Raw genomic sequence first — 61,931 nt, 5'->3', positions numbered from 1 at the left:
ACATGGTGATGTTAGGAGAAAGAAAACAAACTTGGCCTACATACACACCGTTTTTTCCACCAGAGCAAGAAAAGCAGTGTTTCCCTCAGAGAGAACAACTGCATTTAGCTGGCACTTAAAACACTAATCACGTTAACATTAGTGGGATTAAAAAATATATATAAGAAAAGTATTAGCATGAACATATTTTCTACTTGCCAAAAAGGACCCTGAAAAACAGAGCAGCGCTTTGGGGTTGTAATTTTATAGTTATGTATGCATATAACGATGAGATCAGTAACTCCAGAATTAAATATTTAAATGAAAATGGTTCAACTTAGCTTTTATAATTCCATAGCTGAGGGTCTAAATGACATGCTTTTCTGAAAGACTGAAGTCAAGCCCATCAACCTAAATCGTGATATGTTGTGACATTCTGATTCACACCTCCTACTCTAAAGACAGAAGTCATTTCCTGCATTTGCTGTTTCCATAGCGATGCAACAGAAACAAACACAACAAACAGCCATGCTTAGATAAGAAATGCCATGCTGTATTTGCTTTATTTTAGTCAGTAAATGATGCTTGGCCTGATTCTCCAGATATGATAAACTTTTTTATAGTATCTAAAGATATATAATCATCTTTAAATAAAAAAAAAAAAATTATATACATGACAGAATCACATAAGGAGCAAATGTTTGACTGGTACAGACAAAGTAACGATGAAATGAGTAAGATAAAATAAAAGAAAGGAATAGAAGAGACAGAAACAGCATGACAACATGACCGTGAGTCTTTTCAAGGCTAATAATTATCAAGCTTTTTTTCCCCCCACTTGTCTCAGTTTCTGTCTCTGTTGCCTTGACACAAACTCCAAAAATGATTCACTCCGTTTAATGAATAGTCAGGTCAATGTGTAACATTTGCAGTGTTTGATGGATGAATCCCTGTCTAAGCATCTATCCACAGTCCTACGCAGGTGAGGCTGAGTCAAAAAGAGACGAGCTCAGTCAACACTCCAACATGATGGAATGAACAAAACCATCAATGATGATACAAACTAGAGAGATGAAGCCTGTTTGCAGACACATGAGCCTAACGGACGGTATTAAATACAACCAGGAAACTTGGGTTAATATCTGACTCAGGTGATGCGAAAAAGAAAGTAGGTGAACAGCTGTACGCTGCACATTGATTAATCCTGAAGTAAACGTTAAACTGCTGATTCAGCAAAAAAAAAAAAAAAGTTTCCATGATGTCTGAGAATGCAAGAAACACACACACACACACACACACACACACACACACACACACACACACACAGAGAGACTCAGACCCAGACATCCTTGTGGTTGGGAATACTGTGGTAATGGCCGACTAATGGCACCTCCTCAGCATTCCTTTCATGCAACGTGCTTTTTCCCCTTTAACCAATGAAGTCATAGCAATGTGATTGGAGGAGATGGTAAGATGTCCTTATTCGTACAGAGCACGAAGATAAAATGTACCATTTACCAAATATGCAGATATGGATGTTTGCAATAGTATAGTGTGTTGAAGAAAAACGTAGCTCACTGGATGCACGGCCTCAGGGCCTCCTCCAGGGTTGGTAGAGTTGTTGCAGTGTGTGTCATATTGTCTCTTAGGGCCTGCAGGTTCCCTTGTTTACCATCATCTATCAGCCTCACTCCTGCCAGGCTGTCAGGAGACTTCCTCCTCTCTGACAGCACTTTGTCAAAGTGCCCTGAAACCGATACTTCCTGTGTGATTTCCTCACTAATATTCAAGTTTGTCTGTTTTAAGTCGATCCTTTTAAAAAGTAAAGTGGACATATTCAACAAGCATTTCTTTCCTTTGGGGATTGATAAAAAAAATTTCAGTTTGTTTCATTTCATTAATTTCTGTTGGTACTTTCTAAATGTCAGGCAACTAAAAGTCTTTGGATCTGCATTTCTGCTTGGGCTGAAAGCCTCTGAGAAGGTGAGGGAGACTGTTAGGTCTGTGCTGTCGTTGCGCTGTGCTCACTCTGCTGAGTCTCAGGCTGGATGAGCTATCCCGGCATCACGGAGCATGACTGGACTGCTTCAAAAGGCCGGGCTTTGCAACAACAACAAAGCAAGGGCCTCATTTCTGTTTGGGTGCTGGGACAGCAGAGCAAGCGTGTTTGCACAGCGTACAGTATAGCCGAATGGAATGCCCTGCATCATCCATGCCCTCAGTATGCATGGCGGTAGGCCCCAGTAATCTCACAGGTGAAATGCTGCTGTTGTTGACATGTTGCTTGTGCTTGTTGTGCTTCTATTTTAAGACTTGAACAGGATGTTTAAGCAAAGGATACAATTCAAAGAAATAAGGGAGGGGCAGAGGAAATGTCTAAATATAGGTTAATATGAACGAGGAAGTGAAAGTATGACTGTTCATTTTAAAGCAGTAGAGAAAAGAAAGCTTTCCATTTAAAAGGAGACTGAATGGAAATGTGCTGGTCGTAAGGAAAAAACCGGAGACCAGAGGAAATCCTGGTAACAATGACTAAACAAACTCGAGCATGAGATAATGTGGATGAGAGGGAGCCTCTTTTTAGACCATGGTTGTCATTCACAAAGACAGGGAAATTCTGCATTATATCCTTGTGAGAAAGAGACCACGGACTTTTAAAGCCAATAAAATAACACATTCAGTTCCTTTCATATGAGGGCAGATGAGTCAAATTGGTCCTTAATTCCATAAAAATGTTAGTTCAGCAGTCAATGTAAAAATATATTTCAAATCTGATTTTTTTTTTTTTTTTTTTTTAATACTTCAGATGCTGAGATGCTGGTTTAAAGCTTGTCGAAGTGGAAAGCAGTGAAGGTTAGTCGTTTGGAGCAAAGAGTGTGGCAAAAGCAGGTTAACCACACCACACATAGATTTTGGTAACAAAGACATGTACTTATACACTAACTGGACTTCCAGCCACCAGACCATGAAAATGGATTTAAGTCTTTTCCCCCACTTGTGTTATTTGACAAAAAACATTCAGCACACTCTGAATCTGAAGGACAAACATGTGAAGCACACAGTCATTCCATTTGGTCTCCATAGCAACAGCCTCCATCTCTCCACCGCACCATGCTGTGTGTCCATGAGCCCGACCTACACGGCTGCCCGAGCCCCAGCATTATCTCCAACACCTTGCGCATTGTTCATCAAAACCTTGGCGGGAATATATCGGATTCTTTCCGTCGGGCAGCTCGCTTATCCAGCTGTTCCATATAACGAGATTGCTTGGCGAAGACTGGCGGGTGGCCATCAGAGGAGTAAATGTCACACTGTGACAGGAAAGCTAAGGAAATGTCAGAATCTACTTTGCTGCATTTGCAGAGCAGATAGTTGGAAAGGGGATTGTTCAGCTTCTCTCCCAAACAGCTCTGCCAGATGTCAAGCTGATAACCAAATGCAATTAAAAAAAAACAAAAAACACATGATTTCACTACCATGACATTTAATGTTGTACAAAGAAAGTACACATTTGAAATGAAGAAAAATATTGCTTTATTTCATCATTATTTAGCCTACAGGAAATTCCAAACCAGTAATACAAAGAACCTCTTTTTCACAAATGCAAACATCTCATTAGGCAAGAATGAGACTTGTAAACATGGCTAAGAATATTTCCACGTGGTTATCACTAGTTCTGGGCATCACATCACTATTTAGCTGCAGGGGTTTATTACTGTGTAGCAGCAGATCTGCACTCAGCTTTGAAAGATAAATAACATCACACACGCTTTGTGTACACTTCCTTCTATTTTATGTGCTTTGACGGCAGCTCCCACATTCCCTTCTTGAGCATCTGTGACACTTTCTGCATCTGATTTGATCCATGGCTGGTCTGTAAAGGCACCCTATATCCTTGTGGCAGATGGTGCACCAAGATGAATACTCATACGAGGCAGCGGCTGGATTATGAGCCGGCTCACAAAGCAACAACACATTTATATTCAAGGAGGAGAAGCAAACTGGAAACGAAGGAGATGAGTTTAAGGTAGAGAAGCGATGACGTTAGATGTGGAGTGTGGCCTTCCACTATCTTGATACCTATAGCTTGTAAAACTGAATGAATTTCAGATACAAACAGTTTAAATATGGTCTCTCTAAGTCCTCGTGCTCAGGAAACCTCACCCTGTGTGGTAACTTAAGCAGGAACATTAAAGGGCACTGCTTTTGTCTTCTCACTTCTTATTTGCAAAAACCTGCTTTTGCCCATGGTAACTCTCCCTATAGAAAACAGAACAATACTGTCGAAGCAGCTGGTCTCTGCCAATCGCTTGCATGCCCCCCCTCGTTATGTACCCTTGCCTGTTTCTATGTGTATCTCAGTGTTGAATCTCAATCCGGTTCCACAGCAACCACAGAACAAAATGTCCCCTCTCCACAGTCACTGAAAAGGGTTTGCATGTGCTCACAGTTGCAGTAAAAACAGGATAGTAGTAGCAGAGTTACAATCAGGCAAGATTTTTCCACCAATGTCACATTAAAAATGAATGCAGTTCTTCCACCACTGGTCACAGGTGATTTATCTGCTGAAGTGAAATGTAGGAAACCCATCATGGAAATTAGTTCATGTGTGCAAGGAAGAGCTGTGAATTCAGCCAGAGGGTTTAGACAGCAGGGTTTCTAAACTGCTTTAACTCTGTGCATAGTTCAGGAGTTGCAGTTTTAGTAATATGCAGTGTGCGAAGTAGAAATCTAAATATGGCCAGAAATGTCTGAAACTACAACCTGGAACATTTCTGTGGCTCATTATGCAATCTTTGGAGATACCTTTTTGTTCTGCACATCTGGGGCATGCTCTGCCAGACTGGTGCTAATGCATGTGTAAACAGCTGTTCTGCCTGTGCAGATAACAGAGATAAACATCTGCCAGCAGTCTGACCTGTCCACTCAGCCTAACAAATTATCCTAATTGACATATATGAGATAATTATGTAACGTGATTAAACAAACTGGAACAAACACCTCTGTGGTTCCACTGCTAGCTGTGCTACTTCATGAAAATCAGGAGAAACTTGTTAAATGAAACACACAAAGCCTTTAAGGTTGAACAGTGAATTTTATTAACATTTAATGAAAAGAAATCTTAAGTTTATTTTGTTTATACAGAAACTTGCAGGCTTGTTTTAAGCAGTGTGAGTTTGAAATAAATTAAAATGACTCAAACTCTTGATTTTAGCATTCAGCAGGTATAAGTTCATGTAGATTTAACTGCTATGAACAGTGTCTTGTCACTGATATTAATAAATATTTGAAAGAATTTACACGACTTTCCACCATGTTTAACAACACTGACACAGAGTTGCTCTGGTGGAAATGAAAAATAAACACTGCTAGTGTGGCCAACAAACCACAGTTTTGAGACAAACGTTTGTCTTTGCGACATTTGGGATCACCGTCAGCATCCTTGAATCCTCTACCAGAAGTCCACTTCAGCTTCACCACAAAGCCTGGTGATAACCAGTCAGAAAGAAGCCACAAACTTAAGTTATTATGTACAGCCTAACCATAATACCACATACAAACCAGGATAGTTATCAGCTATTTGGCAGCTTTCTGCTAGAAAAACCACGAGCCAGGCTTCGTCATGTAGATGTTTCCTTAAAAAGCATGTTGCAGGTTAGAACGCCATTAAATCAGTCTGCAGAAAAATATTGTTGGAACTGATGGTGATGAAAACACACTATTTGGAAAAGAAGTTTCTTTTAGAATTTTACGACTGCATCTAAAACTGCAAGACAGGAAGTGACGTAGGAAAAAGGAGATGATGTGTGGAAAAAAGAAAACAAAACACCCCTGCCGTGAAAAGAACCCAATCGCACACGCCGCAGTAACATCATCTTGCCTGTAGATGGCGAGTATTTATCCTTTATAAGCGTAATAATGAATACACACCATCTACAGGTGAGATGCTGTTACTGCGCTTTGTGCAGCGGGGTTCTATCCACAGCAGGGGTGCTTTTTTCAGCACAACACCATCTCCCTCTTCCTATGTCACTTCCTGTCTTGCAGTTTTAGATGCAGTAGTAAAATTCAAACTGAAACTACTCTAAACTTTCTAAAATAAAGTATTTATAAGCGTGTTTTTATTCAACATTCTTCCGACAATATTTTCTCTACATATTTATTTAAGGGGGGGGGGGTTCCAACATGCAACATGCTCTTTAAACGCGATTCAGCTTTTTAAAAATCACTTTGTCAAAGCTCTCTCTCTTGTTTAGGCGAGGGCCATGCGCTGCGGTTGCTCCAGGTTGGCACGGAATTTATCAAGAAACCGAGAAGCCAATTCATCATCCACTAGCCGTCCATCACTGGACAACGTAACCGTCATCAGTTGCTGAGTGCGCGGGGTCTGGTCGGTGTCGCTCAGTCGCAGCTCGCTTCTGGAGGTTCCGACAGCGAGGATGCATGCCTGAGGAGGGTTGATCACAGCGCTGAAGCCACTGATCCCGAACATCCCCAGGTTAGATATACTGCCACCAGAAGAAAGAGAAGAGGGAGGAAGAAACGGGATGACAAGAGGACACGGTGTATTATCACATTAGTCAGGCTCAGTAAGAAGGAAAGTACATAGAGGTGAACTAAGCAGCCATGATGGTAGTTCTGACGACATTACTGTTGATAATAGCTGAATAGTGGGATCTAATTTTCTATCAATATCTCACATTTACTAAATAAAATTTAAAAAAAAAAAAAAAAAACTCCAGCAGCTCTGGCCAGTAAGAGTCCCACTATATGCTGGGAACATTAAAGCCAGTCTGACCAGAAGGCAGTTTGCTGCTTGCCTTAATGAGACTTTTAGCTCAGAGGGATGAATAAAACGAAAAGAGAAAGGGTGCGCGCATATATCCTCAGAGGGACAAAGGCGGCTGCATCTCCGTTGGAATTCATTGTTCCAGCCTGACACAGAAACCCCATTTATGTGTAAATGACACCATTAATTCTAATGAGTTAAAAAAAAAAAAAACCTCTCTTTTACTTTTCTGTTGATGGCACAGTAACTGATGGTCCATGTCACCCAAGAACATTCAGTGCGGCCTAAAATAAAATGTAGAATATGTATAACATGCTGACTGTGTTACTGGGTTTACATCATAACTACTGGAATGTACTATTCCTATTTATACATTTTGAGCTAATGGGAATCACAGTAGGACGCATCGCTCCAACAGTCACATAAAACTGCAGTAGACTTAACAGAACTACACAGGACTGATTTATTGGGTTTACCTAAATGAGCCACCCTGGTATTCCTCAGGAAGAAGTTTCCCATCTCGAGCTTTCTGAGCTAATGCCTGTAATAAAAAACAAACAAAAAAAAACAAAAAAACATTTAAATTTGGTTTTAGAGAACAAAATCTTCCATACAAATGCACGCATACTAAACAACATACAAATCCCAGAGAGTTCAATAAAATAAAGCTTTAATGTCATGTTAATATTAACATAAAATGTGGCTTTATGCCTACTGGTGATACCAACATCCACCACTGTGATCATTCGTTGTGGGATACTTGTATAAAACATGTGTACAGATGATCAGACTTACAGAAAGCTATTAATTCAGTTTTAATTCATAACTATAGATGAAAGGCGACAGGGACTAGTTTTCCAATATCATGTTCCGAGAAAATACTTAAATGTCCCAAAGCAAATGCTGGTATTAATGGAAACCATCAGACTATGAATGACTAAAATGAAGAAAGGGAACTGACAACACCCAAAGGGGAAGAAGAGCTGTCTGGGATGGAAAAACTAAAACCTTGCTTCTGCAAATCCTCCTTTTATTTTACAGCATCAAGGAAGGCTAGGAAGATAAATGAATGAATAAATAAATAAGTACACAGACACCATTTTAATTATCAGAAAGAAATAAAATGATTGTAGCCTTGTTTGTAGTGGATTTTTCTGAAGCAGAAAGAACATAAATCAAACTTCACCACTTGTTTTCCAACTCGGTTCTCTAAGCAAGACTGAAACTGCCGAGTAGCCTCCACATTTTTATACCAGATGAACTTTTATTCTACTGGAAATGTATTTAAAGGTTAATGCAGATGTTCAGCCAACTCAAAGCTAAGAATGACTCAGAAGACATCCCACACGGTAGGATAAGAGCTCTAAAGAAGTAAACAGCCTTGTTCCACACCATCACGTAAAGGGCAAGCAGAGGACTCGCTGTGCTCTGGCTAGACCACTGATGGCCTTTAATTTGAGAGCAATAGGCACTGGGAAACTAGAACCATTAGCTGTGGACGGCAATTAACATTTTAAGTACTTGATGTGAGAGAGAAGTGGTATACCAACTCGTTTAAACATGCTTAAAGAATTTGTGAGAAAATTAGCGCAAAGCTGAACGTTTGCCTGGAACATTGCAACTGGGATTGTGGCAGTGCAGGTGCTCTGCCAACCAACTGGTGTTCTCGGTGCCCATTTTAAGTAACTGCTTTCAAGCAGGGAGCAATGGGACAAACATCGCTCCAAGCAAGGTGTATTGTCCAGCTCTTACATGTCAAATGTTTATGTGACTTCTACTGACTGGTCCTTTCAGAGGTCACAGTAAATAAGCTCACTAAGCTACACACACACTTTACAGACGTAGATAAATACCAACAGCCGTTTAAATATTGGTTCCAAGTGATTGAATTATGTTTGGCCAGCGCCATGATGTCTGATTATCTGATCACAGTTTAGCAAGGAGATAAATGGTAAATAAATGTTGTAAAACCACAAGGCTGTCCAATATTTTCCTCATGGTATTCCTTCATGCCGGGAGATGACTACTCAGTCTGCAGGGCTGTTGCCATGGAGATTGCAGTTTACCAGAAGGGGTCCTGCAGGACAGCCTTATGGCTGTGATGTTTGACCTCTACCCCTACTGGTCTTGAGTGTTTTCCAGCAGTGGAGACCTCTGTGATCATGAGTGGGCTGGCTATTGGCAAGAACACATTCCCAACATATTGTTTCCTCACAGCAGTGAGCCAGATGTTTATTTCTATAATAATATTCAGTTGAAGAGACGGAAAGGTTGGACGTGAATAAAAGTGTATGTATGAGTGAATGTAAGAAAGATTCTAATTAGTTATGTGTTAAATTTGTTACTTGTTGTGGGTTTTTATGCAGAGTACTCTGGGTTACCTTTTTGGATGAAAAGTTCTTTATAAATAAAAATTTGATTTGAATGGATTTGATACATCCAGGGTTTCCATGTCTGAACGATCTGCAAAACGAGGATGTGAATGGCCTTCGGGTGGTCGAGTCAATCACTTGATTTAAATCTACCTGAGCTGCATTCCACTTCCTACAAAGCTGACTCAAAGCAGAGACATTTCACAGTAATTTGGAGCTGATAATGGCTGCAGTGCAGGACTGGAGGACCTTCACCTGCCTAGAAGATGAAAAAAAGCCTCTGCTGACTGTCTGTCTGTACTACAGCATTTAACTTTGATTGCTTTTGGTGGTCTAATGCACAATGAAAGGTGAGTTGTAAATGGCTTAAACATTGGTCATATTTTTAGCGTGAAGATGACTTGATGTGCGGTCCATCTCTTCTGTGGAATGAGAACATTTAGTCAGAAAGTGTCATGAGGTGAAATCCATTCTATGAATTTAAGATTAACGTTAAACTTTCTGTGGAAATATGAATCCACTGTTTGTTCTGCAACAGATGGCGGTCGAATCAAACGTTGCATCACTGCTGAGACACGACAGCCGTTAGCACAGACGTTGAATAAGATTTTTACAAGGCAACGCTGCAGGTGTGAGGCACATTTATTATCCTCATCTTCAGAAATTAATGTATTTGATCTGAGTGAGAAACATTGCAACTCTTATCTGTGCATCATCCTATCAGACCCAGAGGTTATACACACATACATACACTAGCAGTCAAAAGTTTGGACACTTTCCCATTATATCCAATGGGAAACTGTCCAAACTCGTGACTGGTAGTGTATATACATGCATGCATTTGCAGGCAAATGACTGAACCCAGCAAGAAAAAGAGCTGACCATTGCTGCATTATACTCCATCTGCAGCTATTAAATGTTTAAACCTGCAACTTAAAACTATATAAATGATACCAACAGTTTGCTTCACTCTGAAGTTTTTCATCTTTTTTCAAGAAAACATATTTCCAGAGGGTTTGAGGCGCATGTCAAATTTAAATTAAAACAAAAAATAAAATGATAGCACTTGATTCCTGTATTCCTGCTTTTACCTTAGCGTTAGCTGAGATCTCCTGCACTCCTTTGGTTGCGGCATCCTTAATAATTGGAGTGATGAGGCCTTTGTCGGTGGCCACGGCGATTGAGATGTGAATTGAATCGAGAGCATGAGGTCCATCACCAGACCAAGTCACATTTACTTCAGGCATTTCCTGGGACAAACAGAATAAGAGGTCAGCCTGGGTTGTGTCTGATGTAAACCTGCTTTTTCTTGGCTACGTGGGGCTTTAACAGACTTTATATATGTGAAGCAACAAATTTAAGCATGATGAGATACCAGAGTTGTCAACCTGTCAATTACAAATAAAAAAATCACAACAGCAGATGTGAAGAATTAAAACAAAATGTTTTGTGTAGGATGTATATCGTCTCTACTTTACACTGGAACCTGTTAGATGTAATGTACAACAAAAATGTACAACTCTTTTGCTAGTACTTGGGTCAACTTGGGTCAGCGTGTATGTCTGATGCCAGTTCTCTAAGATGAAATGTTACACAAGCAGATTGCATGTTAGTCTAGCGCAGAACCCCATCCAAAGAGGTATTTGGTCATGTGGGATGTTCCGCTACCAGTAAAAAAAAAAAAAAAAGCAAAACATGGTGTCCAGACAAGAGAAGGCCTTGTTGTACTGTAGTACTTGATGTTCACATTAAGTGGGAAATGTGCATGTATGTTCCACATTCTTCACACTCATCATGCAGCACATAGCTTGGTTTCTCAGCTGCTGCTTGTTCTTAGATAAATGCTTTAGGAGGGGGACACATTCATTAGTGGGTACAGTCATTCATTGGAAATGTTAAGCAATAGAATTTCAAGACATTTCTGACTAGAATAACTAGATGACACAGTCTGCAACATTCGGATTAAAAAATTCAGATTACATAACATGTTCTCCAACTCCTACAAGTGTCTTCAACATTAGTTTAGGGGAAAAAAAAAGCTCTTTAAATGATAATAATCTGCAGTTTATCGACCTGTATAACCTGCTCTGAGATGGCTTGAAAAACCCTTTAATAATATTAACTATAATACCTGAATGTGCTATACTTTTCAAAGAAAAAAACCCCAAAAAAATCAAATATTTATGAGCAAATAGCAAACAATACTTACTTTAAGTGCAACAGCTGCTGCTTTGATAATAAAATCATTAACAGACACCTTGATCTGTTCTGAAAAGACAAAAAAAGAAAAACAGTTTTACTTTAATCAAACTATCATAACATCAATCCATTTTCCAGTTATTGAATGAAATTTTTTGTGCATTTTATTCCAAACATTGAGTCATTTTATTGATATTAATACTTCAAATGCGAGTATAGTTATTAGAATACTTTTATTATCTATTACAAATAAAAAAATATATATACATATCATTTTCTATCAATACATACTGGACTAATAGCGCTTGGTAGTGACAACAGCCCAGGATGTGTTAAAGATGAGCGACACAATGGATTAGATCATGTCAGTACTTTTTCTGTAGTGTCAGATTCTGCTTTTAGACAACTTTGTGAGAAAAATGTACATGCAGAAAAACTGCTTAAAAAAATCCTTTTGGGTGTGAGAGCAGGGCATCTTTGAAAGGATGTGGTTTGTGACTCTAAAGAGGCGATTGAGCCAAAGCACGGCCTTCTATGTTTAAGCACCTGGCTGCTTTCACAGCCAAAGATAAACATGCAGATTGCATCTGTTGCTGCAAGCTCTGGCAGAAGGAGAGGTGTGTGCCCGGTATGCGCACGTCTACAAAAAGTGGTCATCTATCACTTACACTAAAACAGGTGCATTTGTAAAAAGCACCTGATCGCATGGGAGTACCTCACACAACACACACATAATGAAGTTAAATCGATTTAGCTGCTAATCTTTGGCATTTCCTCTCAAATCACCACACCCCCCATCCCCCTGGTATTCATTGTGTGCATATATTAAAACAAAACAAATTAAACATTTCAAATAAATAAAAGGTTTAAAGGGCTAAAATAATGAAAATAACTGAATAGTTATGTTCAGGGTTTGTAAACTTGGGGAGGGCACTGGGGTTAATATTTTAGAAGACGAGTGGGCAGATGAACAACAGTGATCCTAAATGCCACAGGAAGGTCAAAAAAAGAAAAAGAAAAACTCACAAAACAAGTGGCCTAAGTAAGAAACGCACATTCCATTTATAAAAAGATCAAAATAGTAAGTTTATTTATATTTTTACACCCAAAGTGCTGAGCAGATCTGCAGACTTAAATGCTAAATATATTATAAAATAATTAGAAATACAAGATACACTAAAAACTGATCACATAAATAACATAAATGACATCTAAAAAAATACAAGCCAGTGCAAACAGGTGTCATTAGAAGATATTCTGAAGGATTGGACACTTGATCTGATGGGGCAGAATGTTACAGAACCTCGGACCAGCTTTTGCTCTGAGTCAGGCTTGTACATCTAAAAACAGGCTATTTTCCTAAAACCAAGAACCAGTTTAATAAACAAACAACAGGCTCTTAAACTGGATCCTGTAAGTGACAGGAAGCCAGTAGAGGAACAATATGGTCCCGTCTTTTGTTTGCTGGACCATCTGCAACCAGTATACGGACTGGTCCAACCCATAATAAACTGAATTACAGTAATCCAGAATAAATTAAACCCAAAACCAAGCAAAAAGTTTTAAAAACTTTCAAACTTTTGGTGATGAATACCAGCAAACACGCCATCAGGTGTGAAAAAATGTTATCCTGTGTTTTCATTAAGAGGCACTGCAGATTATCCGGACCAACCTGAAACTGTAAAATGTTGGTAATAAAACTCTGCTTCCCTTCCATCTGTGACAGCAGAGGGTCAGGCAGGTTTGGACAGGCCTGCCAGCTTTTCCAGTGTCCAATAGTGCTGTACCAGACAGTTATGAATGCTGTGAGCAGGATGATTAATGAGCTAACCGTGAAATCGTACTGCTCCTGAACAATGAAGGACCGCAAAAACAACCGGCGAGAGAATCCCTCCGTACACACACAGCCTCGCTAATAGGTCTGGAATTGCCGTCCCATTTCCTCCATCACAGAGAGAGCACCCAGAGAGATTTACTACTTGTTTGACACGGAGGCAAAGTTAAGCTAAATAAAGCCAACTGCATTACGGTGTGCTGAGCTAAATGTTTAAAAGTAGGAAACAAACAAAATACTTCTGCTGTATAAACATATTAAACATGTTAAACAGCTTTTACAAGTAAAGGCTTCCCTTGGGTTTTTACTCTGCAAAGTGAGAAAGTGGCTGAACTGTGGATATTGTGACACATGAATGTTCCCTTTTTTGGTCATAGCATTCCCTCCTTAACTTTCAACACTTACATCCTCATTTCTGTTGCACAAAGTGCTGAGCAGATCTGTTGCACACGGAAATAAAGTTTACAAAATAACCCTTACCAGGGTTCACCATGAGGCTGAGTAAGTAAGATGAGGAAATATTTACTAAACAAGCTACACTTGGCTGTGTACTTAGCCTGTAGTAGCTTTTATTGAGTCTTTTACCAAGCAGTGAATAATAAAAGGTGCAAAAGGTGGAAAGGAACAACAAAAAAACAAAAATATCTACTAATAGCTACTTTTAGCCAGGGAGGAATTTATAAAGGCTTGCTTGTTCACATTTGCATCAGTTAAATACATTCCTGAAGACTACTTTACATTATATGATCAGGTAAACATCACAGTTTCTTTTTTATTAAAGTTTTATTTCCTATTCAGAGCCTGAAAATACAAACATCCGACGGGGTGTTTGGTTCCTGCAGCACGATGTGAAACGAGATCTGTGTTAGATATGGATTCTTTTCCCAAATTCCTTCTCTGCTGGATGGAGGTGTGTGTTGTCTTGAACCAGAAGAACATACTCTGACAGAGAACATGTACGAGAGGTTTTCTGAATGCATGAATGAGCGGTCATGTGAAAACTTTGAAATTCACATATTCATGGAAAAGGCTGCCTTCCCGACCTTACTGGGAAACATTCATTTCACAGTCAGGGTGGTAACGTGCGTGTAATAAACACTGCTTCAGCATACATGCCAACTTTGAGGCTTTGCGTTTTACCTTTGGCCAGATCTTTGCGGAGCTTCATGACGGCAGCCATGTCACAGTCAATGGAAGCATAAGAATGAGGGATGGTGGTCTTCGACTGGGTCAGTCTTTGAGCAATGACACGCCGGACATTTGAGGCCGGGATCTCTGTAAAAGTTCCCTGTGAAGTCATTTAATCAGGAGAAATGGGCATTTTCAGAAAGTAAGGGGAATAAATGATCATCTGAAAATAAACTGTACGCTTAATAAATCAATTAAACCAGTCAGGTAAATGAGGGATCAAAAATTTAAGCGCTCACTGGTGCTCCTGGTTTCCCTGGTACAGACAGAGGTGGTATGTTGGGTCTGCTGCCTGGAGGTGGAGGCGGAGCTGCTGGGGTGGCGGTCGGACTCGGTGCAGGTGGCGTAACTATAGTTGGTGCTGCTTTCAGGGTGGGGGACGTCTTTAAAAGATTCAACGCATCTCTAGAGAAGAAACACAAAAACACAAATGAGATAGACATTTTGTAAATAGATCGTTTACATTGTGACATTTCTATAAACAAGTGTGTATGCAAAATAAAAAATGTGTCTGCAATAAACACAATGGGATACTTTTAGAAATTTAGACATTTTACCAGCACGTGTGTGTTTTATATATTTTGAAGTAAATTGTTTTATTACATAAAGCACTTTGTATTGTTTTTAAGCACGACAAGTACTATACAAATAAAGTCTGATTTGATTTGATGTTTTCTTAAATATTAATTAGTTTGAATTTTTTTTCCTTTCAAACAAAATCATCTCCTTCTTGGCATCTCACTGTAAATGAACCTTCACAGTCAGACACAGTTGTGTTTGCTCATATGCTCCCACACTGCGTACGAAAAGCCTTCAGCTAGTTCAGTCTGGTTTCGCTTGCATCAGGCTTGCAGAAAGGTAACTTCAGGTTATCCACAGGTGGACAGGCGTCATAAGAATCACACGCTGCTCCCAAACACAGTCAGGTGTGGCAGGATCAGGTGTCAGCTGGTCTCATTAACCTTTCTTCAGGCACCGATTTGGACAGCTTTGCTTCACTCACAAAGTAAAACAACAAGCAAAATGTAGTTTTTATTTTTTTTAACTGTTGTGCTAAAATCCCTTTAATTTGAGACATTATCAACCAACAACAAAGTTAATAAATGATTACTTTATGATATTTCATACTTATCAATACCTTACTGGACATGATGGAGATGTCTTTTCTGTATTAGTAAATATTTTCTTAAAAAAAAACAAAACAACTAAATATCACAATGAGCCGCTGTGCCATAAAGCAGCTAGCTGCATGGAGGACTGACATACATGTACGACAGGAACAGGAAAAGGATGGATATAAGCAGCCACAGAGAAATGAGATGGTGCTACATACAAACTTTGGCCGTAGTAGCAAAAGAGCTGTGAGAGGCAGGTATCAGGTGCTGAAAACTCTCTGGTTCCAGCTGAATGCACACTTATCACCCTCCCCACATGCATCCAGTCTGGTCTGGATCAGCTGCCTCGGAATAGCTGCGGACAGTCTGAGTAATACAGCTAGGTTCTCCTGGTCCTTCTATTTATTTATTTATTTCGATTGATTCAGCAGATCAGAAATAAAATACTTTCAGAACTTTCAACAACAAAACACAGGAAATGTGTCCTATCTCCCACAAAGTCACCTGATCTCAAGTCATTTATAGATACTTATATACAGTAACATTCATTTTTCTTGAATATTAAAGACATTTTAAGATAAATATTTTTATAAACTTCAGGACATGAGTATTAAATCAGGTATCAGGGAGTAATCAGACAACACTGGAGCAGAAGTGTCCTATAGGGAAACAGGAATCTAAACCAGAGTTTCTACTGAAAGGAGCTGAGAAGGTGGCTGTATAGAAAAATATCTACTTAATGGATAAATATTTTTACCTTTAAAAAGGCAAAAAAATCCATTCATAAAAGTTTGGTGTGAATGTAGAAAAGTTTCCTTGGAAGTACGACTTGATACAAGTTGAACTTAGTGATGCGTTTGTCCTTGCAGGGAGGATTGGATTGGTTGTTTATGTGTACCGTATGCATCTTGGTCCATGTGTTGTTTGCTGAGGCGCATATGTCATTACAGTGCTGCAAAAACCATAACAGCCGTTTAACGTATACCTGCTACTATTCATAATATATCATAACTTTCCTCTTCCCAGACACATTTGCCAGCTCTTCGGGGGGGGATGACCGAGCTTCTCACCCCATCTCTAAGGGAGAGCCAGGCCACCCTGCGGAGGAAACTTATTTCAGCTGCCTGTATGCAAGATCTTGTTCGTTCGGTCACGACCCACAGCACATAGATGAGAGTAAGAACATAGATCGACTGGTACATCGAGAGCTGCCTCAGCTCCTTCTTCACCACGTTAGACCGGCGCAGACGTCACACTGATCTACCTGTAGATCCAACGCTCCATCCTTTCCTCACTCGTTAACCTTCTTTGGTTAAACTCTTATTCACACAGCTGCCCCACTGTTGGAACAACGATGTTTTACTAAACACAAATGTTTGTTTTATTATGATTTGCTGCGTTTACATGGGAGTTTTAATTCCAGTTTAATTCCGAATAAAAGTTAATTCTGCTTTAAACTGATGGAAAAACAACCATGTAAACACTTAATTCCTGATGCTAATTTCTATTCGGAATTAAACTTAATTCCGATGTAAGTGGCTGGTTTAACTCTGAACTATTTAATTCCTCCGTCATGTAAACCTTCATTCCGCTCTAAGTTAATTCCGGTCGTCCTGTCCCGATGTTTTACCCTCCGTGTTCGGTGGTCTCCTTCCCAGTTACTACAAAAAGTGTGTGTGTGTGTGTGTGTGTGTGTGTGTGTGTGTGGGGGGGGGGGGGGGGTCCTTGCTATGGAACGAATACAAGTAAATAGACTTGATGATGACATCGCTGATATCTTGACTGCTTCTGACCCACAAATCTGCACACAGACACACACTGTAGCCACTACTGCCACCTAGTACAGTCTAAGAAGAAAGAAAAGGTGTTGCAAGGACTAAAAAGCACTGCTGGATTCTAAGAAAGGCTCTCAGAAATAAGCTTTTCCTACTGAACAGAAATCCAGCCTAATGGGGAAAAAGTGATAACACCAGAGTGGCATCAGAGAATGAGAATATGGAGGAACAACATAGTTTTTTAACACCTAAAGCTTCAGCCAAGTCACAGTTCTGGTCCTTTAAAAACCAGTTAAAGAATAAGCAAGCTTCTAAGTATCAAAATAAAGTATATAAGTAATATAAACAAAAAAAGGTCAGTTCCCTTTGACCCCTTTCTTAAAGCAAAAGGTAAAACAGTTGAGGAATTATTATACACTCACTGCATACATAACTGAATAAAGATAAAGATGGAAATGCATATTTGTAGCATACCTGTTGTCAAATTATGTAACACACTGCGGTCTCATCTCCACATTGCGTGACCTCGGTTATTCATGCCCAACATAGAGGGGCCCAGCGAGAGCAGAGGGAGGGAAGGGAGAGGACGCCTTACCCTGCTTTCAAGCTTATCTAATGCATCAACAAACAAAGACTAGGAAAGGATCTATTATGCCCTTTCATTAAGCTACATTTAATAGAAACTGTAATCAAAAGAAGTTTTTTTTTTTTCCTGACAAGAAAAGAACAGACGAGTCTCACCAAAGAAAAAATGCTTCCAACAAAATTTGCATGTAAAAGGTTGAGATTAAAGCATGCATATTAACTTATGGACACAGTTTGTTGTTATGTGTGCTCTAATTAGGCTGATTTTTCCTTTTATATGCTGTGACAGAGTTATGAATGACCTCATGTCTGCCTTTAGTAATGTGTTCTATTGTTTGGGTCATTTAGACCATTTTGACCATTAACAGGAGCATTTCTAGAGAATCTGGTGAGACTTTGTCAGCAGTTGGCAGCTTACGCATGCAGAAAGAAACCCAAGCAGAGTGCACAGGTGAACGGACATGATGCAAAAGGTATACTGTGGAAATTTAAGGCTTGTTCTTCCAGCACACTGACAATGGAGAATGAGGTTTCCTACCAATCTAAAATATGAACCGCTGAAAAACAGACAGGTATAAATGCCATGAAGGAGCAACAGTAATCAGCGTGCACAATCAGTCACCAGGGATTCTTTGGAGAATTACCTGCTCCACTCACACACATGCTCTCATTCATAGATTTTCTGGACTGAATACTTAAGCAGCTGCGAGAGTAAAAAGTGGAAATATTGCATTTAGTGTGACATGAACATTTGTGTTTTCACACACACACACACACACGTCCTCAAAACACTGCTTAGCAAACATAAGGGCCACAGTGCGTGTTCAAAACAGAACTGTGTTTTACGATGAAGAATATTTATTATTAGTCTTCTGGCAAGTTTGTTCAACAAGATAAAAAAATATGTATATTTTATTTCATTTTTCTAGGAGTATAGATTTTTCTAAAAAAAAATAAAAAAAATCCTGTACTTCAAGTTCTTCCTGTTTTTTTTCATAAGCTTTTTTTTTTGTTTATTTAGTTTTTTGCCTTTTGAAAATCAGACTTCTTGAGGTTACCAACCAGCTGAAGTGTCACTAAATTAATTGGCTACGAAGGTACCCACGCAAATCTCAAGTCTAAGAGTGTTTAAAGAAAATAATCTAATGGGGGGGGAGGTGTTACAGAGCAATTAAAACTGCATTACTAGTTAAACCATTTAAACTACATAAGCACTTAAATTCCACTGACCTCCATTAAGCAGACAGTACACTCATGGTTATGAACAACTAATTACACTGAATAGTGTCACGTTCATGATTTCAGCAACACAAATAAATAGTGATTTTGTGTTTTTTTCCCAAAGCAAAAGCACTGAGGTCTGAGTTACATATTGTCAGGTTTTAACATTAGATGATGTGAAGAATGTGTTTGATTTAGGAAACTTCTTAACATTTCTCTTTTACCAACACAAACATCCACACCCAAGAGTGTATTGGCTGGGGTTTCTATGGTCACCAGTGGCTCCTAGAAACCAGGTTACTATGGCAACAGAAGTTAGTTAATGAGATTCCCCAAAAGGCTGTTACAACATGAACATTGAACCAGCTTCCCTCAGTGATGGCAGGTAGCATTTATAGTTGTGTTTAAAAGCTTTCTGCTGCGTGAACTCGCTTCTTAACTTGACTAAATACTACATGAGACACTGAATATTTATTTACTGTATCACTCTTTTATTCCCTACACTGCCTACAGTATAGAAATGTCACCCTGCTCTTGCTTCACAGATACTCCAGCATTAATTTCCTGTAATGTTGAGCTTTTCTAACACTGCTAAACACTGCTGACACATCCCCTTCTGTCAAACAGCCCTGATAAAGTGAGACATACACGTCCACTAGAACTCTTGATACGTCTGATTTGTGGTGTTTACCATCTTATTTACAGAGTTGTAGTGATAACAAAGGAAGACTAAACCATGAAATAATTATGTCCCTCCTGAAATTTAAATAAAGATAACTTGGCATGAATTAATATCAAAAAGTGTTAAAATTCTCTTTAAAAAGACTTATTATGTGATTGGTCAGAACCACGGTCTGCCAACCCAAATGTTTCAAAACTCAGTGACAATGTGACCAGCTGGATCCTTTTTTAAAATCTGTATATGTACATGAACAAAAAGAGCCTTTTTGTTTTTAAAACAGAGTATTCCCAGCCAAGTAGTAGAAATTCATGAAGTGAATCTAAGTGTTCCTGGAAATGATACACACCACCTTAACATGTTTTAGTGATTTCAACAGAACATGTCTTTTAAGTAGTACGTTTTAAAGCTATAGTAAAAAGCACTCACTCCTTAGTAATAAGTCCTCTTGGTCCAGTCGGTGTGGCTAGTTTTGGGTCAATATTATGGGTGTCCAGAATGTGTCTTGCTGCTGGACTCAGACGTAACCTGGACAAGAATGCAGCACAATTATTTACTTACTCTTTAAAAGACAAAACTTTAAATATAAAACAGTGATTAAAAAAAAAAACAGTGTAAAGACAAAAATTTGCATGGTGCTTTTAATAACCCATCTATATATTAAGAAAAAGAAGAAAACAGATGCATCTAAAGATTTCTATGACCTTTTAAGCATTACTTTGTTATATTTTATTGTGTAAATTTACATTTTTGCCATTTTACAGAGACACAATAATTTTATTCAACCATCCATAAACCATATAGAAGTCAATGTCTGTCTGTAAGGTTACATTCATAAATGAATAAATAAAGTAAACTAAGAAAAGGTGGAAAAAAACCATCTTCTGACTTCCTCATAGTGTTTGACATGAGTATTACAACACGTCCACCTTTTCTCTCTCACTGTCAGTGTGATGTTGCCAAAGTAAACTTGAAACACTCTGAGACCTCCACCAAGCCATTGTGTCTTTTTTCTGCCAATGATTGCAGGCATAGGTTTTGAGTTAGAAGCTCTAATAGCAACATTAAAAGTAAAGAATACTTTAAAAAATCCTGGATCCAGGTGGTGATCCAGATCACCCTGAAAATATAACCACTTGTTCTTCATTTAATTTCTCAAATTTTCCTTAATTTTTAAGCAAGTGTGCTTCAACAGGGAAACTCCTAATACCTGCAGGATAGTGGGCCTTGAGGACCAGGTTTGGAGATTGCTGGTGTAGAAGATCAGCATAAATAAAAGCTACATGACAAATAAATATCAGTTTGCTGGATGGTGGCTCGTTTGCTTACACCAAGCTTATGTATGTGAACAAAGGTAAGCAGCATCTCAAAGATTGTAAAACAGGAACAGAAAATTTTAGCTTTTAGCTAAAAGACAGAAGATACAGCAACATCTGAAATCTGTGCCGTTAATCTTTGAAAATTAAAATTTCACATATTACCAATGATTGCAATGAACCCACCAAGGTTCACTGAAACCACATGTTTTTTTTTCTTTTATAAATTTGACTTGAACAGTGATCAGTAGGGCTGGAAAAATTGAATCGAATAATCGAAAATCTGGATTTTTTTTTGCTTCACAATTGTAAAATCATTTTTTTTTGTTAAAAAACTTTTTTTTCAAATAAATAAAAATAATCCATAATAAAATTTTTGTCATTTTTAATTGATCTTGTCTTCTTAGGCAATGTAGCAGCAGAAAGATGGTCTGACTACTGTGTTGTTTTTTCCTCATTGAAATCAAGATGGGCTGTAGCTCAGGAGGAAGAGCAGTTGTCCTTCAACTGGTAAGTTGGGGGATCAACTCCAGGCTTCCCCTGAAATGCCAAAGTGTCCTAGGGCAAGACACTGAACCCCAAACTGCCCCCCGATGTGCCTATTGGGGTGTGAGTCTGTTGTGTGTGAATGGGTGAATGTGACAAATAGTGTAAAGCGCTTTGAGTGGTCTGTATGACTAGAAAAGCGCTATAGAAGTACAAGTCCATTTACCAAAAATGATGAGCCAAAATAAAAAAAAATAAAGTTTTATACAAAAATAAATTGGTTACAAAAATAACCAATATCAAAGAATTGTGAGATTCACAATTCAAATCGAATCGGCACCCAAAAAATCAAATCGAGACAAAAGCATATCGTCACAACCCTAGTGATCAGCATAGAAAGGTGACACTCACGGCCCTGATGGGACTGATTTTGGTGGAGGAGATGCAGGTTGTGGAGTAGAAGGAACTGCTGAGACAGTGGCAGGTGGAGCTGCAGATGGAGGTGCAGAATCTGGAGGGGGGATCTCGACCTGCTTCCAGTCCTGCCCTTCCTCCACCATGAGGGCAATGAGAGCACCAAGCCGAACATTTCGACTACCCTCTTCCATCTGTAAAGTAAAGATACAAAGAGGTAATAACATAGTTAGAATGGAAGATGTGCTTCAGTTCCTCCTAAAGAGGATTGCGAAGGTTAGAATAAAGTGAAATTATTCCAGCATGGACATGAGGAAAAATAGAAAGGAAAGCTGACACTAAAATAAATTAATTCACCGGGATTCAATGACCAAACCATTTGACAGCCATTATCTAGGGAACCTCTTGAAACATGGCGCTGCCATCTCAATGAAGTCACTTCATTTCCTATCGTGTGGAAAACCTCAACAGGCTCCTGAAGTGCACTTCATGCATCTGATGACTTTATATACTGTCAACTATTGATTTTCTATCTTGTTGCAAAATAATCCAAATCCAATAACAGCTTTTGTCTCCAAGCTGGGCAAGAGGTTGTTCTTCACATATAGATCAGAGTAACTGAAAGACCAGGGACAACATGGTAGGTTGAGTAGATCTACTTCATCGGTTTTCAAAAGGTATCCCCCTGAGTGGGGAGCCCCTTGAAACTGTAGCTCAATATGACACAGAGGATGGAAGGAGGGAGGAAATAGAAGAAACTACTAACTGTGCTGCTGCTGTAAAGCTTCCAGTATTATTGGTCAAATCTAGAGATAATTAGTAGCAGTTGTGAACAAAAAGGAAAATTCAATGCAGAAAAAAATGACAGATGCAACTTCTAAGAAACAATTAGAATACCAAACTTGTGAAATAAATGTGAGAATGAGGTTGTGAAATCAAAAGCAGAACTAAGATAGTCATATCAAGCAAACAGGAAAGAACAGCAGGATGTACACACCTGTGTTCACTGGTAAGAAGGTATTTACTCTGGACCAGAGGAAATACTGCTGTGGGGTATAAATAAAATAAAATAATCCTGCGATGGACTGGCGACCTGTCCAGGTTGTACCCTGCCTAGCGCCTAAAGCCTGCTGGGATTGGCTCCAGCTTCCCCGTGACCCTTAATCTGATTTAGGCGGTTTTGGAAAATAAATGAATGAATGAAAAATAAAATTATCCTGAATTCTACATTAATAAATAAAGAGGTAATTTTTTTTTTTTTTTTTTAATCATGTATCGTCATTAAGCTGAAAACCTTCCTTTTCCATGATTCTCATAGTTAGGATATGAGCATCTCCTGAGTTGGAGTCTGCATGTACGGGACCCAACTGTCCAGGTTATGTTCATTGCTCTTATAGTTATTGGTAGTCTAGCCAACCATTACATATGTAGCAATGGGGACGTCACCTGATGCACTGAGAAGTACCTTGCTCCATCTTTCTAATGTATTAATGCATGAACATATGACAGTATTCTCATCTTTAACATACTCCTCCTTTTTTCCCAGGTCTTCCTGAATAAGTGCAGTTGTACATGTTGACCTGTCTTTCCTGTCCTCTCCACCCCAACCAGTCGAGGCAGATGGCTGCCCTCCCTGAGCCGGGTTCTGCCAGAGGTTTTCTTCCTGTTAAAAGGGAGTTTTTTCCTTCCCACGGTCGCCTCGTGCATGCTCAGGATGGGGAATTGGATCGAAGTCATGATTCGATGCAATCAGTTGGTTTCTATTATAGACTCTTGATGAATTGGCTTGAAATGATGTGTATGTAAAGTGCCCTGTGACAACATTGTTGTGAAGTGGCGCTATACAAATAAAGCTTTAATTAAATTTAAAAACATGTGTTGATAATTAATTATGTTTACTAACCTTCTGTAACCTTTTTGCCTTCATGCTGGGAACCTGTGTTATTTTTATTTGGATGCTTGTATGCACATGTGCAGAGTGGTTTGTCTTGTTTTTCATGTTTAACATCATTACAGCATCTCTCTGAGGTGGAAGGAGGTTGCGTGGATGGGGGTAAGTGCAGGGGCCTCCCAGGGAAACCAAGTTTTGTGTAAATTTCCACACAGATCCTTCACACAAATCTTTCCATGAGGAAAAAGGAGAGGTAATGTGTTTCCCACAACAACTGCGTGACACAACCATATTTGTAATATGTGACATGTTGTAACACAGTCTTCAAGATGGCTGTCAACTTAATGAAAACACGTCCCTTATGAGACCAAACAACCAAAAGCATGGATTGTTATTGCCTTGTTAATTTATCTGGTATATTGAAGTAAAATAATACCCTGTATGTGCAGTGCAAAGCAGGATCGCATGGAGTTGGACAGCTTGTCAGAGGCAAGTCTGAACCAACCAAGATTGTTGATTATATATTTTGTTTGGAAAATCTGTTGAGGAGAAACATTTGCAAGTGATGAGTGACCGGCAGCTTGATAGAATGGTGCTGTCAACGGTTGCTAATTAAAGCCATTCATTTAATGCAGTTTCTAGCAAACTCTCCAAAACGCGCTGTACCATTTGTGCCACTCCACTTCTCCCACTCTCAATCACAACAAATCACTTCTTTCCATGATAGAATTCTATTAGTTATTCACGCTACGCACATTTTAAGATTAAAATGTAAAACAGCTTTATATGATGCATCTATAAGGATACTGATGAAGTAAATTTCTAACAGATTATAATAAAGAACAATCAGCAACCACGCTCAATAACTGGTGAACCTTCAAATGAATGATACAACATTGTCCTTTCCAAGGAAAGTGCATTTCACCTTTAAAAATAGCCTGTAGCACTTCATGTAAGGACCTGCGTCCAACTGGACAGTCCACTAGCACCTTCCTACGATGTCCTCTACTGTTTAATTTTGTGCTTGTGTTGTTTTCACTCATATGTAAGTTGCTTTTCATAAAAGCATCTGCTAAATGACTGTAGAATAGAATAGAAAAGTGGAAGTTGTACACGCCCTTACAGAAATACTTGCGCAAATCCACAGAAAAAAAACAAAAACAAAACACTGTCACAACACAGTCACGACCTGTGCACTATACCGGTTATAGTATGCAGCATAAACATACGGCTACACTGCAGTTGTGTGGGGATCAACACTGCCATCAAATGGTTATAGACAACATGCAAACATTTAGAAAGTGGAAACTATGTTCAGACTGGAGTGTTTGTCACAAACTAGGTTTGTCTGACCTACAAAACCATGTAAACCTGAACCCTGTCTGCAATCACAGGTTATCACAGATTGTAGTTAACTGGCAATTTTGTTACTGTGAAATTATTTAAGAAAAAAAACTATTAAAAAGCTTATGGACTAAATTGATCTAAAACAGCTGATGATGACTTTTCTATTAAACAGTTGGGCAATGCCATCTCTTAGATACTTAAATTGAGTCCTCAGGATTAAAAAAGGCAGCTGATCTATGACAGCTTCATCTATAATTTTTCATAGAGATGCAACCTCAACATGAAAAGTAGTTCAACTTAACTCTACCGGCATTGCTGTGTTAAACAAGGCTGATATAAGAACAATATCCAAATATACTAATAAAGAGCTTTAACCAACATCTAATCGTGCTGATTTATGGACCCAATGGGAGAATCATCCGCTCACTTCATTGAAAGCTTCACCTTGACAGTTGATAGCATTCCTTTGAACTTTTATCAGTTGTTTAAGACAAGTGGAAAGATTTACAATTGCTTAAAACACGACTGTGTCACAGTTGTTAGTTAACTAATACAAGTAGATTATATTCAGTGTGTAGCTGCAAGTCTACAAAAAGCTCAATAGATCAGCCTCTGGCTGGATTGTGTCTGAACATTTTTTTTTTTTTTTTCAGAGGGAGGATGGATTCAGACATGCACATAAATTTTAGAGAGATACTTGAAAGACTGTGTAAGAGACAAGGTTTGGCTCTAATTAGTAGAGCATGACAGACATTGCAGAAACAGGGCTGCAGTCCCATCCCTCATCTTAGCAGCAACAGTCTGCGACTGACAGAATCTCTCACACATAAAATCTCAGCGACCAACAACACGAACTGGGGCTCACAAATCAACTCATCCCTTTCTGGCACCTGCTGCTCTCCATTTCCCTTTTTACTTCACATAGTTTTCTTGTCCTCATCTTTGGTTAACAGCCGGAAGGTTGTGTGCTGCTGGCTTTTGTCATTGGCAAAAGAATTCTACAAGGTTTATTTATACCGAAAATTTACCTGAGGGACATGTAAATTGGGCTTTGGTGTTAAAATGGAGGACAATACTGAGAATAAATAAGGAGTAGCAAGTAATACATGGAGATTTGAAGAGGAAGAGCTGCAGAATATGGAAAACATAGTTTGATGCCTTTTCAACACATTTCTATACAGTGGTCTTCATTCCACACAGACAAACACAGTGCACCAACACATCTATGAACGTGTCATTTCCTCAGGTCTTTGACTGGTTTTACTCTTCAGATTGAAGTCCTTGTGTCAGGTTAGAGCAATGTTTCACAGTTCCAGTCCTAAGGCACCCCTGCCCTGAATGTTTTATAGGCAACCCTACTTTAACACACCTCAATGAAATAAAGGGCTCGTTAACAGGCTGCCAAGAACTTAATGAAGAAATGTGGTTATCTGACTCAGGTGTTTTGGAGGAGGAACATGTCTAAAACAGGCAGAGCAGGGGGGCCTGAGGACTGGAATTGAGAAACACTGGGTTAGAGCAGTGGTTTCCAGACTTTTTCTGCAGGGCCCCCTTGTCAACGACGACAATAATGTCGAGCCCCCCTCCCGTCACATAAACCAAAGAAACATACTAGAAACGTGTCTTTAGTTTTAAAACCGTGTCAGTATAATTATCCATTCTTCTGCTTTAGAGTCAAACACTCCTACTACTTTAGGTGAGAGGAGTTTTCTATGAGACGATGCTGCTTTAGTAAAAACAACTTTGCTATTTATGATAGTTGGATAATTTATTTCTAAAGTAACCTGCAGGCTTTTCTTTGTGTTCAGGATGAAAAGTCCACAAGTGGTGGTGTAACTTGTTTGGCTTCGTATTTCATGATATTAAATTATACTATTTTGGTCCATGCAAAAGACTATGGTCTCATTATTACCCACCATTGGTTATTATTATTACTGGTCAAGCTTGGACAGATATACTCCATCATAGTTTGCTTTTTTTTTTTTTTTTTTTTTTTTTTTTACTTGAAGTCTCTTTTGTTGATTTATCATCATTCCCAATGTTATTTTTACAAATTTATCCAGTCTAAAAACTCCCAAGTTTTATTTAGCCTTGCTGTGCCCCCCCTGTGATCACTCTTCCCTCCCCTCCGGGGGGCCTGCCCCCTAGTTTGGGAACCACTGGGTTAGAGCAATGCACTAAAAGTAAAGTGGGATTAAGACATTTGTCTTTGGGGTTCCAGTTTTCAAACTACAAGCGTCCAAATCACAACATGAGCAGATTCTATTCCCTGTTTTCTTCGACTCATTGCCTATAGCTGTAAGAAAGCTATAGTCATGCTTTCCTTAATAAATAATCTCCCTGTAAAGAACCAGTTCACTGTCTACTGCAGCCATTCAAGGCATCTGACAACAAGCAGGTAATTATAGTATAACAGGGTGCTTCAAAAGCCACAAGACCACCACCCCGGGCTAATGCACTCTGACCTATACACATTTGCCACCATAAATCTCTGACAATTTACCAATATATGCAGTTTTACTTCTTACCAATACACACACAGACTGTATAAAGGCAGGAAAGAGGGGTTTATCAAAAGCAAACCATTCTTCCCTCTGCCAGCTGAAGCCCCCTACCCCCAATTCTTGTACAGTTGCCATGGAAACTACCTCATCGTCGCATTCATCGAAGACAGGGATTGCGTAAAAGAATGTGGAAAAAATGGAAGTCGGTGAAGTAAAAAGACTGAAAAAGAGAAAGAGACCTATGGTTTCTAACTGAACGCTGAGTGCACAGAACACTCCTGAGTCACAATGTTCTGAAGTGTTTTCCATTAGTGGCACAAGCTGTGGGATTAATGGAGTTTGTTTTTTTTTATGACAAAAAAAATTGCAACCTATTTCTCTTTTTTTACATGTTGTAATTAAACATCATGTGGCCATAAGCAGAAGGTATGAAGAAAAACATGTTGTGGAATCCTGATGAATGACAACTGACTGCTCAGGCTTTGGCAGGCTATTAAATATTCAAATACCAAACAACACTGGGGAGGAGGGAAACAGACAAATATTTATCAGTAAAGATGTCATGTCAAAGCTTGGCTGTCTTTGTGTAAGGAAAGCAGTTTCAACAAGCGTTGCTAATTAGCACAGACAACAAATGAAGCCTGTAAGCAATTATCAGGATATCTTATGAAATTAAACAGATTCCAAATCATGACCAGAACAAACTTCCTGAACAGAACAACTTCCTGCTTTTATAAGTTATGTGATGAAAACATCTGTCTGGGTTGTGTTGCTGCAGTTAGCAAATCAATGATTTTTTTCAGAAGGGCATGTGTGTTTTTTTTTTTTTTTTTTTTTTTTTTTATTGTTTGTTTTGTTTTTTGCTTACTCACCAGGATCTTTGCTAAAACACCATCGTCATTAGACTCCATGGTGACCACAGCCTTGTCGGTCTCAATCTCACAAAGGGCATCACCTGCAGCCACTGCCTCGCCTGTAGATGAAAAGAAATGCATCATTTCGCATTCCCTCGTGCCACCACAAAATATTTTCATTATCAGCTACAGTGCTAATGATTCATTTTACTAGACCTGGAAGATCCAAAAATGTGAATATTGCTGGCATCTTCAACTGAACTTTATTTGGCTTTGCACACAGACAGATAAGTAAAAATGTCTAAAAATTGAAGCTTTTCACTGATGAAACAAAATGGTTATGTGGGAAAATATCAACCTGCATCTGACTTCTATAAAACAAAGAGCCAAATCGATGTTTCATGAAAAATGCAAAGTTAGTCACATGAAAAGGGATAATCTTCGATTATCCTTTGAAAGGAATCCCAGCACTTCACTCCATTTCAAAGTTGGAATATTTTATAATTTAATTAGCATTTAATAAGGATAGCAATTATGAACCACTGACTCTGTTTCCATTCCTGTTTGTGCAACAACCTGAATGGGCTTCCAGTGAGGAAATAAACAAACAGACTCTTATCAGCTCCATGGGAAAAGAGACAACGACAACAACTGATGTTGGTTAGCACCTTGCTTGTGCATGGCAAGGGCCTCTCTAGATCAATAGTTTAATGATTAGGTTAATGCTTGCCAGTATTTTCAAGCCCATTACACATGGAATCAATATTATTTGTGATGAAGTAAAGACGAGGAACGGCATTGACTAAATATCCTCATGACTTTGTCTACATATGAAGACAGTCAGAGGTAACAGAGATCTGAAATCAGGTCATTTTTTTTGTTTAACTCAGGGTCAGTGCTATGATAAAGGCAAAACAAGAGTCTGTTTACAGCAACAAGATGTGTAGGAGGTGAAAGGGGAAAACAAGTGTCACAGGAAGTCTGGGTGGGAAAAGGTGGGGGAGGGCTGATAGATTAGAGGGAGTATTGACTTTGGAAGCCCCCCTGAGACCAAACAATGATTAGACTTGAGATGTGTGTAACTACAGGGGTTACATATAATATGCAAGAGTTTATGTGAGAAAGAACAAGCATCTGTGTGCCCCCCCCCCCCCCCCTTATGTTCTAACTAAATAATACATTATCACTGCTTATTCTTCATTTGGCTGGACAGAGAAAGAAACATGTTGTTAAAGTTACAACTCAAAGAATACTATGGTTTTTAAATAATCATTTAAGAAGTTAAGATAAGATGCCATTGTAGATTAAATACGTTCCTGGCAATGACTGAAGATTTTAAAAACAATGTTCTGTTTCATAACTTTCCAAAATGTGTTCATTTGATACAGACTTTCTTTTAAATAATTGATAACATCTTTTGCCTTAGGAAACAAATTAAGTATTATTTAACTCAACTATGATTATCTTATATTGAGATCAAGGATGTAGTCAAAATATAATAAGCTAAATGCATTTTGTTGGCACTGAAAATGATTTTCTCCTTCCTCCCATCTCACATCTTACTCCGAGCCACAGAAGCACATGGCAACACAGCAGCCCAGCCAATCAGAATTCAGCACGCTGCTTCCTGATGAATGAGTGTGGATGAAGCACCTGGCTGAGCGGAGCTGCTAAGCAGTGATGAACAGTGACTGCTGTGGCTCCTTCCTGCTAATTAACCACCAGAGCTGTCAGGTGTTCTGCTGCTCAAGCCTCCAGTAGAAAACTGGACGATGTCTTTTTTTTTTTTTTTACCGTATGTTTCCATTACCTTCCTTCTTTAGCCATTTGACTATGTTTCCTTCCTCCATGGTAGGGGACAGGGCTGGCATTTGTACTTTGAGTGGACTGACCCCTAAAGGATAAAAAAGGAAACAACACACAATTTACTTGGAGACAGAGGCAAAAATATGGCTTCAAGTTGGGAAAAAAAAAGAATGAGAAATAAAATGAGAAAATTCCTACAACCAGGACTTTTGTTGTGTTTTAAGTTGCTAAAAAGAAGAGGTGATTGGCTGCAAAAAGAGCTAAAATGGGTTGACATGTACAGCAGTAAAGCGCAGGGTGCGACACGATGAAAGAAGCATTCCACCTGCAGGGAGTTTATGGAAATGTGATCCTGGCTGACTCTGTACCAGAGGCTGCACAGACTTTAATGTTCTTACAGGCTTTTGAGCCACCATCAAACATAAATGTAAATGTCACCATTTAAACCCAGTCAGAAAGCGAGAGATCAACTGGCACCCAGTACTGGAGGAAATGGATGGAAACATGGGCTTTTTTTATTTTTTTTATTTCTGTCATTTGTGCCTCCTTGTCACATCTCTTTTCTCCTTTCTCCTTCAGTAGGACCCGGCGTGGATTTGAATAAAACATGCAAAGTTACCTGAATTTCTAACCTGAAACTTCAAAGAAGTGAGGAGAGAAGGGGCTTGCTCTGGAACAAAACCAAGACTGAGCAGGTTTGTCCTTTCCAGATGCATTTCCAAAATTCCCAACACATTTAAGGTGATGGATGTTATGTATTTTCCTCAAATTTGATGTAATTACATACATTTTTACAAACAAGACAGACACTTTTCTTGCTTACCATAAGCACAAATAATGAATGCAAATGTATACAATCATCCATATCTCAAAACAGCACACACAGCCTCTGTTCTGTCCACTACCTTCCTTTTCATCGCACTCTAACATAACCTTTCTCCCCTGGTAGCAACATGGCCAATGCCTTGAGTATGCTACTACTAACAGACAAAATACTGGTTATTTGAAAAGGTAAATAAGTTTCCACAGAAATTCTTTGTACTTATTGCAAACTTTAAAAGTTTGTAATAGAAAGTTTGAAAGTACAAAGATTATCTTTATTACATATATATATTTTTTTAATTGCTTTTCAAGTCACATTAGTCACAAGAAACAATACATAAAACCTTAGTTAGTTAAAGGATAATCTCAGTTTAAAGTCCTGTTTATTGTCCTTTATTTACTGTCACTTATTGAACTCACCCATTTCTTAAAAGAATTTTTCCCAGCCTGTGTATATGAACTTTATTCTTTAGTTAGCAGGGACTGCAGCCTTTGCTTTGCATTAAATATGTCCCTGTGGTTCAAGTTACGTACTGCTGCCACCTGTTGGACAGACGCGTTTGCTGATTATGTCTGTGTGAACAGGAGTTTCAGTTTTTGTAATGTACCCAAAGAAAGTTTTGTCTTGTGAACATTTTAAAATCTCACAGTAGGAAATCTAAGATTAAAGTAAAATAAATAAATAAAAACCCTGCATCTCTGCACTTTGCATACTTGCATTGTTTGCAATAGAACCATCAGTAACGTGATGCTTTTCCTGCTGTGAAATGTGTCAAACCGATTGTGAACCTTATAAGTGAACTCCATACTTTTACACCTTGTAAATTCTCAGAATAAATATAGTTAATGGAACTAAAGTAGTATACATTCTTATAAACATATGCACTCCACATCCAAAAAATGTTGTCTGCTGATGAGCAGCCAGTTCCGACACAGACAGATCATGGATTTAAGGAAAAACAAACACAATGCATCCAAGTAATATATTGGGCCACCTTGTGCTGCTGTAGCATACTGATTGTCCCTTTACATTCATTCTACAAGGCTCTTAAATTCTACTACAGGGGAGTCAAACTCTAGTCCTGGAGGGCCAGTAACCGGCAGGTTTTTGTTGTTTCTCTCCACCATCACAGCTGATTCAAATCAAATGGATCCAGCAGCTTCTTGTCAGCTAATTTTTGAATTTTGGTCAAGTGTGTTAGAGGATGGAGACATCAAAAACCTGCAGGATAGCGACCCTCCAGGACTGGAGTTTGACACCTGTGTACTAAGATGATGATCTCAATCTGCACTGTTGTTCCAATTCAACTGGTAAATTGTTTACGTCACAAATTTAGTACTCAAATTTAGTCGGGCTGTGACGATATGCTTTTGTCTCAATTTGATTCGATTCTGATTTTTTTGGGTGCCCATTTGATTTAAATTTCGATTCTCACAATTCTTTGATATTGCTAATTTTTGTAGATTAAAAACAAAATAAATGTATAAAACTTTTTTTGCTTGTCATTTTTCTTGATTTCAATGAGGAAAAAACAACACAATAAGTCAGAGCATCATTCTGCTGCTATAATGCCCAAGAAGACAAGTAAAAAAAAAAATTTAAAAAAAAATCAACAAAAACAATAAAAATGACAAAAATTTATTATGGATTATTGATATTTATGAGAAAAAAATTATTTTAAAATTGCGAAGCAAAATAAATTCAGATTTTCCATTTTTCGATTAGATTTTCTCACCCCTAAAATTTAGTACTTAATTTACTGCTCCTTTTTCAGCAGATCGAAATACATTTTCTTATTGATTAAAATCTGATATATATATACAGTAGCCAGATAATCAGTCTTTTAATAGAGAGCTTTAACAACCAATCAATAAATACATAAATCCTCTTTCAATCACTTAAATAATTTTCAGTAATCATATTAACAGAAAAATATCTGAATCGACTGGACATGCGTAGGAAATTGATAAACTCCACAGGCCATTAATGTGAATTTACTGTTTATTTGTATCAGCTGAGTGAATTTAGTAGGAAGTAGGAGATGATCTTGATTTAGCTTGTAGCACTAGTTACCAACAGGACTTTCACATAATCACCCCAAACCGTGCAGTTACAGGTGAAACCGTTTCTTCCATATGATGACATTGTTATTAATTATCCTGTGATGATAAATGATGTAAAAGTTTCATGAAACCCCAGCTGAAGGAAAAGACATAATTAGCTGTTGTTAGCTCAGAGAGGACAGCAGCTAATTCTGTCTTAATCACCCAACACTCACCGAGTATCCATGGTGACTGAAAGAACTGTCTGATGCGATCCTGACAAGGCTGCTTGGGCCACAAAATTTTGTTTAGATTAGATAACCTGAGTCCAAACAGGATTCCTTGACGACCCAAGCGCAAGGAGACCGCCATGTTGTCGTCCTCCGACGGTACGGGGTGCCCGTTGAAGTGCCTGACAATAAAACAACTGGGACAACAGGAAGAATTTTTTTGTCTGGCGAAAACATATGAAGCCCATAAAAAACCCAGCGATGTACAATGTGCCTGTATAAATATTATTTCCACAAATATTATATTATAGAATCATATGAATTTAAGCGGACAGCCAACCAATGCTTGCTATTTTGGGTCCATCAAGGGTCTTCCTTCACTCCGCCCCCACTTCCAATCTTCCAATACTATATTTATCTATTTATCTCTCTCTCTTTCTCTCTCTCTCCCTATATATATATATATATATATATATATATATATATATATATATATATATATATATATATATATATATATATATATATATATATATAGCTGGCCCAATAGCTGTATTTTTTCCAAGGCACAGGAAGTAATTAGACAGTTCATTTTAAATCTATTTCACTGGCAAACAAGTAAAGGATCAGGAGATTATTTCAGGTGTAACATTTGCATGTATTATCTGTTGCTTTGAACCCAAAATATGCAAAGGAGCTCTCAATGCATGTGAAACAGACTATCTTTGGGTTGGAAAAAAAAACAAACAAACAAACAAAAAAAAAAAAGTTCTATTAATTGGTGAGATAGTTGAAATATTAAGAATGGCCAAATTTAAGATTAGTACATTCTGAAAGAATAAGAATGCAATGGAACTCAAAATGGGCTGGAAGTCCAAGAGGATGTTGATGTACGAGGATCATCTCCATAGTAATGGAAAACAAGTGAGCAACACATTTAAAATTAGTTTATTTGATTTGATTATCTTAGTTAGCTTAAAGAGAAAACTCCATGAAGGAAGATATGGAGGGTTCACTGCAAGGTGCAAGTTAATAATCAGTTTCAAGAATAGAAAGTCTAGATTATTACCAAAATCCATCTAAAGAAGCCTGCTCATGTCTGGAACAGGATTCTTTGGACATGTGAAACTAAATTAAATCTGTACCAGATTAATGGGAAGAAGAAGGACGAAAGAACCTGATCTTGTAATACATGGTGGAAGCAGTTAGATGGCAGTGGCATGCATAGCTTCCAACAGCTTTGGGTCATTTGGGTCATTTGTGAGCTGATAATAAAGCTTCATTTTTATCTTTACTATCTAGACCAGGGATCACCAATCCTGGTCCTCGAGGGCCGGTGTCCTGCAGGTTTTCCAAGTGTCCCAGCTGCAACACACCTGATTCAAATCAGTGTGTATTTAGCAAACATGAGTAGAACTCGTCTGAGTCTGAGACAGGAGTTTTGCAGCAGGGTCACTTGGAAAACCTGCAGGACACCGGCCCTCAACGACCAGGATTGATGATCTCTGATCTAGACAGTTACAGTGTTGTGAATGTTGTAACCAGCTAAGCCATCTACTGGCACTGACAACCTCAAACTTGTGCTTCCCGTCAATCACAAGAAATTATTTGATCGTTCTTCCTAGAAGAATGGCTTCAGTTATCAGCACACCTGAATTTCAAAGATCAATCTGCTGAGAAACATTGGCTTTACTCACCACGAATGATTAAAAACCCAGTTCTGCTGAACCAGCCTGAGCCTCAGCTGGCAGAAAGCCACGTGGACATCACCATTTTCAGTTCATTTATGCCTTGATGTTAGAGGCGATATGGAAGTGACAAAGCAGCAACACATGTCCTCCCTCTAGATATTTGTAATAATGTTTACATTGCAATCATAGGTGTGTATGCTCAGAAAAAAAATAACTTTGCTGTCATTAATCTAGATAAAGCAAATTGTTGCAGACTGTTAAATTTTCTTCCTGTTGTTACTTTTTTCAGGAGAATGTTTTTCTGGAAGACTTCACTACTTTTAACTTTTGGTGCTAGAATCCGAATTACCATACCTGAAGTAATATAATAAACTGCAACTGGTAGAAATCTGTCCTATGAAAGACTCTTAAAAGTCATTTAAAAAAGTGTGAGTTTTGGAGATATAGACAGAAACAAGCTGTAAAGAGCACAATAAATTTTTTGCCAAGCGTTCCAGTTATCACACAGAGTACAGACAGAAGAATAAAATCAAGCTCACTATTAATGCAAACACAAAATCCTTTCCAATTATTATCACCAACTAAAACAAGAAATACTAAACGATGACAGCAAGTAAAGCAGAAAGAATTAAACATCACAATAGACTACCTACGTTATGTTACAATTAAACAAAAATTGTTTGAATTGTGGTACCCTTCTCTCTGAAAAATGTTAATACCACCAAAAAAGTATAATAAAAAAAAATTATCAGTTTTATTAGTGGAAAAAAAAGACTATTAACTTTTTTTTTTCTATTTAGAAATGGAAATAATAACCTGATAAAAGCTTATAAAGAGGATGGTTTTGTTGGAGCAGGGAAACCACAAAAACCTGCAGGATAGCGGCTTTCCAAGACTAGAGTTTGACCCTCAAGTAAATGAATGTAAAGCGCTAAATCTATTAGCCAGGGACACACTGCCCTCTGCTGGGGAGAAAACCAAAGAGTCAGGTTCCCATTCAGATCACCAACTTTGTCAATCCCAGTATGTTCCATGTCAGTGGCTCCTCACCAGGGCTCCCCAAAGAGTACAGGGGGTCCCCAGAGGCATTGACTGTTCAGAACAGTGTGATTTAAATTCAATGCTTGCACAAAAACAAGTTGAGGTGTATTTGCTTTTTTATTTAACTTTTTTTTAAAAAAATTATTCTATTCTATTCTACAGTCATTTAGCAGACACTTTTATCCAAAGCAACTTACAAATGAGTATTGTAATTTATTTATATATTTCTTTAAATTAATTTGGCAGATTATTTACATGGAGCCACTTTTGAGATACCAAAAACACTGAATTGAGGTTTTTGGTATCCCAATTGCTGAATTGCTGTCACATATCAGATCAAATCTGTCTGACCTTTAGATTTTAATTTGTTGTAGAACAATCACAAATGTAATCAATGATAAATTTTTATACTTTTTTTTTTTTAGATTAAAGCTGAAATGGTCACATTAATTCTCAATAGATTTCATAAAGGCTTGTTTTAAATTCTAGTTTAATCAAACAAAACCCTTTAGAGTGAACTATAATGTTTTTTTTTTGGGTTTTTTTTTTTCAGCCAAGAGCACCAAACAGGATGTATTGTGTATTGTGACATTTTTAATATGAATGCATCCAAATGGCTTTAATCGGATAACCAAAGAAAAGAAATGAGAAAGAAAAGAGTCGCATGTTATTTTTAAAAGATTGCATCCTTATTCTACTGTAAGCATTGCCCAGAATTTTTATTTCATTTTTATTTTGTACTGTTGGAAATAAAAAGAAGGAGAAGTTGGCACACAACTACACGTGCTTAATGAAAAAGTACTTCCTCATTTAACACTCCTTTGGAAGTTTGTATATGTGTGTGTGTGTGTGTGTGTGTGTGTGTGTGTGTGTGTGTGTGTGTGTGTGAATGAGACTGTAAATGTATGCAAGGAAATCACAAGGTGACCAAACAAGTTGACTTGGGAAAATCCAAGCAGGAAATCAGTGTAACAGCATACTGTAAGGGGCATTACAAAGCATGTTTGCAATGTCACAAATACTTCCTCTTTTCACTTGAAGAAGCATGCAGAGCACCTGCCCGTAAACTATCCTCCATTGTTTATTTGAACAAAATCACCTGGGTTTGTGTCATCATGTCTTTTGTCTCAGAACAATCAACTTGATTCAGTATCAGCAGATTAATCATATGAACATTTCTCTCATAAGATCATAAAAATGGGGCTTTGTTTTGTTGCGGTTGGTGGACTGAGACATTGTCCTGTCCTTAAAATAATCACACTGCATCAGTGATGCAGCTTTAATCTGTCCAACTCACAGTTTAGGGTTGAATGGCTCTCAGGTCTATTTGAGTGGAGCGAGGGAATGATAAAAGCGCCTGACAAGATGGGACAGTGTATCTGCTGAGAGAACACAATGGCTCCACTGAGCAGGCACACAGATACAAAATCCCATCTGGTTGTCTTCATGCCTGTGCTTATCTTTTATCGCTTCCTTGTTCTTCGTCCAACATGTATCTGATTGAATTAATGTTCTCCTCTTTCCATGATAATATAGCCTTTGCAGGCTCATTCAAATCTGAAAATAATTTTCTCACAATCAGAGATAAAGGCGCTCGTGGGCAGCTATTACACATTGTTTCTGGCTAAACAAAGCCGGCCGTTGTTTCATCTACGCAGGGCAGCGTAGCAACCAGATAATTTACCTTGCTGTATGAATTTTGTTGTCATCTTCCTAGACAGGTATCTGCCTTTTCTCATTACACCTGCTGTCCAAAAGAAAACAGTCACTGCTAAAGGAAACGTGTGGATTAAATATCTCTTCTCAAGAATTGTTGATGTTTTTTTGTTTTTTTTTAACAACTGGTTTGGGTGCATGTTTGTGTGCATGCCCTCAGTGCTTGCTGGAGATGCCCAAACCAAACCTTCTACAGTAAAAACATGTTATGCTGGTTTAACGGTGCTTTGTGTAATGTCTCAGGCAAAACTGGTTCTTAAGAGCTGTTTAAATCATAGGCCTGGGAGAATCACACAAATGGAGCATTATCCCTGTGAGAGTATCGTGATTTGAATTGGATATAATCACTCTTTATGCATCTTCACACAATGAGAGTATGTAAAGCAAGGGTTTGTGTGCAGTAGGCAGTGGTCTGTTAGGAAAATGACACTGTTGTCTGCAGAGGTTAGATCAGTTTGTATCATTTGCCTATAACTGCTCATTTATCTCCAATATTCACATCAAACACTCCCCGGTAAAACAGCAGCCAGATTGTTTCAAAGGGAAGCTACATGGTCAGATTGGACACATTCATGCTATTCTAAACTTCCGATGATGATTGCTAATTCCTTCCTTTATCTGTTTTTCATGGTCCTAATGACACGGTGAGTCAGCTGAAGTTTAAAGGGTTAAACAATACATTATTGTGTACATTTTCTTTGTCTTGTTTCTGATCAGTTTAAGTTTTATTCACATCTTTAATTAACAATCTTTATATTTGTAACAGCTACATTAGGCAAACATTAATCACTGCTAGATTTAGTTGTGAATAAATGTCAAGCTAAAAATGAATGCGGATCCCGGCAAGTATAGATTTACACGAACTTCAAAGTGTGATTGCTCCATGAAATAATGAATCTTTACAATAGAATATAATAAACGCAGACACTCCAGTTCGAATCGGTTGTTTGTTTCATGTACTATAACAATATGACAATCAGGAGCTTGGATTTCAATCCAATCACAAGCAGTCGCTGGCTCCATTGTCTCCCTGGATGCAATTTTCATTCATTCGCTCAGTCCTTAATGGAATACAAAATTAAAGTAAACTCCTCCAATCAAAGGAGCTTCCTCTGTGGAGAAATGCTCTGCCAATCTTTCAGAAACCCCATCAAGTCTTCTCATAAAAGATTTCTGCTTGATTCTGCCTAATGACATAACGTGGAAGTTTCCAGTCCACATTATGAATGTGGGACACATGTGCATGAGAAAGAGTGAAAATATTAAGGGGATGCAACAGTGCACTGGGTAAATTCCGAAGCCATCAGCAAAGATAATGACAGAATGAGGTGTCAATGAATGTCACACTATGTAAAGAAGGGTCACAAAAGCTTGATAAATCAGAGTGAAGATTAGGCATGAATTTGCTTGTGAACAGAGGGCAGAGAAAGGGGCCTTTTAATGACACAGCATTTATCTCACCGGCCATCACGGCCCAGCCATTTGTCTGCTGCCTGCAGGAACCAGCTTGGCAGCTAAGGCACGCAGTGGCAAACAATTAACTGTGTGGCATTTCATGCTGTCACGATAAAACAGAAACTACTCGCACTATCTGTGAGTGCGTGGCTTTTCAAAGTCAAGCTTCAGTAGGAACAAGGTTTATATCTGCGGCTCTAAAACGCAAGCTGCTGGCAGCCAGTGCTGTTCAAGCTGTGGTAAAAAAAACTGCTGCAGCTGGAAGAAAACAAAATTGATAGTTTTACCCTTTTAACAATTGATTTTTTTTTAGAATTCTTTCACATATTTAACATGTATTTGATTAAAAAAAAAATACTTACATGAATTAAAAACAATCATAAACTTTATTTCAACATACATGTGCACACTTTCCTAACAGCTCAGTGAATGCAAAGCATAAAATAAGACAAATCAGTTTAATTTCCTTCTAAAGAAGACTTGTGTGTTGTTTTACTTCATTGCAGCTTGTGCATATGGAATCGTATTCAATATTTTTTACTTATTTTTTTGTATTTTTTTCAGATTAAACATCCTTCTCAAAGGACTTTTCACAGTATTTGTGTCAAAACACTTTACATGCATCTGTTTGCCGCAACAGTTATGACGGCTACATGTGCTCCTCTGTTGGACCTGGAGAAAACAGCTCTTCAGCTCTCATAAGAAAACAAGATTCACCACGTTTTATGTTAGCTGGTTGGCAATTCTGCTAACCTTTTGTGTCTTCTATTTCCCCTGGTAGATTCTATGTAAACACATGTTTCAGGTTTTAATGCTAATAAGCCGCAGTACATAAAACATCTCAGTGCAGTGTCAACACAAGGTCCAAAAGAGAAAGTAAACAGAAAGAGAAGAGACTTGTAAACAGTTTAAACACATCTATGTAAAAGAAATGGTCAATAAAAAAAACTTTGTGGAAACTTCACATAACACACAACAGCATAGAAAATATAAATTAATGGAACTGTCACTTCTCTGACTCCCTCCATCCTCTTGCATTTCTTCCAAACTTGTAAACCAGTCTGCGTCCGTCTACCCGTTCTAGGATTTCTCTTTTGTAATAATATCTGTAACAAAGACAAATTTCATGGGTTAATTTATTTAAGATCACATAAAGCATGTGTGAAACGATACATTCTTTATAAAATCCATTTAATAGGTTTATTTGCTTGTTTGAAATACTTATATAATAATTAAAAAGTTAACTTTTTTTAATTCTAGCCAGACAGTCCAGCATCTCGGGGTCCATTATACTTGTATTTTTATTTACATCCAATCAAAATGATGACTTATTTGTGCCAGTGATATTCTTCTGCTGGTTTTGGTATCCTCAGTTCCAAGCAGTGTTGTGGTTTTTTTTAGCCAGAGATAGCAAACCTGAATGAGGTCTCAATCTTTTCCTCTGCAGTTGCAAAAGGATAATTATTTCATAATTGCATCGCTCCCAGTTTCAACAGGATTAGACAGCAGGTGAGTGCAGAAACTTAATGAGACAGATTACAAAAAAAAACCAGAAAGAAAAAAAGTTGTGGAGGCAAAAATCTTCTGAAAATGCTAATTCTCATCGGGGCAATGTCATTTCTGCAAAAATTCATATGTTGTTTTAGGGTTCGTTGCCAGTTAACCTACTCTGTCATTTAGCTTTAAGGACACCATGATCTGCAATGAGCCTGACTGCTGCTTGAGATCCTCTGGCAGGGACCAATTAGGGTTCCTAATTCTTCTCTTGACGGAAAAGGTGACCTGAAAATTCCTGTCTGTGCCTCTCGGCTGTGGAAATGCCTGTCTGAACGGCTCAGGTTTTCCACTGAATGTCTACTGAAAACCTATTTTCAATCATCTGAATATTTTTTAAAAAAAAGCGTGAAGGGTTAAGGGCAAGCTAGCATTAAGGGTAAGTTAGGGGTGAGTTCAGGTAAAGTATGAGTGAAGGTTTGCCTTACCTTAACCTTTCCTTTCCTTTCCTTTCCTTTCCTTTCCTTTACTTTACTTTCCTTTACTTTCCTTTACTTTAGGTAAGTGAGGTAAGGTAAGTTAGGGTAACGTGGTATGTAAGTTATATATATATATGTATAGGCTGCCAGAAACAGTGATTTGTTGATGCCGGTCTGTGCTGACCACCAGCAGCCACACTGTTTTTGGGTTTATTTTATAACTGCAAGTGACAAAGAGGCTCCTATATTTAGAGTCTGTACTTTAAGTTCAGTACTGCACCCCGTCAACTCCCCAGCAACATATTTCCTGAGCGTGGAAAAGACTGATTGAATTGTCGTGAAGAAGTGAAGCCCAGTTTAGACTCCAGTCTCAGTTATTTGAGGATTATAACAATGAATCCTTTCAGAATGTTAATTTTTGCAGCCAAACCCTTAAAAACACTGACTAGAAAGAGCTACAATACCTATAAAACATATTTTAATGTGACATCACACCAGCAACTTGGAAGTTAACATTTATTAAATGATGATAAATGTCAATAATCAACAACTTAAAAACTATTTAATTAATAATTAATTTACACGCGCAACACAGGGAGTTTTAATGTTCATGACATATTAATTTAAAAGGAAAGACAAGTTAAACATAAACTAATTTATCAAATAATGTGTGTGGCTGTTTTTCAGTGTTTTCAAGCCATTTAAAGTGGAGTTCTTCGCTGCTATCAATAATCGAGAGTAGAAATGTGTTTGGAGATGCCATCAAGCCACAAATCCTTTGGCAGCACCGCAGCAAACAGAAAATCAGCTTTGCGGTCACAGCGACACTACCTGCAAGCACATTCTGTAGTTCCCTAGTGGTTTTCTGTCTGAAATTAAGCTCATTAGACTGGCTCATTTGAATGTAAAGCTGGTACTGCTTCAGCAGCCAAGAAGACTTTCTGAGTAAAAAGCCTTTTCTGATCGTTTTGGAGAAAAGAGAAAATGATACAACTCATAATTGACTTTATTTGTGTTAATCAGCAATAAGAAATGGTAAATGTCCTTTTAAATGTTAAGGTCATCGGGTTTGAGCTCTAAATGATGGTACATGCACAAAAGGCAGATCAGGTTTCATTTTTTTAATCCAAAATGAATACAGTTCCTACTCGAACTGGGTCAGGGATAATGCACTGTTGGTTGTTTTTTCCCTCATTATGGGCTGTAGCCAAATGTAGGAAAACTATGTTGATTGTTTTTATATATAGACAGACAGAAACTTTAGTCTCTTCTGAATTTGTTACCTGAATATTCACCCGATAAAAATAACCATTCTTACTGTAAGAATGAATGTTTGTTATCATTTTCCACAAGACTCTTCCTGGTTGCGTAACATCACATGTGTGTAAGTAAGTTTACAGAGATGTTTTGTATTCATGCAGCGAATTGCGTGGGTTTACCTCATTGCACGACTTAGTTTCTCGTAGGTCATGCTGCTGTTATTTTTCTTCTTTCCCCAGAGCTGCGCCACTGCCTCTGACTTCAGGAAGCGGAAAACCCCCTCTGCCCGATCCTCCCACTTGATCAGTCCTGGGTTTCGCTCTGGGTTCAGCAGAATGTCCCTGATGAACTCCCACAAGTGAGTCCCCCTCGGGTCTTTAGGAGAGAAACAGCAGATCGCAGCAGTGCAATGGATTTCAAGATCCTACATAAGGCTCTTTGAGAAGCTGTGTGGTTGTTACTTACTGTGTTTCTTTACTTGACTTCTTATGGGCCGTTTACTTTCTGTGAAATAAGATGTTAAAGGTGGTGAGCGTGTTATTTATGTCAAAAATGTCTTAACATTGAGTAATAATCGTTTACCAGGACTAGAAGGGGTGGGAGACACACCAGGTCCAAGTGGAGGAAATGAGGAATCATAGATCTCTAAGTTGAAAAAAAAAAAAAAACAAAAAAAACAATTATAAGAACAGAATTAGAAAAGGACTAAAATTTATTTGTATTAGGTTGGTAACTTTACTATTGACAGTACCAGTTGGATAGGGAACATCTGGAAATGGACAGAAGTCATCTACAAAAGAAGTAAATGTAAGTGGAAGCAGTTCATTTGAAAGCCAGTAACTCCCTCCTCCCCTCTCCCTCGTTCACTGCAAGAGACTCTTACCTTCAGATTTGACATCCAGCTGCCCTATTCCAACATGGTGTTGCCCTGGCCGGGTAAAGAGGAGAAAGAAAATGGATCATGAGAGCAAATTAGCATTTAATGTGTGATTTTGAAGGTGAACTTTTTCACATTAACTTAAGAGGACCGCATGAAAGTCATGTTAGAGTTATAAGACTTTTAATGTAGGTAGACTGGGGGTGTGAGCAGCTTTAACAGGACATCCTTTGTGTTGTTTCATATTCTGCTGACTTATGAGGGCTGAGCTATGTTTACAGAGCTAACAGAAAGTAGAATTTTCCACACTTAGATTTCCTCTTCTTTGTATACAGAATAAAATTAATCAGAGAAACATAGAGGAATATTTTTTTCACTCTAAAATCTGCTTTTTGACCTGACTATAATGTCCAGAGATTAAATTAAAAATAAAAAAAAATCAGCTCAAGAATGATTTTTGATTAATCATTATTTAGATGTGGTATTATCATTCAACATCTCTGGGAAAAAAAGCAACAGCAACAACTAAAAAGAAGAAAAAACACAAGTAGATGAGGATTTTTAGACAGGCGCAACAATAGTTTGACTGTGCCTGGTTTTGGTTTAACTTGAATTACTTTATGAACTGATCAGTTATTATGGCTAAACCTGTTGTGCTGGGTCTCCTGGTAGTGCTCATGTTTTTTCTTTCTTCTTATCTCAAGACACACAGTAAAATGAGATTTGCTGATATCATTTCCCATGTAATGAACTTAAACAAGAACCATGTTGTGTCTTGTAAACCACATTCAGCTAATAATGGTGTTTAAATGTCATGAAGCCTTTTGCTCAAAACCTTCGTGTTTCTTAACAGACTCTTATTTAGACAAAAAAGGAGTTAGTTTCTCAGCTTGCTTCTGTGCTTTGTTAGGACATCCACTCTTGCGAGAGCAAACAATAAATCCATAATTTCTCTTGTTTCGATCGCTCCTGCATCCTGTTCTACATCCCCACAGCACCATGCAGCGCAACCCCTCGCCAGCTCTGTGATCCCTTCTCAGCAACACTTCATCAAAACTCTGTTCAACTCAGTTGAGCCAGTTTCTATTTTAATGGGACCAAACATGGTTGTTTGGAGCCCCTTACACCCTCAGTCAGTCTGAGACGTACCGCTCCACTTGAGCTCTGTGATGTTGTGGAAGAGAATGTGTCCCACGCTGCCAGCAGCATGGATGAAGTCCTGGTAGCTCAGGCTGCAAAGCTGATGGCCGTCCATGTCAAAGTTTTGGAAGGGAATGCTGGAGGCATCAATCTGATGTATGTCCATGACCTGCTGTAGCCACTCCCACACCTGGTGCTTACTCCAGAACTGAGGCTGGGAGTCATGAGGCCATAGCCGACTTGTGTAACCAGGCATTACCAATGGACCTGGGGACAGACAGGAATGCTGGGAAATATGGATTCATTCCTCACATATCTGTGTTAAATGCTTCTGACGAGGAAAATCACTTCAAAAGGCTTTAGTCAATAATTAATCTCTGGAGCAGTTTGCTGAAAAAGCTGTTGAGGTATTTTCAGTCAGGGATCACTACTGTAATTCACGTCTCATGTTTCAGAGCTCTGGGCGCACAGGGTGAGCAATACATCATCGCTGAATGATTTCCGCTTTGTATTCTGGCTTCATACAGCCGGATTGTTCAATAGAGAGCAATCAAATTCCTACGGCAAAACATTTTAACATATCTCCTTCAGGCTTTTGAGGATATTATACAGACAGTTTAATCAAGTGATTAATGTCAGTGATGAGTGCATAAATAATGCCAGAAAATAATAATCCCTTACCATCGGAATAGGGGTTAGTGTGACCCCAGGTACTGGTCAGCTGGCTGTCCAGGGTGGTGGATGGAGTTAAGCTCATATTGTAGCTTTTGCACTCTGATGTACCATGGCCCAGGGGCTGAGGCAGGAAAATGATCAGTTACCATGGATACATTATAAATGCAACAGTTTTTACAGGCTCACCCTGTCTCCACATGTGATGTTTTATCCACATATTCTCATATCCCAGAAGCTATTTGCTCTTTAATAAGTATTTTTTTTATTGTTTTGACCACTTCCATGTTGAGTTCAACCTATTCATAACATATTTACAGACAACAATGTAGACACAATGTTGTCATATTATATTTGAGGTGTTTTAAATTTGCAATGACAAATTCTATTCTATTCTGTTCTATTCTATTCTATTCTACAGTTATTTTTATCCAAAGTGACTTCACATGTGATAAGTTATTACAGGATGACAGACCTTGTAAGCGGTTGTTGCTAAAGCAAGTTGCAGCTGACAAAAAAAAAAATCTATCTTTGAAAGAATAAACTGGTAAACTGATAAAAAAAAAAAACAGCAACAACAAAATAAACAAAATAAAATCAAGCACAATATTTGCTCCTTTTAACTCCTCGGACTATTAAAGTGGTAATTGCCAAATTAGCTCGGCTTAAAATCTCCTATAATAGTATAGAATAATATAATAGTCTTATAATAATATTGTAAGAATAAGTTTATATGATGCATCATGAAGTAATAAAACAAAGCAAGTATTTTTCAACGCGGTTTATGAGCTCTCTCAACTTCCAGACAAATATGTCCTTCAAGTTTTGTGTTTTAACAGAGGCTCGTTTGTTTGTAGACGTTAGTGTCAGTTTTGCAGTTACGTGATATATTTGATCATCTCAAAGTAAGTTAAGAAACAGCATTTACATATCTACAGCCTCCATCCATGCCATGTGATGTTATCAGCTCAACGGTCAATCATTCTTCTCAATTTTTGTGACTTGAGAACAGTTTTATTTTCCAGCCCGTGCCCATGTAAAAAGGTTAAATAAAGGCATGTTTCATACTTAACCAAGCGAATATTTGCATCTCATGTAAATAAAGTTGGTCAGAATTTCAGCAGCTCTACTGTTTTGGCTGCAGAAGCATTGCGTGTGCACAATAGTTGACTTATAACCACCATAACTCGCTAGCAGTAGCAGTGTTAATGTTACACACAGTTGCATTTTTGGGACATGAGGCAGAAAGTTACTTATTTGTGAAGTTAAAAGCAATGCTGCTGAAATGAATGGTTACTCCATATTCTTGAGATTAGTTTTGGTTTCAAACATTCTGTTATTTAGTGCTCACATTTTCCAGTATCTAAAAAAGCGTTAAGGTGAATGGGTGTTTTTTCTTTTTTCTTTTTTACTGGTATTGTCATAAACTGTCAAAGGTCAGCAGTGTGAATGACCTGTTTTAAATGGCTGTACTATAAAACTGATTCTCGACACAGTGACCCATACTTCATGTGTTTCAACAGACTTTTACGGTAGGTTGAAAGCAAAATTACAACAAGCCTTGCCATATATTATTATCTCAGCAATAAATCCTGCACTAGAAAGTAAATCCAATGATACGGGGTAAAATCAGCTCTTCAGATCTGGCAAATCAGTTTTAAAAACAACATACAGTACAGACTTCTGGGTGATATTTTTCACAGGGAAAAGTTGCCACATGCTATCATGCCAAAGGAAATTAGCTCCTCTGTTGACAATCTGGCAGGTGCGCTTAAACGCCTTATGCTGTGTGTTAACCCTTGGTATTTGCCACTGCCAAGTGCATATCTTATCCAGAAGGCTGAGAGTAATTTATGCCATTACAACAGTCATGCAGCAATGTGGAAGAAAAAGAGTTATAGATCAATATCCCTTCAGCCCAAAGAAAAAGATCACTTATGCCACAATGTTAGGTGATAAGGGCGGTTGCTCAATCAGATGTTCACATGAGTGTGAAGTTATTTCAGTTTCATTTTCACCACTGTAATAATTTCATGGCAGCGCTGAAAGCCAGTTTAGAATTTTCTGTGCTGTGATCCTCTTGGATAAATAGCTTTACATGCTGTGTGTCCTTTCCATTATAAATATATTTATTCATAAATAAAGTCATAATTAAACCTGTGACACATGGAAGCTTGCTGTAACACATGTCTGCAAAAGAGAGTCTTTTCATTTTTTTAAAACTCTTTGAAGTGGAATCCTAAAAAGAATTGCACTATTTTAGATATTTTCATATCTAAGCATCCCGTATGAGTCTAATGGAAGATTAAAGAAGAGCAACTTTAAGAGTTAGATTTACTCTAAAGGGAGAAAAGTGACAAAAAAAGTGTGCATCATTACACACACACAAAAAAAGTCTGAATAATTTTGGAATAAAACTGCACTCTGAGCAAAAAGAGAGCTGTTCTCAGATCAGGTAAACTCTTCCCAATCCTTTCTACCTAAGCCTACCAGAGCTGTAGAATCGGGTCCTGTTGGACCGAGCAGAAGTCTCCTGTAGCTCCTCTCCGTACACAGATGGACAGATCAACAGAATGTGGAGATTCCAATACAGTCGCGTGTTGTCTCTGAGAGCCAGATAAGGTGAGACTCCTTGGTTTCCTGTTCAATGAATCAACAGATGTGTGCAGATACTAACAGGTGCTGCCCCACCACAATGGGTTTTTTATCCCATTGACTTCCTTATCCAGCTCCAATTGGCTCTCTGCACATGTTCATATGAGGTTGGCATTTGCATAATTCACACCCACACACACACACACAGAGACAAACACACGCACGTACACCTGACAAAAACTTTAACATTCCTTGTTGGCAGGTTTCTTCTAAAACACACCACTGCATGCCCAGTCAAGCACAGAAGCTTACGTTAATAAGGAAATATACTGTCCACAGGTATGTATCTGAACATACTCTGATGTCCACATAGGGAAGAGTATGCTTAGCATACACACATTTGCTTTATTTACCATAGCTTTATCTATGAGGGGCTGACAGTTTATGTGGGAAAATGTCAGAGATTTTCTTCCGTTTGGTTTCTTTCTGTTTGAGCAGTGAGAAGTGAACAGAAGGAAAGTGGTTGAGTACCTGGAAAAAAAAAATGTTTGAGTGATTGTTTAAATGTCATTTTTACAAATATCTAAATTTCTAAAGTGTCTATAAACTTTTACATTTCATTTGTTCCTTTAGTGGGTCATGATCCTTACTTAGGATGAGCCTGTTTTAATTCTATGCAGATCTATGGAGAAGGACGCCACTTTGCAATCACATCAAACTTTGATCAGCTCTTAAAATAGCTTCTGCTGGCATGTGGTGATCCGCAGGTGTCTGAGTAAAGACAGACAGATTATTGCAGATAAATGCCAGTAAGCATCACACAACATAGACAAAAGCGGAGGATTAAAAACAACATAACATATTTACATCATTTTTGCTAAAATTAGTTGAACTTTATTCCTGCCAAGTATCATATGTTTATTAATTTATTTTATTTATATTTGCATTGCTTAAAAAGGAGTAAAAAAAAAAAAAAAAGCTCAAGAACATTTTTAACTGTGTAACAACTACCAATACCATGAATAAATAAGTCATTTTCTCTCTTTTTTTTTTTTATTACTGCTTGACGTTTATGAAGTATAAAGACCTTATGTTCAAATAAAACTACTCAGATTAAACAATGTCCTTAACTAAAGAAGTTTTCCTGAATTTTGTCACTTCTCACGTCTTCTGTTGCCCTGCAATGACAACAATCAGAGGGAGTTCAGACATTCTATTTCTGCCTGACGCCAATTAGAGTTGGGGCAAGTTGTAACATCTCTGATCTGAGATCTAAATCTGATCTGTAGCATCGTAACACTACAATGCCTCTTGGGACCAGAGGCGCTAACAGCGTGGTTGGTAATTGAGGCAACTTTGAGCAGGGTTCAACTGTACAAAAGGCTGATGAAGGGAAAAGGCTGCGACGAAAGTATGTCAGGTTATTCTCCAGGCTTCTTCAGCAGACTTAGAAAATAAGAAACAGAACAAACAAATGCATTTTATTCATTAGTATCTAATATTAATCTGTTGAGCACTGCAATCATGTAGCATCACTTTCAAAAACTTTTATATTTCATACACTTGTATAGAGCAAACATTGCACTATTAAACTGCATATTTTATGATCCCAGTTGGCTTACATTAAGACCCTTCCCTCATTCCATAGGCCCTATTATCAACGTACTGCCTTCTGCGAGCGCCACACTTCATAGTGAACTCACTTTGGAAGCTCTCACTCTGAGTGTGTGTGCCTTGGACCCTTTCCCACAGCTCAGCCTCAGAGGTAATGAGGGAAGTCAGTGTTAGCATGATTATCTCTGAGAGTTCCCCTCATCTCCCTCTGCACACGAGATTGCTACAGTCTTAATGGTAAAATCCACCGCTACTCATCCCCCTGCAGCTCTCTGACACCATCCCACCTGCATGGGTTTCAGATAAGTCCCCCTTTAGCCCTCCCCGCAGCCTGTCTGCTGCTTATTTACAACACAGGTGTTATTTTCTGGATTTTTTTCCCCCCGCAGCTTCCCAGCCTCTTATTAAAAGGTAAAATGCCTCCAGGGGGGTAATGTAGAACCTTGCTGGGTTGGGTGCACTCCCACTATGGGTGCCTGATCAGACTTTATTGCAGTAAGATTAATACGGCCATCAGCAGCAATCGGAAGCCACATACTTCTCATTACAATCAATGTTTTGGCCTGCCTCTCCTTCTTCACGTTCTTTCTCCACCAGACTTTTCATTTTGCTGTGTCACAAGGAGAGCCCGGTGTTTGGCATTTCATTTCATGGATCTTCGTTCTGCTTTTTCAGGGTGGATGTGGGTCGACATATGTAAAAGTCCACTGGGGGAATTGCGAAAGAGAGAGACAGAGTGGGAGAGATCAAAGTCTGTCATATCAGCTCCACTCTGTGTGAGTCAGCCAACCAACACGGTGAGAGGCACTGAAGACATCCTCCAGACTCAAGGAAATGTCATCAAAATGCTGGCATTACAGACAGTGCCATCTATTTCTGGAGGCTTAAGTCACCCTCCAATAATAGTGCATTACTGATCCATTTCTGAAGAGGCTTCTAACTTGCTTAGTGGTACTGTTAAATTGCAGAGCTTTATTTTGAGGATGCGGTCAAAAATTTCTCTGACAAGAAATGCTGTCAAAGCTGTCAGTCAGTAGAAGCAGACAAGACAGGAGGAGGGTACATTTGTATGCTCTAATGAACAGGAACTTATTGGCTGGAGTATGTCTATTACCGTCCCACTTGCCTCCCCTCTTTCATTAACCGCTTATCACGCCCGTTAGTGTCATCTTTAATACTTCACATTTTGATTAGCATATGATCCATGGGGAAAGAAGGAAAAATCATTTTATTATTGTCAATTACTGCTACAAATGACAATTTCACTGCCTAAATTGTGATTTTACGTTTCTCCCCAGTCAAAGAACAATGGCTGTGTAATTACAGTAATGAGAGTGCAACAGAAAAAAAAAAAAAATTATTCACAATCCTATTTCCTTCTTGTTCTTTTGAACTCTACCATGTCTGCTCACTTGGCATCTGTCTGTCTGCATTAACGAGTCAGCATGGAAAACACGGGTCTGAAATGTTTCACGAGTGCTGCGTTCAAGGTGCAAGAGTCATGGTGAAAAAATAGCTTTTCACCTGCTCCGTATCTCTGAGCTTGACTGCACATGAGGGATTTGGGTTGTAGGTCTCTGCCTGGCCCATAGGTGACACTGTTGTCACATGCACCGCTGCCGGTCCTTGTAAAATAAGGTTATGTGATGAGTGAGCAGCACAAGTGTGATGTGTGAAAGTGTAGGCGATGAAACATTCTCCCTGACAGTTATTGACTATGCTGCCCATGGATGGTGCTACTCATATGGGTTACAGTTACAGTACCTACATACATTATTAGCTTTTATAGGAAGGTGTGATACATGAGGGAGGAAGATATAGCAGAGATGAGGAAGGGAGCAAAGACTTCAAGGGGTGCATGGCCAATTTGTTTTGACAGAGCTATACTGTAATGCGGGTTTGCCACAGCCAGTGGCGGCCCCTTGTGTTTCAATTATCACCTCTCTGAGGTGGACCACACACTGAGCTCTTCACAGGCATCAATGACTGCTTTTCTCTGTGTCCTAACTACCACTGGTACATCACATCAGTGATACATCCTCTGTTTTTAAACAAGGCACTGAAACCCTGGAAGTCATGGAATTAACTCAAGCATGTGCCCTCCATGGTTCCACAGTCCAGGATCATAAAGGATTAACTGCTTTTACTTACAGTGTTTTTACTATTTTTTTCTCAAATTGTTAGGGAATATTATTATAGTTTGGTATGGTTTATGTAATAAAGTTTATGTGTGTGATGGTTAAACCAGCATCTTTTGATTTTCCTCTCAGTCTTATTCAAGCACCTGTTTTTGGTTTACATACTTTTTGTTGATTTGGTTAATCCTCCCTTGTGTCATCGGTGTCATCCCTGAATTCAGTTTTTTAGAGAAACAGTTCTAAAACCTCAGTATATGCTACAATTCCTGCTTTGCTTCAGAAGGCAGAAAAAGGTTGCATCTAAGAGTCTGCACTCTCTGGACCATTTAGAGGGAAAAGTTTGCAACAAAAAACAATGCAAAGAGAAATTGTATATTTGACCATTTGGCAAATGGCAAGGCAGAGAACTCAATATGACTGCAACTGATAGCAAAAAATCTTCAACTTGTCCGCCACTGTGATGGTAACAGGTCTTGAAACAACCAAATGAACCACTGCAGTGGTTTGAGCTAGTTTTAATAGATTTAATCACTTGTTCAGCTTCAATTTACTTCCTTATATCTTGTTTATTTCAGTTGTAAAAGAAAAGAAAATAGAAAAAAAAGGGTAAAACTGACACATGCTCCATTTTATGGAGGGTTTTATTGAAGGACTCATCGCTATAAAACCACAACAACAACAGAGGAGAATATAAAACATGGGGATGTTTTATCTTCTCTGCAAGGTTTGGCATTTGAAAAATACAATTAATTCCAGGGGCAACAAGGTGGTTTGGTGGTTACCAGTGTAAAAATGTTCAGATTAAACTCTCATTTGGAGCCTGTAAGTGAGGTGTTAGCATGTTGAGGCACCAAATCTTGCATTCCTCTGACCACAAGAGGAAGAACCTTCAAATGTTTCCTCATACAATCACAACAGTTTGCCTAAACTGAAGTTTGCCTAGTGTTAAAAAGCTATAACTTGCTCAGTTTTTCCTTTTCTACCTTTTTAGTTTAATCGTTTTACAGCAGTTGACCAAGAGGAGCTTGATAAAATCCTAAACTTACATTAACTTGCTCAAATCAATACATCTATTCATTTTGGGTTTTTTTCTGTGATTTCATACCACATGATTTCAACATTTGGGCTGTTCAGATGCTTTGTGGAGAAGAATAGGCTTTGCACTTTAGATTGATGAAAGATAGCAGGCACAGCAGACATTATCCAGTCAAATCTTCTCCATTATGGTTTTCAGTGTGAAAGAAAAGTGTTGTAAATTTGAGCCTAAATAACAACTCGATCAGTATTCCCAGAAGAGTGAAAGGTAACAATGCTGTTGGTGTTACACAGATATGCATCACTAGAGAAAAATCAGTGCTGAAAAGAGATTGATCATCAGGACATGAGCTGTTTGATTGTGCTATTAGATGGGCATGGGCAAGCGTAGTTGCCATGGAGACAAAGAGCAAATCTCATCTTTTTACAGAAAACTAACATCTCTTACATTGTTAAAATTAGGAACACCCTGTCTCCGATGGATTCTAAAAAAAACCTTCTAGACCCCACTATTGTAATTCCTTATCATCATGATGCCCCAATAACTCCCTGGAAAGCCTCCACTTTTCACTTTTAAATCCCTCTCCTCACTTACACAGCCCTTAATGACCAAGCTTCATTATATGTTAAAAACCTCATAGTGCCATATGATCCCAACAGGGCCCTCCTCTCAAAGAGTGCAGGCTTACTTGTGATTCCTGGAGTAGGTTTAAAGGCAGAACCATCTGTAAAGCTCTTCCCTGTGGAACCAGCTCCCAGTTTAGGTTCAGGAGGCAGACACGCTTTCTCCTTTTTAAGATTAAGCTTTAAACTTTCCTTCTTGTAAAGCTTGATTATGGATGAACCAGGTGACCCTGAACTATCCAAGTTATTCTAATATACCTCTAGGCTGGCCTTCCCATATGCTCATCTCATATGTTTTGCATGGATTTTTATGAAACTGTTACTACAGGTATTTCTGCTTCTGGAGTTGCATGTTTTGATTTACAGCTACTAGTGCAATCAATCTCTTCAGTTGGTCAATACTCATCTGGCTTTTTTCTATATTAAAACCTGCTGTTTGTGCGTAAAAACCTTGTTTTTCTGGACGATCTAACTGTTACAACACGGTTTGTAGTAATAGTGCTGAGATTCATTCAGTCATTATCCTAACCGCTTAGTTCGATGAAGCTGGAGCCTATCCCAGCAGTCTTTTGGGCGAAAGGCAGGGTACACCCTGGACAGCTCGCCAGTCCATCGTAGGGCCACAACAACCAAATTGCTCACTCCTAGGGGCAATTTGGAGTAACCAATTAACCTAACATGCATGTCTGTGGACAATGGGAGGAAGCCGGAGTACCCTGAGAGAACCCATGCATACCCAGGGAGAACATGTAAACTCCAGACAGAAAGACTGCTGTCCAAGCATCACCCCAACTGAGGATCCAACTAGCACACACACACATTTTTCCCCAATGTATTGTTTTCACTAATCAGGAGTAATGGCACCTATGGTATGGTGACGATTATAAAACCCATGTATTGTAAAATGTAACATCTAAGAACAGCTTAATTTAGCTTAGCTAGGCTTAGCTTAGTTCAGTTTAGCATAGCTTAGCTTAGCTTAACGTAGCTTAGCTTAGCTTGGTGTAGTTTAGCTTAGCTTAGCTTAGCTTAACGTAGCTTTGCTTAGCATAATATAGCATCGCTTAGCTTAGTTGAGTTAATTCATTTTTAGGCCAAAAAAAAAAACCAAAAAAAACAAAAACAAATATAAGACAAAAAGAAGCAGAAAGAAGAAAAAAATCACAAGAACTCTATGAACAGAACAGGTTGGAATGAAAGGTATTTTCTGTGTCAACAACTTTACTTTTTTTTATTGCATTTTTACTCAACACATCCTAACCAGAAAGTTAGAAAACTAACTAAAGTGACAACAAGATCATGATATTTGACTGCTCCACACAACCACCTGTCCTGCTTTCTTAGCTAATCACTGGTGATCAATTTTATAATGACGTTTGTTCCACACGTGAGGCTGATACTTTACAGGATGGCATAACTGAGACAGATTTAAGGGTATGGACAAACATGAATGTTTCAGGTGCAGAATTGCTTGTCCTCAATGCTGTTGCAAGATTTCTGCACAAGTGTAAATTGCTTGGCTTTTTCTTTTGTTCCGCTCAGTTGCCCTAGCAGAGTTTGGGTCGTAACACTTCTTTTTATAATGATAAAGTAGCACTAAGCAACTTTCTGACCTTTAAAATTGTGTTTCTGTCTCATTTTGAGGAAACAGTGACATTTGTTATGTTCATTCTTGGCACCGTCATTGCTCAGCAGTGCCCAGAGGCTGAGAAACTTCACCTTCTTTCGGCGTGTTGCATCAAGTTACAGCTGAGTTTCACTTAATACACTGCAGAACCCGACAGCTACATGTCAACATACTGGCCATTTTGAATGTGAACCCTTACTGATTCATAAAAGAAATAAAAGACATTTTTGGAGGAAGAGATGGAAAAAAATAAAGGGATAGAGCATGAGTCATTGTTTGAGTCAGGTATGCTTAAAGAAGGACACAATGAAAAACCTACTGTATAGGAATATCTGATGACTGCTGAGCTAAACTTTTTCCTGAAACTGTGAAACACCTCACTGTGTGCATTTGATCGCAGTTGCATGATTCAGTGAAACTGCATGTTGCCGTGCAAATGAATCAGTGTTGACCACCCTGTTGTGTTGAACCAATAACATTTAGGTTTGACTTTATTAGAGAATATGAGCAAAAGGAAGTAATAGAAATCAGAAAACAACAGGCGTCCATAATAATGAATGACAGCTTCTTTGGTTTCTTATGAAAACAGTGGGGGTGATGAATTTTGGTTTCCATGGTGGCAATTTTAGTATTTACCACATTGTGTGAGACTAGTGAACACAGTTAACTTGTGCACTCAGCTCCAGGTTGTCTTGTTATTGTATTTTGTATATCTTTACATGACATAAACTGTTTATTTTTCCCACCTTTTCCCACAATAATGTAACACAAAGGATCCTAACTGTTAACTACTATAACAAAGGCACCCCCTCCCCCCCCCCCCCCAAAAAAAAAAAAAAAGAAAAAAATCTGGTTTACATTGTAGTTCATGTAGAAATGCATAGTTCATTTAGCTTGACGAACAGACAGGAAATCCAACAGTTCATTATGCAAAATAGTCAATTTATTGTACAAACAAAGACGGGTCCCACTGTGCAATAGCAAACACGTCTTCTCCGTCATGCTAGCTTTGATCAAGTGAAATCTGAAATAAGGAATATAAGGAATTAAGAGTCCTAAGGAATAAGGAATTTTGCTCCTGTGCATTGATGTGTGATGATGTGTAGCCTGACCTAACATCTATATGTGACAGTTTGAAAGACGTTGACAGTAAGCTTGAAAATGCAAACACAAATTCTTTATGTATCATAAGCCGATGTGTCTTTTGTTTTGAAAGGAAAGAGAAAGGAAAACTGCAGAGGACTGTCAGTAATGGCGGTCAGACTGATCATCACTGCAGACATTTTGCTGACCTATTGGCTTGAATGAGCTGCCTGGTGAGAGGAAGAACAACATGACAAGAAGACATGAAAAGAACAGTATCCTAAGACATGAGAATGACATATCTAGATATGAATTTAAAAAGTGACTCCAGCCCTACAGTCTGTTACCCTTACCTTTAACTTTCTTTGAGATTCACTCTCCCTCTCTGTCTCTATTATAAAGTTAATAGGCTCTCAGCAGGAATATTTAAACTGTAATTTGAAAGCTTCTCTGAGCAACTTTGACAGTCTAAAAGTAGCCCTCTATGCCACCTGCAGAGCGAGCAAATGAGAGAAAAAAGGGTGCATGTTTGAAACTTTATAGAAATAAATGGGTGACTGAGGGGTGGAGATCAGCAATTAGCATTCCTGAAGCTGCATGTGTAACTAATTACGTGTGAGCATTGTGACAGGGTGTCTGTTGAGAGCAGTAATGGGATCCCTGCTGCTTAATGAACATGTCACAATCATCTGACTGAGCTGAAGGAAAGAGACAGTGCTTGATGACCACTGAGTATCTGGTGGACATTGTGTATGTTGGATGTATTTTGTACACTTTTGGATGCCTGCATTCCTATGAGGCCATGAGGGAATGTGAACTCGTACCAAACTCATTTACCTTTGTTAATGTTGTTCATTCAAGATATTGTTTGAACGTTGCGAGGTAACACGCCTTGCTGTCTCTTTTTAGAGCTTTCATAGTTTTTATTTAGACTTGAAATTAATTATCCACAGATGATCCATGTGGAACAATGTACATATGTTAGTTTCTTCATAATGACTTGCATTTCTGTTTATGAGAGTATTTTTACTATATATGAAGTAGAAGCCATATTAATTAGCCTAAAGATATTTCCAGGAAAACAAAGATGCTTATGAGATTAGTCTGGATTTAAATCTTTTAAAATCGAAAGATTCAATCTTTGGAAATGAAGTTTGTTGATCAGTGTATTGTTCAAAAAGGCTCCCATGCTGGTCCTGCTTGTTGTTGATCAATAGTGTTTTCAATGTTTGCATGCACGATATCACAGTATGAAACACTTAGAGAATCTGCAATCTCCTTGATGGAAACACAATTTATTTCAGAGTAACAAGAGAACAGAATCCTCATCAAAGCAGCTAATCATGTCATTTAGTTTGTGATTTTAAATATTTATCAGCTAAAAGTGAAAATGTAACCACTGTGTTTGTTTACCAGCCACCATACGAAGCACTTGTGCGAGGTAGGCACATAACGCATCCCGTTTAAAGGATATATGAGCCAGAAAGTATACTAAATCCCACTCAGATTCAGCGTTGCAGGCATAAATGTCTACCTTTAATAAAATTAGAGTCCTGATCCACAAATCACTCCCTCCAACACTGGAAGTGTATCACTGAAATTTTTGCTTGCTGTAAAACAAAACAGAAGAAGGAGTTAGGATCACTGAGTTAAGTTTGTTTTACCAGAGTTCACACAGCCGACAATATTACAAGCAAGGCAAAGAAAGCTGCCACTCAGGCCACGGCAGTCGCAAGAAACATCTGAGCTAACTGAGAGTGACACTGATACCTGCCACTGCCTCTGGTTATAGTTAAAACGTTAAAAGAAACAACAGTCTACTTCCTGCAAATCAACAGCATCATTAAAGATGCTGCTATAACTAAAGTAGGGCCTTGTAGGTTGTAGGATTACCTTGTAGGTTGCTATATACATATATATATATATATATATATATATATATATATATATATATATATATATATATATATACATATATGTTTATATATGTATATTATATATATATATATACATATATATATATGTTTATATATGTATATCATATATATATATTATATATGTATACTTCCTGCAAATTAACAGCATCATTAAAGATGCTGCTATAACTAAAGTAGGGCCTTGTAGGTTGTAGGATTACCTTGTAGGTTGCTATATACATATATATATATATATATATATATATATATATATATATATATATATATATATATATATATATATATATGTTTATATATGTATATTATATATATATATATATATATATATATATATATACATATATATATGTTTATATATGTATATCATATATATATATTATATATGTATACTTCCTGCAAATTAACAGCATCATTAAAGATGCTGCTATAACTAAAGTAGGGCCTTGTAGGTTGATATATATACAACTTTTAATTCTGTTATATGTCTCTGTTTAGTTTTTAAATTGTTTTTAAACTCTTTTATGTCATGTCCTCAAATTCTATTCTTCATTTACTGTTTGTTTGTTAACCTGCTCAGGGGCAGCATTTGTAAATAAGCTCTTAGCCAGTCTTGGTGCTATGCTGATGTTCAATGTGCCTGTCCAATAAACAAACAAGAGATAAAGAAATAGAATTCTGGTTCCTTTATTTAACCTATTTGCATGAATAACATTTTCAGTAAATTCCTCCTATGTGTGTCCTTCCTAAATTGTAGCTGATAACGTGGTACAAACTTCACCACTAAACGATTTTCTTGCTCATCCACCTTTTGACCCAATCACATGGCACGATACATTATACTTGTGTTGGTTTGTATTTGGCTTGTCATCTACACGGAAATGCAGATTTATGCAATCAAAACTGATCCTTAAAAAAAAACGTCTGAATAAAGTGAAGATTTACAAATAATCAGTTCTCATGTCTGCATGTGGAAATATACAGTTGGGATTTTAGGTTTTGAAACCTTCACTATCTTTGACAAAAAAAGTTGCATGACGTCAAAAATGATACCAGTGTTTTCAACAGCATGGATGTCCTGAAAACTGTGTTAGCGTTATCCACCATTGAGCAGACGCTTCGTCAGAACCGCTCCACACAGACGACCAAAGGAGAAGCACGAGATTAAGGACAGTTATTTTCCGCCACCTAACCATATCACCTTTGAGACATGTTTTATGTTTTGCGGAAGTGATATTGTTAGATGGAAGGTTATTCTGATTTGATAGGATGTGCTTAACAACGCAGTTTTGCGGATATGTGTGGATGGATTTGTTTTTGAAAAAAACCAAGGTCCTTTGGACTCACAGTTTTTACCTGCCGGAGGTGTGGAAGATATTCGGTTCTGCAAAAACCCGGCTACGTGTGTACATGGTCTCAATGTCCACTTATGTTCTAGTTATGCAACAATGCTCAGCTGTCAAGTATTGCCACCGATCAATCAAGAAACAAACCGTAATAATGAATCACTTTTGTAAACCAAGAGGTATCCAAAGCATTGTGCAGGTAAATAAAAAACAAAATAAAATAAAATCATAAAACAACAAGAAAATAAACATGAAAATAAGCAGTGAAAAACAAAGGACAGTGCCAAACAGACCCAGTTACCTTGCTGTCATGAATTAAAAATCCGTGTAAAAACAAACCTCAGATGATAAAACTAGACTGGGAGTGACAACACTGACCTGCCTGTCAAATGTGACGTTAAAATCAAAAATAACCCCATGACTTTTAGCCTGTGATGTCTGGCAACATTACAATGTCCACATAGAAGCATACTGTTGATTTCATTGCTCATGAGAAAGAGAAAAAATGATGGAGGATGGTGTTGGTGCTCTGAGTCTGACACAAAAGACCAGCAGACTGATACCCATCTGGCATGTTTTCAGCCATTTCGCTTCTCTGCTACCCTCTCACGTTCCCTCATCTTTCCTCTGAATTTTGACACGACAAACGTGTTATTTTGTGAGACTGACTTGATTTAAAACACTTTAATGTGTGAATGAACATTTACATAATCCATGTCTTCCATCAGGCCATTAAGGCCTTTACAAGCCTGCAAATATTTTGTCCAAGTAATTCGCATGGTAATGTTTTTTTATTGAGCCAATGTCAAATAAACATGAACATTTACATCAGTGATGTAAATGCATGATTTATTTTTTCGAGCCAATTTTTTCTTCATATTTACATCTGACAGATATATATGCAGATATATATCCAATCAGAGCAGACTTGTCGACTCAGATCACCAATCAATCAGTGCAGGTGTCACTTTTCCTGCCATTTCATTCGAACTTTGTGGTTTCTATAATTTCTTCTCTGCTTCTTAAAGCAAGGTGCTAGCTGCTAAAGTGGATCCTCAAACTGTCCCACGGACATCCTAAAGTCCATCCTGAAACAGCCATAGTCCAGTTTCAGAATTACACAATAAAAGTCCCAAGATTCTCCTCTTTTTTATCCAGTAGAGGAAGTGTGCTCTTCTTGTATTTTCTTTTGCAGCATCAGCACACTGCTGCCATGGCTTGATGTGAAGTGGAATTTTTTCCCATTGCATGTGAAGAGACAGAAACGTTGATAATTTACCTCTGAATGATCTGCAACAGTGTGTAAAACCCTTCTAAAAACTAGTTTTATTAAATAAAAATAAGGTAATAAAGTAATAGTTCACATTTTGTAGTAAATATTCTCCATTTCTTATAAAATTGAAATGTTAAAATGTGACGTTTCTTGTACAGATTTGTCAAGGCTTGTGTAAGTCACTGCCGTCTCAAACACTGCCTGCTTATTGAAGTAGCCAAGGACAAGCTGCAGCTCATCTATAAGTCCAGAGTTTGACGGGACTTCTTAAGAGGTAAAACACAGTCTATACAATGTAAAGAAACTCCTCAAATACAATTAATTCAGCATAATCACTTTCTCAAGACGACAGAGTGAAGAGAAAGATTAATGGTGTGGAGAGGGGCGCATATTCTTCACCTTCTTGGCCCTCTCGCCCACTTCCTTTCAGTCTGCATTCCTTTTGAACAGCTGAAAAGTCTGAGATACATTATTGGAGCTAATCAGAGTCGAATGAGGAAAGCGCTGAGGTGAGACAGCAGAAATTACCTCCCTCTTCAGCCTGCCTCTCTGCCCTCTTTCACTGAGCCCCTGTCCACATGTTCTCTGATTGAGGTGGAGGGATGAAGGTGGGGGGGGGGGGGGGGGAGACGCTGCTGATGGTGGAGACGCTGCTGCTAAAGCGTAAAGTTGTGCATTCTGCACCAAAAGTCAAGAAACTGATGAAATAAATCTCTAGTAAAATGAGTGGAGAGTGAACAGGATTATTGCGATTAGTATAATTGCCTTTATCTTCTTTGGTGTCCACAGGGGTGGAAGTTGTAGTGACAAACCCCTTTAATCCAACAAAACCAATGTACAGAATTCACTTTTCATTCTTTTGAGTACAGCAAAGATAAAACCGAACACAGACGACTTCACAGTGGCTTGAATCCTCAATTAGAGTGTAGGCGTTATGTCTGTCTTTGCAGAGCTTAAAATGAATCACAGCCTCTTCCGAGTTGGGGGTGGATGTCCGCAGGTTGTAGAGGGATGACAGGTGGGAAATAATTGAGCCTGAAACTAGGGAGACACCCCATGCTGAGGTTTGGTGCCTGGTTATGTCAGCAACCTCCCACTTGTTTACAGCAAAAAGTGTCTAAAATTTACACTAAATCCTAACCACCGTATCGGAAAAAAAAATCTCAGCTTCCTTATTGTCTCCTCGCTCACATTTTTCCTCATTCCCTTATGTAACAGCTTGCTTCTTTTCTGCAAGCAGAGGCTTTCCCATGCTTGACGAATAAGTACAGCGAGGCTTGAGTTGCAGAACTGGATAAAGGACTTGATATAATGTATAAAAGCTGATCAGAGAGGTTAGATAAATAAAGTTTATGGAAGCTTCGATGCTGAATCAAAGAGTTCAAGG

At 38.3% G+C, this 61,931-nt stretch overlaps 2 protein-coding genes across 2 annotated transcripts; both read right to left on the bottom strand.

Moving 5' to 3' along the window:
- Positions 1-5,060: 5,060 nt before the first annotated feature.
- On the bottom strand, positions 5,061-33,603 carry pdhx (pyruvate dehydrogenase complex component X). The gene is made up of 11 exons (XM_079259757.1): positions 33,457-33,603; positions 30,360-30,443; positions 28,568-28,668; positions 21,951-22,147; positions 20,167-20,265; positions 14,602-14,767; positions 14,315-14,462; positions 11,351-11,409; positions 10,233-10,391; positions 7,246-7,310; positions 5,061-6,488 (listed from the first exon to the last, which is right to left on the bottom strand). Exons 1-11 carry the CDS (start codon positions 33,590-33,592, stop codon positions 6,233-6,235), a joined length of 1,470 nt encoding a protein of 489 aa, XP_079115883.1. The 5' UTR covers positions 33,593-33,603; the 3' UTR covers positions 5,061-6,232.
- Positions 33,604-40,359: 6,756 nt separating this feature from the next.
- On the bottom strand, positions 40,360-45,360 carry ehf (ets homologous factor; the record flags this gene model as incomplete). The annotated part of the gene is made up of 5 exons (XM_079258079.1): positions 40,360-40,459; positions 42,766-42,961; positions 43,052-43,090; positions 44,613-44,870; positions 45,285-45,360. 5 exons carry the CDS (start codon positions 45,358-45,360, stop codon positions 40,360-40,362), a joined length of 669 nt encoding a protein of 222 aa, XP_079114205.1.
- Between the last annotated feature and the right edge of the window lie 16,571 nt (positions 45,361-61,931).

Source organism: Telmatherina bonti, assembly GCF_933228915.1.
Source record: "Telmatherina bonti genome assembly, chromosome: 2".
Classification (NCBI taxonomy): Eukaryota; Metazoa; Chordata; class Actinopteri; order Atheriniformes; family Telmatherinidae; genus Telmatherina; species Telmatherina bonti.
This window is presented reverse-complemented; position numbering and strand designations above follow the sequence as displayed.

Excerpts from the sequence above, each read along its gene's own strand:
- pdhx (XM_079259757.1), bottom strand. The coding sequence starts at position 33,592 with ATGGCGGTCTCCTTGCGCTTGGGTCGTCAAGGAATCCTGTTTGGACTC. Across the intron at positions 22,148-28,567 it reads GTGTTTTAGCAAAGATCCTG|ATGGAAGAGGGTAGTCGAAA; the intron begins GTGAGTAAGCAA and ends TTTACTTTACAG. Across the intron at positions 14,768-20,166 it reads AGAGGACTTATTACTAAGGA|AGATGCGTTGAATCTTTTAA; the intron begins GTGAGTGCTTTT and ends TTTCTTCTCTAG.